This window comes from Thamnophis sirtalis, unplaced genomic scaffold, assembly GCF_051295495.1.
Source record: "Thamnophis sirtalis isolate CommonGarterSnake01/CBP01778 unplaced genomic scaffold, rThaSir2_p1.2 scaffold_15, whole genome shotgun sequence".
NCBI classification, from domain to species: domain Eukaryota; kingdom Metazoa; phylum Chordata; class Lepidosauria; order Squamata; family Natricidae; genus Thamnophis; species Thamnophis sirtalis.
In genome coordinates this window covers 14,477,611-14,549,699 of record NW_028261395.1, presented here as the reverse complement: position 1 = coordinate 14,549,699, position 72,089 = coordinate 14,477,611, and the positions used below count along the sequence as shown (strand labels likewise).

The 72,089-nt window shown below is 43.3% G+C and overlaps 1 protein-coding gene and 1 pseudogene across 2 annotated transcripts in view; both read right to left on the bottom strand.

The window, feature by feature from the left end:
• LOC148042494 (vomeronasal type-2 receptor 26-like) overlaps positions 1 to 26,044 on the bottom strand; it is a 30,955-nt gene extending 4,911 nt beyond the window's left edge. The window contains exons 1-2 of the mRNA XM_087702411.1: positions 25,780 to 26,044; positions 2,647 to 3,438 (exon numbers count right to left, since the gene is read on the bottom strand). Coding sequence (XP_087558537.1) covers positions 2,647 to 3,438; positions 25,780 to 26,019 — 1,032 coding nt within the window. The 5' untranslated portion in view covers positions 26,020 to 26,044. The remainder of the gene's footprint in view (positions 1 to 2,646; positions 3,439 to 25,779) is intronic.
• A 3,554-nt stretch (positions 26,045 to 29,598) lies between these two features.
• On the bottom strand, positions 29,599 to 68,411 carry LOC148042493 (vomeronasal type-2 receptor 26-like; annotated as a pseudogene). The gene is made up of 5 exons (XR_015695160.1): positions 67,953 to 68,411; positions 44,264 to 45,298; positions 42,381 to 43,175; positions 30,828 to 30,954; positions 29,599 to 30,524 (listed from the first exon to the last, which is right to left on the bottom strand). The product of XR_015695160.1 is annotated as a vomeronasal type-2 receptor 26-like (transcript).
• Positions 68,412 to 72,089: the final 3,678 nt, after the last annotated feature.

Here is a 72,089-nt window from a genome sequence, read left to right as displayed (position 1 = left end):
TGGCGGTGTATTTCTGTGTATGTGTGCCTGATCCATAGAAATAGCAAAGAATTGGAGAAATGTACATTATGTAGTATATTAATGCCAGAATGCCCTAACCCTAACTCCTCCCAATTATTTAAATAGATCTATTCCAAACATGACTAAGTCGGGGTTTAACTCAGCTACCTTATCTTAATAATATAATAGGGCACTGTTACATTTCAGACTATACTTGTACAGATGCTGTTAAAATTGATGTGGCTTTCTTCAATATCTTCATAAATGACTTAGATGAGACAATAAAAGGGGAACTTATCAAATTTGCAGATGATACTAAATTGGCAGGAATAACAGACATCCTAGAAGATAGGCTCAAGATCCAGATGGATCTTAACAGACTTGAATACTGGGCCCTATCTAACAAAATGAAATTCAATGTAGAGAAACTACACTTAGGCATGAAAAAACCAAATGTACACATATAGACTGGGCAAAACTAAGCTTAATAGCAGTAACTGTGAGAGGGATCCTGGAGTCTTACTGGAGAACCAATTAAATATGAGCCAACAGTATGTAGCAGAAGCCAAAAAAAAAAGCCAATGGAATCCTAAATTGCATTAACAGAGGGATGCAATCACGATCAAGGGTGGTACTAATACCACTCTATAAACCCTTAGTAAGACCACATGTAGAGTACTGCATCCAGTTTTGGTCACCACACTACAAAAAAGATGTTGAGACTCTAGAAAAGAGTGCAGAGAATAGCAACCAGGATGATTAGGGGATTGGAGGCTAAAACATAGGAAGAATGGTACAGGAAGTGGGCATGGCTAGTCTAGTGAAGAGAAAGACCAGGGGAGACATGATAGCAGTCTTCCAATATCTGAGGGGCTGCCACAGAGAGGAAGGGGTCAAGCTATTTTCCAAAGCACTCAAAAGCAGACAAGGAATAATGGATGGAAACTGCCCAAGGAGAGATTCAACCTGGAAATAAGGAGGAACTTTCTGATAGTGAGATCAATTAACCAATGGAACAGAAGTTGCCTTTGGAAGTTGTGGGAGCTTCATCACAGGAAGCTTTCAAAAAGAGACTGGACTGCCATCTGTCAGAAATGGTGTAGGGTCTCCTGCTTGGACTAGATGGCCTACAAGGTTCCTTCCAATTCTGTTAATCTGTATCTGTATCCTGAAAACAGGAGCCATTTGAGAGCTGAGCCCTTAAAGCAGAGAAGTTCAGGCTCCCCTTCTCTGATGATGCAAAGACTGAATAGCCATCAGAGAAGGTTTAATTGGGATTCTTGTAGAGAGAAGGGGGTGGGCTAGATGATCTCAGAATGTCCTTCAAATTACAAAGGTAAAATTCTACTATGCTAATCACAAATTAATAAAGACAATAATACCGTATTCTTTCGTCTATAAGATACCCCCATGAATAGGAACCCCTCCCCTACTTTTCTTACCCCAAATTCAGAAATCAGGTGAAAACTGTCTCAGGTGGTGAGGGTGGGGCCTGAGCATAAGGCGGAGCCCAGGGCCAAAATGCCAATGGAACGCCAGAGGATTGGGGAGGGTGGGGAAGTGAGTGGGCGTATTGCCTGCAGCACCTATGCCGGCTGCTTCTTCCCAGTCAGAGCTGGAATGCTGCTACGTTTAAGTGCTGGTAGATGCCGGCCTTCCCTCCGGTGGGCCTGGGCAACAGCTGGAGAGAGATGGGCCCATTTCAGCACCTGGTGCCCAGATGCCCTCGCTTCCCCCAAGCATTTCTTTACCTGATTTCTAGGTCCTTTACATTTCTCCATCACATTTCTTGATGTCATGTGCAAGAAAAAAGTTTTTGGGACTAAAAAAAAAAGTTCAATCAATCAATTCCAACTTCACAAGATCTTTTTTTAATGAAAAATTGGAATTGATTGATTGAACTTTTTTTTTTAGTCCCACAAACTTGTTTCCCTGCACATGACAGCAAGAAATGTGATGGAGAAACGTGATGGATCTGGAAATCAGGTAGACAAAGAAATGCTAGGGGAAAGCGAGGGCATCTGAGCACTCTTGGGTGGGGCACGTTTTGCGGCGCTGTGTTGCAATGGAGAAATGGGCAACGGAGCGGCTGGCTGGAGGGAAGGAGGCTACTTTCCCTCTTTCTTCTCCCTGCTCCTCCTTCCCTCATGCCGCTGCTCCATTTCCTGTTTCTCTATTGCAGCACAGCGCCCAGGATCCACTTTGATAGTGGGATCATGGGATAATTTAACAACTGGTTCACCCAGGATCAGGTTCACCATTGCAGGAGGCTCGTCCCGCAAGTGCAGTGGAGCTGGAGAATGGGAATGGGCCACACCTCCCACGATAGCCAACCTGACCCTTGGTGAACTGCAGTCTTCCTCTCGTTCCCCTCCCTCCATTTTTAGGTAAATATTTTTAAGAAAAAGTATCATCTCATACACAGAAAAATATGGTATATTTAAAAATGCATACATCCTTTTAAAAATGGCAGTGTTTAAAACCAAAATGTATTTGTCATGGTGCCTGCTGTTTAGAAGATTATGTCTCAAGCAATTAGATTGGCCAAACTTTTTGAAGCACAATGTGGTTGAGAAGGTTCCCCTCCTCCTCCTTTCAGTTCCTTCTCCAAAGGGACTAAGAGGGATCCATATTGGGACCCCATACCTGCCATGGCTGCAGCCTTGGAGCCTTCAACCTCTCTTCGCCCTGCTTCCTTCTCCTCCTTCTTGAGGAATATGCAGTGTTCAAGACATGGACAAGAGTCTTAATGATACTGTAATCGTGGTAATAATTTATGATCTGTATCCTGCTCCTTTTCTTCTGGGTCTCCAGTGGGGCTTTCTGGGTGCATCTTCCCCGGCCTTTGACAGAAAAGACGTTCTTTGAAAGAGAACAATGAAAATAAAGACCATGAAAGTTTTCTTCCACAAAGAAATGGGGTTCAAAGGCATCATCTTTTGATCTTTCATTTGCCAGAAAACCTAAGGTCCAAAGACTATGGACGTATTTGTAAAAGCTTTGTTTTTTCAATGTATATGTTCCCAAAGCTGTCATGATCCAGACTTTCCCTTCAATGGATCCTGGCAAATCTTCAAGTGTTAAATGGAAAGGAAGAATTCTGTCCTTAATGGGAATATATTTCAGGAAGTGAACAAAGACGTTGACTTGTCTCCACTTAAAGAGGGAATCCCTGAGGGCTGCTGCATGTCCAGTTGTTGAGAACAGTTGTGATATAACCACACAAATTCCATTCCTGACAAGCAAAGGAGTGAAAGTCCTCATGAAACTCTCTCCATTCTCTGTGTTGGAAGCAAAGAGGCCAATCAGGGTCCATCTGAAGTGGAGGAGCAGTTGGATAATTGCTGGGTACTGGAATCCTTCTTTGGGGAGCATCTGGTGGAAAAAGGGGAATCGACTTTTATCACTCAGAGCCTCTGAAGCTGTTTCATGATTCATCTAAAAAAGCAATGAAGAAAACGGTGGTCAGATAAACTATAAATAAATTGGGGGTCAGATAAAGTCCAAAATATTAGCTTTAAGTTAGCCCCGGAGCCCTGGAGGTCAGGCAGGGAGTCTGGTGCAAGAACAGCAGCCCTCACTGACACCTCCTCAGGCCCAACTGAAGAGACAGCCTATCTCATCTGGCCATCTGTGGGGCAAGGGCCCTGCATGTCCCCCAAGCATCCCACCTCCCCTCCCCAAGTTACATTATTGTTGGTCAGTCATTTTGCCATATCAAGAAACAAAATATTAAATGCAAAGCATTAACAACTGTATATAAAAATTATATTGAAAAAAGGAGGGAGGAGCCAACGTCACGATGACACATCGTGCAGACCTGACAGTCCGGGTCTGCCGATGAAACTTTTGTCCTTGGACGGTCCGGTAGAGCCTAAACCATCCCAAAGAGACGGTGACAGGGAAGCCAAAGCCTTGCTGGTGACAGAGACACCACAAAGTTCCTATTTGACCCAAGGGTAGTGCTTCCAACCAACCAAAAAAAAAAAAAAAAAGACAAACAGGCAGCCCCCGGGCTGGCATAGTCGGAGACGGCTCCTGAAGGAAAAGACAAAGCGAAAGCATTCCATCTGGTGAGGTTTTTTTTTCTTTTTTTTATTTTCAGAAGACCTGCGTTAAGAAACTTCTTTCTTAAAAAAAAAACTAGTCCTCAAAGTAAGAATAAAGCAGCGAATTTGATACTTATTGGACTGCTACTAGAAAATTTCCTGCTCTAGTTTGTAACGATGTTTTGTGGATTGAAGTAATTGCAACATTTCCTGTCTCCCTGCTTGTAGTCTATGGACTGATCTTTTTTCTCTATTTTTTCTTTTTACTACCTTAATTTTTTCTGTTTGCTAAATTAAACTTCTTGTCTTACTTTAACAAATTTTTCCTTCTATTGGTTAAAATTATATTAAAGATATCTAAGGGAAAGCATAAAATAAAATAATTGACTAATTATTGAATCTGCCACCTGGAAGCCAAAGTCTGAACTTTGTTTCTGTTTTGGATACAATGTATCCTTTGTTCTGCTTCACTTGGTTTTACTGACCTTGCAATGGAAGGGTTTGGAATTCGCTTATAAAACCTGATAAAGACTTAAAAGCACGAAACCTGTTTTGTTAGTGCTTCTGGTAAACACTTTGGCAAGAGAAGGAAAAGACAGCAAGAGATAAGAATCCTCTTACTTTAAAAACATTGAAAGAACTTTTGTTTAAGATTTAAAATCTCCTAAAATTTTGACGACTAGAGTGGCAGATTCCTTCTCCTATTTTTTCTTTATATTCCTTTACATTTTGAAAAATGGATCAAAATTCAGAGGAAGAAAATCTAATAATCCAAAACATCCTGGCTGGACTTCAAAATATTTCAGAAGGACTTGAGAGATTTAAAGAGGAGGGGGTTGGAGCCCCAGAGATTAAAGAAGAGAATGGAAACATAGAAAATAAAGATAAGATGTCAGATGAATCCATCAATGGACTAAATATGAGTGAAAGCGAAAAGAAGGGAAGCTGGAAAAGTGTTTTTGACAACTTGGAGCCTTTGTTTCAACTTCAAGATGCAGGAGGGGAAAAAAGAGTGAAAAGGATGGAATTAAGAAGACAAATGTATCCAGAAACAAGTTTGATAACCAAAGCTAAACCTACATTAGTAACAATTAAAGAGCAACGAAACTACATCAGAGATCCTTTAAGCTACAGGGTGCGGAGAGAACTTTTAAACTCTGAAAAGATTCCAATGAGAGAAATGACACAACTGCTGGCGAGAGAGAAAGGACTATTTTGCTACTGGAAAGACACTGGTTAATAATGCCAATTGATGATAAAAATTAACTAATTTTTGACGATTAATAAGTAGTGACTTTAGTATTTTGTAGACTCTTAGAGATTATCATTGAATGTTTATTTGTTAACATATAATTTATCATGATATTAACAATGAAATATTAAGAGCCAGGAGAGACTATGCTTTTCTAGTTAAAGAACTCAGAAATCGTCAGATACAGTATAGATGGGATGTGCCTTTTGGTATTATAATCACATTCGGTGAGCAAAAATATCGTCTTAACTCTGTATGGGAAGCCCGAGATTTTTACCATAAGATCTTAAAGGCGGAACATCTTGAATCACCTGGACTTGGAGAAAGACAAAGAGAAGGACAAGAGAAACAATGTAACACACAATTACAAAACAGGAAGTATCGTTTTCCCCTTCCGGAAGAGCAGGAGACCAGAGAACAAGGACCCAGTCGTGCTCCTAGACGAATGGGAAAATAAGGTGGATTGCAGCAACATCTATGATCATCAATTATTGATTAAGGAGACATGTATGAACTCATTACAAAAGAGAAAGCAAATATTTTACTATATCAGACAGCTTTAAAATGATATAATTCCTCTGTAAGAAAATTATATTTAATTAACTGACCCAAAATATTGGCTTAATTTTGAACTTGGTTAACATTCTGTGACTTTTGTTTTGCATAAAATGATATAGTTGTATACCGAGGAAGAGACATTAAGGTTGAACGTACTGATGTTGATTTTTTTTTTTTTTGGAAGATATATTGTATGGGATCTAAAAAGACTTAATGGATAATTTTGAATTTTCCTTTATATAAATTACTGATGACTTATTTTCCAGGGTGGAGGGCGGAGATCGTGGTGGTTCTCTTGGATCGCAGCCCAATTTGGATGGAGTTGGGAGGTGTGGTGTAGATGGGAGGGTAGTGGAGGTTGAATGAGAGCTTACTTTGAGATGGAACTGTAAAAATTGCTATCTGAATATACTGCTTGGAAGGATACATCCAGGGAGTTTGCAGGAAGGCGGAGCATATATGAGAGGAGTACGGCTGAATATAAAATATATGTATGTGTATGTATATGGGCGTGTATATATATATATATATATATATATATATATATATATATATATATGTGTGTGTGTGTGTGTGTGTGTGTGTGTGTGTGTGTGTGTGTGTGTGTGTGTGTGTGTGTGTGTGTATATGGATGTATATGGATACAGATAGAGGCAGGGACGAGAAGAGCTGGAAGAGGAAACCGAGAGAAGAACTTGAGATGTGTTTAAATTGTGTCAGAGAGGAAGGAAGCATAAAAGGGACAAATTAAGGGTTTGGAAATAGATAGATATTTAGATAAAGGGATAAGGCCCCTAGCTACAGAAAAATTCTACTTGGTTAACTTACTTGGTTTTAATATATGTTGAAATCCTGCAGGTAATTAACTAATTAAGATTAGGAATGATGTAAACCGCTTAGGTTTTTTTTTCCTTTCCTTTTTGTTTAATGATAAGAAGCTGAGCTCAATGTAGAGAGTTTATTGATTTTCTTTCTTTTTTTAGTACTTTTTTCTTCTATTCTTTTCCTTTTTCTTTTCACTTTTCACTTACTTGGTTTTAATATACTCGAGACTGTGTTTGATAAAAAGCTATACCGGGTACGGGATTTGGGAAGTCGGAAGGGGGGAAGGGAGGGGGGATTATAGGGGGGAGGGGGGGAGGGGGGTTATATAGTTTATGTTAATCTTTAGAACAACAAGAATGCACTTGTATACTGTTGCCTTTTTCTTTTCCTTTTTTAAATTTTAGTATAAAATAAGAAGCCGAATACATCGATGGATAGTAGAAATACACCGAAGTGAGGAGTAGAGGGAAAGAAGAGAGAGGGGTAGAGAGGGAGTGAGAGGGGAATGGAAAGAGGGTGAGATGGAAGGAAGGAGGAGAAAGGAACGTTAGAGTGGGAGGGGAAGTAGAAGAGGGGAATGTTGAAGGGGAGAAAAGAAAGTTGGAGGGGGGAGAAAGAAAGGGTGTATGGAGGGTTGAAGCGCTATGTTGGTTTTGTATTTTGGAATATAAGAAGAGTTGTGTTTATTGCTTAATGTTATATGGCCTTAATCATGCACAGTATATATGTGATTGTATAAAATGAAAATGAGAATGAAATAAAACTTTTTAACACATAAAACAATGAAATGATAACCTTAATTAGGATAAACAACCAGGCCGCAAATTATAACTGAGATTTGGTGAAATGACTTTTAAATCTTATAAATTTGTGTTTAGATCTTGTTATTGCTTCTGCCAATTACCTCCCAAAGACCCATTAGATCGCACAGGGTCGGCCTCCTCTGGGTTCCATCCACCAGCCAATGCTATCTGGCTACGACCCGGGGGAGGGCCTTCTCTGTTGCAACTCCGGCCCTTTGGAACGAACTCCCCGCGGAGATTCGGACCCTCACCTCTCTCCTGGCCTTCCAAAAAGCCGTTAAAACCTGGCCGTGTCAGCAGGCCTGAGGTTGATGAGCTCCCTTCCCCTCTCGACAGGTGTGGTTCTTGGTTATTTTAAATGCCTGTTTTGTATTTGTATGTTCCCTTTCCCGTTTGAGTTGTTCGCCGCCCTGAGTCCCTATAGGGAATAAGGCGGCATATAAATAAAATAAAACTTCAAAGTTATGAAGTTATAAATAATTTGGATTAAAATGAGAGGTGATGTGACATAAATAGTAAACAATTGTTTTTTCTGTCTCTTTCTAACTACAATAATAAAAGGGAATGTGGGGTGGAAGGTAGGGCTTAGCAGTGAGAAGACGGAATTCCAGGCCATTCCTGAAATTCCCCTATTCCGGAGGAATTGGACGGGTCGTTTTCGATTCTAGCTGTCCTCGAAAGACAGTGAAGGTTTGGGGAGATCCAGTGACCTCAGAGACGTTCGCTGGTCTCGGGGGGGCTCGGAATTCAACCCCTTTTGCCAACCCTTTCTGGATTAGCTGTATGCTAACCGAAACTGCAGGTAGCCCCTATGAATGGTAGAAGTGATTTCAACTGGTAAGCTGATTTAATTACTCAAAGAGAGATGGTCCGCATTAAAATCTAAGCTAATTGAAACCAAAGAACAGAAGAATCTAGCGGTGAATTGGTTTTTCTTTAATGGATTTATGGTTGGTGGTTACCCTATTTCTTAAATGTTTTGAATGCTGTTTACGTGGATAAAGGAAAGTTTACTTTACTTCAACACTCCCTCAGGCTCTCCTTAAGTGGGCTGTAAACCAATTTACTATAATTTGGCTTCTTATAACTTGACACTTTTACTGCTTGGCTGTGTTGGTCTAAGATCAGATAAGATTGTATAGCTCCCAGAGTGTCCTTAGTTGCAAATATCTTCTGCGTCACATCATAGCGTCTGTACTTGCTTCAAGTGATTCGTTTCAAATGATTTTTTCCGCTTTTCAAAAGTTGTTTGACACATATGAAAAATCTGAAAAAAAACTGGACTATCTGTTGTTTTTAACATTAAAATATGAAGGAAAGAGTGAGAACGTTGAATGTTTGAGTGCTCCTGAAATTCAAATGAAGAATGTCAGAAAGGAAGTCTCTCAACTTGCTGACACGTCGGGCGTCTGGTCTACTTCGGAGGCAGAAAGAGAAAGAGATGCAACGCTTGAAAGAGGGCCAGCCATACAGAAGATTTATCTCAAAAGACAGATCGCAGGGGGAATGAGAAGCATTAAAGAATCTATACTTTATGAAACATTATTTGCAGAATTTTTGATACCACCCTTGAAAATCAAAGACAAATTGAGTGGAACAAGCCAAGGACAACGTTATTACACCAGAGGCACCCTAAGCAAAAAGGTGCGAAGATATTTCTGTTTGGACTTGCTTATAAAAACGTTTGGGGAACTTGTTTTAAGAATGGCAATAGGACTAAGGAAGTTTTGCTATTGGAGAGACATAGGCTGATAAATTGAAGAATACAATTGAAAATTAGCTAAATCTAATTACTCTTATTTGTAATAGATATAGCTGAATAATAATTGATATTGATAGTAATGTATATAATGTGGAGTTGATATGATAAATAATTGGATATGAGAAAGGAAGGTTGGAAATATTTTTGGATTATATACAAAGGTTATTAATCACAATAATTATCACTATTAAAAATAAAATAAAATATATACAGTTAAATGTTAATTAATATGGGGAAAATGTTATGATATATGATATAACTACATAAAGAAGGGAGAATGATAATAAACTATACTGCATGGAAGATCGAATTTTTGGTATTAAATATTATGGATGTTCAGCTAAAATAGGATATGAGGATTTGATGTTAATAGAGGATTTTACAAACAAGTAAATGAAATGTCAGCAGGTGTTATGGATTAATTCTTTGGCATAGTTAAGGATGAAGGATGTTTAAATAACTGTAGTCAACTAAAAGTGGAGGTATAATGATGTTAATATGGTAAACATTTGAGTTAAGATATTTGAATTAATATGAATTAATGGAAGAGATGCACCAAAACATGTTGTAACCAGCTGATATACTTTTTTAAAAATATAATATATACCTGTGTTCTTTTTTTTGTTTTTGTTTTTTGTTTTGTTTTTTCTTCCCTGCCTTGTCTTTTGTTCTTTTTGTCTTTTTTTTTCTTTTCCCACTGGTGTGGGCATGTATTGTTTAAGATTATTATTGTTATTAATATTTTTAAATAATAATTACAGTCAAATGAAAATGGATATATGATGATGGTGATATGTAGGAATATTTGAGTTAAAATGCTCGAGTTAACATGAGTTATGTTTGTTGACTGTGGAGAAGATGCATGAAAGTTTATTTGTGACCGACTGACACATTTTCTATAGCATGTAAAGAAAGATGTTGTACTTGTTTTAAATTAAAAATTAAAAAAAATTAATAAAAAAAATAAAAAAAATAAAAGGGAATGTTAATGCATACTTTGGTGATTGTCGACTAGAAATTCTAATTTGGATTAGAAATGGCAAACAATTGTTTTGTTTTTGTCTTCTAACTGCAAAAACAAAAGGGAATGTTAATGTATACTTTGGTGATTATCAACTAGAAATGTCAACTTTTTTTTTAGATTGTCTTAGATTTTAAATGGTCACTTTGTTAACACATATTAATAGATTGTTGTTTAGAGATTGTTACTTTTTTGCGCCTGTGGAGAGAAGAGGAGAGAAAATAGTAAATAACCCTTGGTTAACTATAATAATAATAAAGATATGTTAGAGAGAGGAAATGTTAGATGTCCTATTAATTGACTTTTTTTTTAGAATATGTTATAAAGATATGGCAGATTGATTGAGACTGGGGGAGGGGAAAAAATGCCAGCAGGTGGCTGTGTTTTTGAAATGAAAATGGTGGTATGGTGATAATAAAATATATAAATTTTTAACATATACAATTTAAACTGAATGGAATATATGTGATTGTGGAAGGAATGCACGAAATGTACTTGTGACCAATGAATACACTTTCTACAAGATGCAATGAAAGATGACTCTTTTCTTTTTGTGTTTTTTCTGTAATAAAACTAATAAAAAGTTTTTTCAAAAAAATTAAATAAAAACAAATGAAATAAAAAAGAATAAGAATAAAAACAACATAAATCATATTTCTGTATCATTCCTATAATTTATTGCAATCAGACCCACATGTCTATGGACAATCTCAGTCATCAACTCATGGTTGTCCCAAAACCTCTTCAGCTTCTGGATGAGAAGCAAAATGCCTTCAAAGAAGGCATCAAAGAAAAACCAGAAAGTCCAGTTGCCTCTTGAAAATGCATCTTTGGGACAATCAGACCCACATGTGCAGATGTCAAGTGAATGTTTTGTTCCAACAAAGGGCCGTATTATATGTAAATGTTTAATTCTGGTTGAATAGAAAATGTGCTGCTTTAACACAAGTATCCCAATAGGTTGTTTGTCTAATGTGCAGTCCAAAACTCTGATCTCCCTCTTTCTTATGCAATTGACATTCAATATTCCAGATGCTTCTTGAAGCAATATTTATTTGTTTGTTTGTTTATATCCCTTCTTGATTATTTTTTGGCTCAGTCTCTAGTTATACAAGAGATAAGGAGACCACAGCTCCTAATATAATGTGTTAATTGCATTATCCAAGAGGGCTTTATTTGAAATTCTGCATTTTCTAACACAGAGAACTTGGGGACTCTTCCAGGTTCCAGAAGTTTAATTGTACACTAAGAATTTTAGTCATGTGGAAAAGGAAGGAGACCCTCTGTGAGTTCTATGGTTTCACATATCAGGACATAGTAAAAATAATCTGGTCTTAAGCATTTCTTAAAAGTAGGTAAATACAACCTCAGATGAAGAACTACAACAGAGGACATATTACAGCCTGTCATTATGTATTTTACAGAAAGTGAGCCAAAGTGGAGAAGCCAGGTGTGAAAGGCCAAGGACACCCTGACTGCTTCCATAGGTGTGAAGAGGCTAAGAGGAAGCCTGATGCTACTGATCAAGGGACATGGATTAATTGATCATCACAAGTGTGGCTGCCTCTATAAGAACCAAGGTTTCAGGAGATTGTGTTGAAAGAAATGTCCTTCTGGGTTTGGCTCCAAGTGGGGAAAAGACACTGGAGACATGGGAGCTGCTTGGAAAGATGGTTTAATGGTGGACAGGACCACATGGCTTGCTGCCTGTCAATCTGGGAAGGGTTACAAGGCCATTTCCAAACAATTTAAAGTCCATTCTATAGCAAAGAAGATTATTCAGAAGAGGGAAACATTCAAGGCAGCTGCCAATCTTCCCAGGAGGGACCATCCCAGGAAGTTCACCCAAAGTCGGACCCTGCAATGCTCAGAGACATGGGTGGGGGGACCCAAAGTTCCACCTCAGACTCCACAGGCCTCAGTGAGCCTGTTAAATGTTCCAGTTCATGGAAGCAAAATCAGAAAAAGACTGAAGAATTATGGTTTCCTTGGAAGGGTTGCCAGGAGGAAACTTCTCTCTAAAATGAACAAGGCAGAACAACTGAGGTTGGCCAAGTTGCCTTTGAACAGACCACAAGATTTCTGGAACATTCTCCTTTGGACAGCCAAGAACAGAGTGGAGAAATTTGGCCATAATGCACAGAGCCATGTTTGGAGAAAATCACACATAGCATATCAGCACCAACATGCCACACTAACTGACGATGGTGGAGGTGTGATTATTTGTGTTGTTTTGCACCAAGCAACTTCCATGAATCCAGTGTCTTTTTCCCCACTTGGAACTGAACCCAGATGGACATTTCTTTCAACTTAGGTTCCGTATTGGGCTCAGTTTGTTCTCAGGTCAAGTAGCTATTCAAGAGTTAGTGGTGTCATGCTTAGAAACAATGGTAAAGCAACATATAGATTTAAAACCAGAAATATTTTGTTGGGTATTTTAAGGGAATACAATTTAATTTTACACATTAACATCTGCTAGAATTTTTTCTGCACAACAGTGGAAAAACAAAGAGATCCCTATAGATGAAAATGTAATAAAAATATTAGAATGTGCAGAAATGAATAGATTAACAATTCAAATCAAGGAGAAGGCTTCGAATCCTTTTTCACGTGTGATTTGTTTTATTAATGTCTAATTAACAAGAACAGAGATTAGAAATCTAAAAGTATCAAAGAAAACACCAATTATATAAGGAAAGTTCACTAAAATGGATAAGCAAGCATTATTAGTATGTCATCATTATTAATGTGCCAGAAGCATACATCCTCCCCTCCAAAAAAAAACTAGGACACTGCCAAGAATAACACCAAAAGTATAAAAAATCAGTTTTCCCAAAAAAGACTGCAAATAAAAACAGTTTTTCCCTTTGAAAGACAAACCCCAGAAGCAAACCTGAGCTAATTGGAATGCTATGAATAACAAATAGATTGGAGGTCCTGGAAAATGCCAGAAGCTATTAATAGAAATAACAAAGGGCAGATCCTGAAAATACTCAAGGAACCAAACTAAGACTTACTAAAACACACCAGAACTTCCCTCTTCCTCCTCTCAGACAGGTTTATCCTTCAGGATAGGAAAGACAAAGCGGCAGGAATAAAAACCATCAAGGCACAAGAAAAAACTATCACAAAATCTCATCAAGTGGCACAAATCCAAAAAAAGGAGCTATAGTCTCATAACATAAAATTTGCTTGTAAGTAAACTCACAAAATTACAACACACCATATAGATATTGAATTTTTTATGCTAATTTTTTTAAAAAAGAGCAACTTACATAAAATTAGGCAAAGGCAGACAGGCAGATTCGGGAGTTGCTTGCAGGCTTGCAGGCCAATCAGGGCCATTCAATTGGATGCAGCTGCGGCAGAGAAGCAAGGTAGGCAAGCTGGAGGTGCTCGGGAATCGGGAGTCACTCACAGACAGGTAAGCTGGAGGCTGGGGACGGTGGGGGAGGAAGTTAGCTACGCCGCAAGAGCTGTGAGATGGAGCCATGGAGCCACAGCGGCCAAACAAGCCAGTCAAGCTGGAGGCCCGGGATGGTGGTGGGAAAAGCTTGCTAGGCCGCGACAGCAAAGAAAGCCAGGAAACTGGAGGATGGGGACGGGGAGCTAGCGTGACTCGCAGGCATACTTTCCCAGGCAGGCAGATTAGGACTGTTCAGTGGGACTGCAGTCCGGCAGTTGGGAAGGCAGACAAGCCGTAGAGACTATGTGGTCAATGCAAGCAAGGAGCCACACAGTGTGCTATGCCAGGGAGGTGATGAGTGATAGGGCGAGGTGAGTGGGCAAGGCAGGGCAAGCGGGCAGGCAAAGGCGAGTGGGTGACTGGGAAGGGGGCCAGGCAGAGGCAATATTTGCTGGTTCTCCATACTACTCAAAATTTCTGCTATCGGTTCTCATGAACCGGTCCGAACCAGCTGAATACCACTTCTGCTGATGAACCCAAGAACACCAGCAAGTGGCTGAAAAATGAAAGAATCCACGTCTTGCAATGGCCCAGTCAGAGTCCAGACCCCATCCCAATTGACATGCGGTGGTGGGACCTCAAGAGAGCTGGGCAGAAATAAACACCCACAACCTCAATGAATTGAAGCCATGTTGTAAAGAAGAAAGGGTCAAAATTCCTCTCACAATGATGTGAAAGACTGATAAAGTCATACAGAAAATGATTACTTCAATTTGTTGCTGCTAAAGGTGATTCCATAAGTGATTTTATCTTAAGGTGAATTTAGGTTTTCACACATGGCTTCTCCATTTTGGCTTTCTTTTGTAAAATAAATGAGGAGATGGTGTAATATGTTGTGTGTTGTTGTTCATCTGAGATTGTAGTTACCTACTTTTAGGAGCTGCTAAGGTCCAGGTGATTTTTTATCAGATGTCCTGATACATAAAATCATAGAAATCAAAGAGGGTGGACTTTCCTTTTCCCATGATTGTATTTCCCCTGATTTTAGACAAAGATGAAAATTGTATAAATTCCCAATTCAGCTCTGAGTCAGCAGCTAAAGTCCTTTTATCCCCTTCCAAAATAGTCCTCAGGTGCTGTGATTGGATTTGTTCCTGTAGAGGTAGATATTAAGCCCCAAACTTCAGTTCAATAGAAGGAATAAAAGAAGATAACTACAATAAACTAATTGATCAAATTAAGACGGATCTGGAGAGATGGAAGAATCTCTCATGGGAGAGTTGCTGCAATAAAAATGAATATCTTACCAAAAATACTCTTCCTAATTCAAAACATACCCATAAAATTAGAGAAGGACTTTTTTGAGAATTTGAACAGAACAATTTCCAAATTTATTTGGCAAGGAAAGAGACCCAGAATTAAATTAAAATTACTACAAGAATTCAAAGAAAGAGGAGGGTTCTTCCTGTCTGATTGGGAAAGATATTACCAAGCTGCTGCATTCACATGGGTGAGAGAGTGGATAAGCTTAAAAAACAGGAGGCTACTAACATTGGAAGGATGCGATATGCAAATAGGATGCCCTGCTTTTTTGTGGGATGGTAGACACAGGGCTCACCAGTACTTCCAAAGGCACCATGTTTAGACAAGCCTTTCTTGAGGTTTGGATAAAAGTTAAAAAACAGAATTATATGGAAATCCTGGCTTGGCTCTCTACGTTGGAGACGTTGGTACACCCAAACTTCATTAAATTAGAGAAAGTTACACATAAGAATACATTAAATAAAAGAGGGGAATTAAAATCTAGAAACAAACTACAAGAAGAAGGAGTAGAGTTGGAATGGTGGGCATACCTGCAAATTCAATTACGCTACATGAAAGATAAAAAGGAATGTGGTATTAAGAAAGAGTTAACGACTCTAGATAAAATTTTATTAGGAACAGAAGAAAAGGTGATTAAAAAAAACATCAATATCTACTGGAATATAGAATTGCGGAAGAGCAAGTGAAGGAAACTATGGTAATGTGGGCCAAGAACTTTGGTCACAACATAAATGGCAGGACTTATGCGACAGGAATAGGAAATTAACGTTAGCCACCGCGTAAAAAGAAAACCTATACAAAATGTTTTATAGGTGGCACCTCCCACCCACAAGTTAGCAAAAATGAATAAGAGCCAATCACATGAGTGTTGGAAATGTAATTCAGCGTTAGGATCATTTTACCATATGTGGTGGTTATGTACAAAGGCTGAGGAATTTTGGCATCAGATAAAGCCATGGTTGGAAGAGATGCTGGACTGAAAAATAGACTTAAAATCAGAACTATTCCTACTAAGATTTACAAAAGAGAAATATAATAATGCTTCATGTTACAACCGCAGTAAGAAGAAATAATAAGGAAAATTTTGTCCTTTGCAGAAATGGACAGGCTGACACTATAACTTAAAAATAAGGGTGAATCAGAATATTATGAAAGTTGGAACAAAATGTACCAAAAGGGTCAAAACAGAAAATAATGAAGAGAGTAGAACTGAAATTGGGCTATATTTAGACAAATGAGGACAAGGAATATGTTGTAAGATCAAAGTAGTAGTGTACAAAAAGAATGAATTTTATTTGTGGTTATGTGGAAATATGTATGGAAATGACAAAGCCAGGAAGAACACTCTGTGTCCAATGTTTTTAATGTGTCTTCAATAAAAACTTATTTTTTTATATATAAAAGAAGGAATCGGGGGTAACTTTGCCATTATAGTTTCTAATAATTGGGAAGAAAGCTGGATAGCTATGTGGTGTTTTTTTTTTTAAGTTTAAGCAGTAAATTCATCCTGCCATTGCTCTAAGTCAGTGACGTGCGGTGAGGTTTATGGCTGGTGAGGCACTGACACAGTGGTGGGTTTCAAATTTTTTTAGACTTGTGGATTTAAAATTCCCAGAATTCCACAGCCAGGCATGCTCAGTTCCGATTTAAAGTGACAGCATTTGTTTTTCTCCTCTGCAAAAAAGTTTCCTTCATTATTTTTCTTTTCCCTCCCCCTCCTTCCTCTCTCTCTCCCTCCCTCCCCTCTCTCTCAAACAGACACATGTGCTTGCAGGCTGGGGTGAGAGAAGAGGTAGAGAAGCCGGAGCTGATCCGAGCCTTTGATTGCAAGCGGAGCCACGTTGCCTTTTCAAACTTGTAATCAGTGAAGCTATAGTTTTACCCAGGTGTGTGTGTGTGTGTGTTTGAAAAGGCAACATGGCTATGCCTGCAATCAAACTACACTTGGGGAGGGATCTACACTTGAGGATGAAGTTTGAATTCCTCCTCCTCCCTCCGACCCACATGTACTTTTTCCAGCTATTTCAGAGAGGATTTCAACTCTGTTCTTGCCTGTCATCATGAAAAGAAAAAAAATGTAAAAGGAAAAAGGCAAGAGCTGAGGTCAGGCTGAGCTAGTTGCTGCCAGAGTCACCATGGATGATTCTGCTTAGTGCTTAACTGTTTAAAAAAGCCTCTTAAAAACTGCCCGCTACAGGAGGAGGCAGGAGAATGACATGCCTCATCTACGACAGGAATTTTTAGGCTTTTAACCCTTGCTTAATTCTGTTCGAATGATCATAAAACGCCTAAAGTCAGACTAGATGAGGCACATGGTTCTCCTGCCCCCTCCTGTAGAGGACACTTTTTAGAGGCTTTTTTAAACAGTTAAGCACTAAGCAGAGTCATCCACGGTTACTCTGGAAGCAACTAGCTCAGCCTGACCTCAGCTCTTGCCTTTTTTCTTTTACATTTTTTTTCTTTTCATGATGACAGTGGTGAGGCTCTGCCTCCTCTGCCTCCCCTGACTGCACGTCCCTGCTCTAAGTGGGCTCCTTTGATGATGGCAGATCCAAGATTCAGTCTCAGAGAAAAGTAACTCTGGGTAAGGAAAGGTGTTAATTGTTGTATGAGATACATTTGTCTTCCAAAGACCACAACTTTTGACTTTGATTTATCAATAATCAGAGAATTCTTATGTCAGTAGGAGCCAGGTTTTCTCAAGAGTCTGCACAATCTAACCCATAGCAATAGCAATAGCACTTAGACTTATATACCACTTCACAGTGCTTTTACAGCCCTCTCTAAGAGGTTTACAGAGTCGGCCACTTGCCCCCAACAATCTGGCTCCTCATTTTACCCACCTAGGAAGGATGGAAGGCTAAGTCAACCTTGAACCATAGGATAATAGTACTGTATTATCCATTTAGACCAATGTGGATTTGGCCCATAAGAGGCTCAGTGGCTTAAAGACACTGGAGATGGTCTCTGTTCTGACAGTTCAAGTTTTCTCATGATTGTATTTCCCCTGATTTTAGACAAAGATGAAATTGTATAAATTCCCAATTCAGCTCCGAGTCAGCAGTTGAAGTCCTTTTATCCACCCCAAAATACTCCTCAGATGTTGTGATTGAATTTGTTCCAATAGAGGTAGATATTAAGCCCCAAACTTCAGTTCAATAGAAGGGATTGGCATTATAATACTCTAATAATTGGGAGGAAAGCTGGTTAACTATGATTTTCTTTTTAACTTTAAGCATTTAAACTTTAAATTCAATCCTGCCATTGCTTTAGGTGAGCTCCTTTGATGAGGGTAGATCCAAGATTCAGTCTCAGGGAAAAGTAATGCTGGGTAAGGAAAGGTGTTACTTGCTGCATGGGATACATTTGTTTTCCAAAGACCACAACCTGATTTATCAATAATCAGAATTATTATGTCAGTAGGAGCCAAGTTTTTCAAGAGTCTACACAATCTAACCCACAGGATTATAGTACTGTATTATCAGTTTAAACCAATGTGTATTTAGCAAGTAAGAAGCTCGGTGGTTTTAAGATGCTGAATCTATTCCAGCAGTTCGATTTCTAACACTGCATGGTGGGTTGAGCTCCCGTCACCTGCTTCTGCCCACTAGTAGTTTGAAAGCATGTGACAACCCAACTGTGAGGCAACATTGGTGGTGAGAGAAGGTCCGGATGATGCCACAGGATACCTCTCGTCTTTCTGGTGCAGAGCTAGTTCACTCCCTGTAGTGCACCCTGGAGAAGCTCATGAGCCCAAACTGAACGGACTAGCACTCTACAGCAGTGGGACACATGTTATGCACTAACGTTGTAGTCTCCTGACTAATTATGCTTTTGCCATTTGTTAAATAAATAAATAAATAAGCACCTTAGAGAGCTTCCTGGGAGGAGCTTACTGGTGGGGGCAGCAAAAAATCAGCTGCCTCCGAATTCCTGGCTACGTACCTGTTTAGAGGATCTTCCATCTGACGTCTTATCAGGTTTTCTTATCCTTCAGGCAAGAGGGAAAGAAGAAACTGTTTTGCTGGCAAATGCTCTTCGATTTTTGCAGCTTTTGTGCTTGCAAGGAAAGGGGGGCTAGCCCAAGGCAGAACGGCTGTCCGTGCTGGGAACTTCAAACTGCCTTGTGCAGGACAAAGTAGGTCTCTCCCACTCTGCTCTAAGTTTTGTTTGATTTAATCTTATCACGAGCTGAATCCGTTTACTGCGAGGACAATAATTGCTTATCAACATTTTAGCTTCTTCTCTTTTTCTCCTCCGAAAAATTATTTACTCAGAGGCTTTTAAAATGGCGCCGAGCAGGCTGGTTTCTCCGGTAATAACGAACACTTTTTGCTAATTCTCACAAGACTTCAAAAGAATTCAAAACAAAAGAGATAGCTTATCATATGTTTTGGTTTCACAATAGAAGAATTTTACTCCTTCATTAACTTTGCTTATTTGGAAGTTAAATGGTGATGAATCTGTTGAACGGTCTTGTTACAATGTTTACTCACTGAAACTTTTGCCAAGCCTTAAACTTCAAAATAAAAGCCTCTTTACTTAAAGCTGCATATTTAGGCAATAGAGTTTTATTAACTGCAGGCAGACAAATTTTGAAATGGCCTCAAAACCAAATATTAACTTGAAGTCGTCACCCTCTACTTCCAGGGGCACATCCTCAGTGCCTGGCACAAAGCTGCAGCCTCCGCTTCCTACGCCCCCTGCTGGGGATGTGTTAACGAAAGAATTTTTTCTGAGTAATCTAAGCGAGGCTCTTAATGCACAGACAATTAAAATGGAAGATAAATTTAGAGATAATAGAGAGGAGAGAAAAGAGGAAATAAAAGAAATGAAAGAAGAAATTAAAAGTGAAATTAAAAGTGAAATAAAAGGACTTAAACAGGAGTTGTATGAGAAATTTGAGGCTAAGGTTGATAAAATTAGAGACGACATGCTGAGTCTTGTAACTGTATTAACAGAACATATTTCTGGAGTGGAAGATACTCTAGAGGTTCTTAATGATGCCAATGCTAACTTGACATTGAAAACAGAGGTGGTGGAACAAAAAGTGGAAAATGCTGAAAAAGAAATTATTATGATACAGTACCGACAAATGGAGCTCGCATTAAGAGTAAGGGGGCTGCGTGAGGAGAAACAGGAGAACCTGAAACAGATCCTATCGGAAGCTTTTGACCGCCTGATGGGAAGACCAGGGACCAACCAAGGCTGGCAAATTGACAAAGCTTACCGCGTTAACTCCTGGCTGGCAAAGCAGAAGCAGCTTCCTCGAGACATCGTTATATATTTTACTACAAGAGAGTTCAGAAATATGGTACTGCAAGCGTCTTATAACACTAAGCTTCAAATTGGCGGTCAAGACCTGGCTGTTTTGAAAGAGATACCACCTCAAATGTTAAGAGCCAGAAGAGACTACGCTTTTTTGGTCGAAGAACTCAGAAATCGTCAGATACAGTATAGATGGGATGCAACATTCGGCATCATATTTACATTTGATAAGCAAAGGTACCGCCTCAACTCTGTATGGAAAGCCCGAGATTTTTATTATAATATATTGAAGGCCGGACACCCTGCACCATCTGGACCTAGAGAAAGACCACAAGAAGGACAGGATAGACAGCAAACTACACAACCACCAGACAAGATGGAGCATCTCTCTTCTCTAGAAGTGCAAGGTGCTATGGAACCAAGACCTAGCCGCATGACTACTAGACGTATGGAGAAACAAGCTAAGAAGCAACAGCATCAACAATCATCGGCCATCAATCAAGGAACTACAACAACAAATCTGGAAGCAGTGGGAGGAGCTAGACCTAAGGTTAAACAGGCCGTGCAGGAAGCTCTAAAAATGCTTCAACCAACCAAAGATGACAACTAAGATTTTAACATGGAATGTCAACGGACTGAACTCTCCACAGAAGAGGAAGAAAATATTTCATTATCTTAAACAGTTTAAGAACGATGTAATTTGTTTGCAAGAAACTCATATCAAGTGAACTGATCAAAAATATTTGATCAACTCAAAACTTGGTCAACATTTTGCAGCTTCTGCTATGGAAAAGAAGAATGGTATAGTTGTATACTTAAGAAAAGATATGAAAGCTGAATTAATAGAAGCAGATCCCTTCGGAAGATATATTGCTTTAGACTTAATCTTAGAAGGGAAAAAGACATTACTTTTGGGAATTTATGCTCCCAATCAACAGCAAGATAGATTCTATAGAAATCTTCATGCTAAATTAGTACAGTGGGACTATAGTTCCTGTATACTATTGGGTGACTGGAATGGAGTGATAGACACTAAGAGAGATAAGAAGATTTCCCGCCTAAATACCAAGATGCGAGCAAAGTTACCCAAATCTTTCTTTGACATTATGGATGATTTTGAATTGAGAGATATCTGGCGAGAAAGAAATGCAGAGGAATATGACTTCACTTTCTTCTCGGACAGGCATCAATCCCTTTCAAGGATTGATTTTATTCTAACCACTAATGATTTGCTTTCTAGGGTCAAGAAAACAAAGATTGCAGCTAGAGTCCTTTCGGACCATAACCCAGTTTGGATGGAGTTGGGAAGGGTAGTGCAGGCAAGAAGGTTTTGGAGACTGAATGAAAATTTATTTAGATATGAAAACTATATTAATGATTGTAAAAAATTACTATCTGAATATTTTGTTTTGAATATGAATAAGGGTACATCTATGGAATTTGTATGGGATGCAAGCAAAGCGTATATGAGAGGAGTTTTGATGAATATAAATAAAACACATAGAAATAAGCAAGGGTTAAAACGAACAGAACTGGAAGAGGAAATTAAGAGAAAAGAGCTGGAGTTAACAAGGAAACCAGACGATATAAAGGTTAAGGAAGCTATTAACATATTAAAATCTCAATTTGACATGTTGATCTCTGACCAGGTAGCTACTAATTTATTATATGCAAAACACAATACTTTTTGTAATGCAAACAAACCTGGCAGATGGTTAGCTTATCAGATTAGGAAAAAAAGGAAAACTCGAAATATATCTAAACTGATTTACAGAGGGAAGGAGGTGTTCCAACAGGAAGAGATTCAAAAGGCTTTCTGGGAATTTTTTACAGAACTGTATAAAGGGGATAAAATTAATGGTTTAGACATAGACAAATATTTAGACAAGGAGAAAATACCTTCAGTTAGAGAAGAACACAGGCAAAAATTGAATCAACCAATAACCTCGGGGGAAATCCTGCAGGTAATTAAGCAATTAAAGCCAGGGAAAGCACCAGGTACAGATGGCTTGACAGCGGTTTACTACAAAAACTTACAGTTAGAAATGGTAGAACCTCTTAGAGAATTATTTAATATGATTCAAACGGAAGGTAAAGTCCCTCCATCTTGGAAGACAGCGTTTATATCTTTGATACCCAAAGAAGATCAAGATACTACTCAACCCAAAAATTATAGACCCATTTCATTACTGAATGTAGATTATAAAATTTTTACTAAAATATTAGCAAATAGGTTAATGTTGGTCATTCAACAATTGATACATACGGACCAAACAGGTTTTACACAAGGGAGACAGATGAAAAGTAATGTCAGATTAATTATTAATGCATTAGAATATTTGGGAAAGAACAACCAGATCCCTGCTGCGTTTATATTTTTGGATGCTGAGAAGGCCTTTGATCGAGTTAACTGGCAATTTCTGCTGAAGATATTGCAAAAAATGCAGATAGGAGATAATTTTTTACAGTCAATTAAAGCAATATACCAACAGCAAACAGCACAAATCATAGTCAATGGAAGTTTAACAGACTCTTTTCAAATTGGAAAAGGTACAAGACAGGGTTGTCCTTTGTCCCCATTATTGTTTATTATAACTTTGGAAGTATTGTTGAATAAAATACGGGGCTTGGATGGTTTAAAAGGGATCAAGATTAGGCAGCAAGAATATAGAGTCCGCGCTTTTGCGGATGATTTGGTCATAATATTGGAACAACCGCAGGAATCCAGTATGGTTTTAATGAATACGATTAATCAATATGGTCAAGTGTCTGGCTTTAAAATAAACTTAGGAAAAACCAAAATATTAGCTATAAATATGAATATTAAACAAAAGGAAGAATTAGGAGTGATGCTAGGATGTGAGGTAGTTAAAAAAGTCAAATATCTTGGAGTTAACATTTTAACTTTAAATGGGAAATTATATAAGCATAATTATGAACCATTTTGGCATAGCATACAGACAGAGATGAAAAAATGGGAGAAATTGCACTTATCTTTGCTGGGCAGGATAGCGGCAGTGAAAATGAACATTTTACCAAAATTTTTATTTCTTTTCCAAATGTTACCTATACTTAAAAAAGATGCGAACCTTTTAGAATGGCAGAAGGGTATCAACAAATTTGTGTGGGCAGGAAAGAAGCCGAGGGTAAAGATGAAAATAATGCAAGATGTACGCGAGAGAGGAGGATTGAAACTACCTAATTTAAAACTATATTATGATGCAGTGGCATTATCTGTAATTAGTGATTGGATTCATTTAACCAATGATAGAATATTGAACATTGAGGGACACGATCTGGTATTTGGTTGGCATGCCTACCTGTTATTCAACAAAAAATTGGATAAGAACTTTAAAAGTCATATTTTAAGAAATGCTTTATTGCGGGTTTGGAAGAAATACCAATATAAATTAAATGACAAGATACCCATGTGGGCAATTCCTAGACATGCAATTGAAAATATGAATACAGCACAAAAACAGGACAGATTTACTTACAGACAGCTTCTTACCTCGGAAAGGGGGGTATTACAATTAAAATCTTTAGAGGTATTAAAAGAGGAGAAGGTAGTTCAAACATGGTTCCAGTATGGGCAATTACAGGCTAGGTGGAAAATAGATCAAAAAATTGGCTTTATTCAAGTTGAGGATAATCTGTTTAAACAAATAAGAGATCAAAGCTTAATGCATATAAAGAGGATATATAATGTATTAATACAGATGGATTCGGAAACAGAATTAGTTAAAGATTGTATGATAAAATGGGCTCAAAATATTGAGGAACCAATAATGTTGGATACATGGGAAAGAATTTGGGTAAGAAATGTGAAATTTACACAAGCTCAAAATCTGAGAGAAAATTTTTACAAGATGTTCTATAGATGGCATTTAGATCCTAAAAAGTTGGCTTCTATGTATCCGAATGTACAGCCTAAATGTTGGAGGTGTGGTTCTCTCGATGCTACATATTATCATATATGGTGGACCTGCCAAAAGGTTAAGGCATTTTGGATAAAAATATGGTGGGTCATGCAAAATGTTTTTAAAAGAAGGATAAAGTTTATTCCTCAGTTATTTTTACTAGGTATATGTACTGATTTTACAGTGGTAGAGACCAATTTGATTCTGCACCTGATAACTGCAGCAAGACTGTTGGTGGCGCAATATTGGAAGAAGGAAGACTTGCCTACAATCCAAGAATGGACATTGAAAGTAACAAACTTAGCTGAAATGGCTAAAATATCGGCATATCTCAAAGATCATTCAAATGAGAGATATAAACGAGACTGGAAAAAATGGATTGACTATATACAAAATAAATACGGGACTAAGAAATTCCAGTTAGCCTATGCTTAAGATCAGAAATGATTTAAACTGTTAAAAGTTAGTTCAGTAAGAAGAAGCTAAGTTCAATCTAGAATGTCATTAATTTCTTTATTTCTTTTTTCTCAATAGATTTTAGACTGTGTTAGTTAAAAATCCATACCGTGTACGGGTTCTGGGAAGTCGGGGGGGGGGAAGGAGGAGGGGGGGTGGGGGGGTGGAGGGAGGGAGGGGTACACACAACAAAAAAAATTGTACTTCAATGTCTTAATGATTGACAAATGATGACATATTTGTGTTTGTTTTTTTTAAAGAAAAATAAAAAAGTTTAAAAAAAAAAAATAAGCACCTTAGACATGTACATGAGAATTTTGCCCTAGTTCTGGTAAGTCATTAATATGAATAACAAGGGTTCAAATATTCATTCTTCTGTGTTACCCCTTGGTAAGTATCGATCCTTCTTGTGGCTCCATAGAGCCCAAACCTCTGTCTCAAACAAGGGTTTGGAGAAAGGGCTGGGATCAGGGCAAACAGTCTGAGCTCCATTTTGAGGGCAACCAGTTTCCTCCATAATATTTCTCTCTTCTCTGTGACAAATGCTGCACTAACATGTATACAGAGAGCAAACCCTGGTTTATCCAACTTACATATTAATATTTCAAATCAAATCTTTTGTCAATATTAGATTATTAATTTATTGATTAATTATATAACTTTATGTAACTTTTTCCTCTACTTAAAACCTTCTTGTTCTTTCGCAAGAAATGCACTTTTGAACATGGCATATTTTAGCCACAATAGCTAGTAGACTAACTGGCCTGTAATTGCTAATCCTTTTTATTCCATTTTTAAAATCTATATATAGACACTGCTATTGCCAACCTGAATACAACTGGATAGGGCAGGTGTTATTTTGATGTGAAAATGAACATGCCAATAGTTCACCCACAACTAAGGATATGTTTTGAAGAGCTGAATAGCCAGAAGAAAGTTCTCTCCAGGGACTTGTTGCTTTTCTGGCCTTTTATGAGAAATTTGAACATGAACATAATAGAAAAAACATAACTGACCATTTGCTAATATGGAGAAAAGCAACTCTTGAATTCCATGAAGAAGATAAGGTTGCACCTGTTGCTCACCCACCAACATCCACTACTTGCTTTACCAGACACAGAAACACACACACAAACCTGTGGGACTTTGTAAGGTGCTGCTAATGTTGACATCTGGATGGATACATCCCTTCTAGCTACATCAATCAGAGTCAGAAGGTTGTCCTTCCTTCCACAGCCGTAGTTGGGGACATTGGCTTCTCCAATGGAGAGCATGTCCAGCAAAGCTTCTGAAGTGAATAAAGTGTTCAAATAGTTGTCATGGATGTTATAGCCAAGTGTAAGGTTGTGCAGGAGCTGGTGATTCTCGTTGACCATTTGAATGGTGAAAATTAATCGTAGGGAGTCTAAGAAATCAAAAGAAACCCTATTGTAAAAAAAAGTTCATGTTATTATCATCAACAGTAACTTTTTAAAAGAATTTATTCTTTTTGTCTCCACAAGCCTACTGAGTCTTAAGCCAATATTGATCCAAAACCAATAATCAGTCATAGAAATATGGGTGTGGGTTGGGCAGAGGCAACTGTAAATGTTTCAACCCCTCCTTTAAACAAAATGAATTTAAGTGAAGAATTCAGGAGTGAATGGGGAGAGGAAAATAATCTGGTTTGCCTTCTAGTTTTTTTCAACCCCATCTTATCTTTGGATATGAGTCTCTTCTACAAAATAAGAAAAAAGAGCCAAGATATGGAAATCAAGATCATTCAGGAAATTAGACAAGTCCTATAATATAAAAATAAGCAAATTGAGAGAAAAGAAGGAAAGCGTGAATTGCAAATGGAGGGAATACAGCTCCATCACCCTGAATGACTTACGAAGGAAAAGGTACAGAAGGAGCACCGTTGAAAGGCAACATTGTAGGTGATATTTGTGTTTCAGTTGTGACTATACCAATGAGATGGTCTCCTGGCCTGTAAAAGCTCCATGGATTATCTCCATCCTGGTGCTCCAAATTCAGAGGACATTTCATTCTAGGCTTCCCAGAGACTGGATGGGACAAAAGCAGCATCAGAAGCAGGAGGTCCATCATTCATGGAGCTTTATTCATCCTCTTCCTGTTTCTAAACAGCAGGAACAGTGGGAAGAACTCAAAACACTCTCAGAAGATGAGAATGCCAGGGACTTTCCTGATAGAAAGAGAGAAACACTCAGCTTCACCTGGAAAGGAGAGAAATGAGAGCACAGGTCCTGCCTGTCCCAAAACTGTGACCTAACAAATTTATCCTTTTCTGCTACAAAAACCTTTTCATAAGGCTTAAATCTGATGTCTCTGTCACAGGTATGGAGAACTCAAAGCCCCAGATGCTCATAATTACAGTGAGAAGCAACTTCTCCTCTTGGGATCCTGAGCTTCTTCTGGGCTCCAGGTGTAGAGGAGAGGCTTGTGAAAAGCAAGTTAGTGAAAAGTTACAGATAGAACCCCAGGGACTCCAAGACCCTGTTACCGGCCAAGCGCAACTACAGTCAAATTGATGAAGAGGCTTTGGCAGTTCCATGAAGTGTATTACAAGTGTATGCTGAATAAAGCCCTCCAGCAGAGTGCATACCCAATGCCAGTGATGCAACATCTGCTGCATTTCCTAGGAAGCGGGAAAGTATTCGCCAAACTGAACCTTGCCCAAGCCTATCAGCAGCTGCTGGTCGACGAAGCCACTGCTGAAGCACAGACCATAGTGACTCACAGGGAGGGGGGCATTTAAATGTACCAGGTTGCAGTTTGGGGTCAGCATAGCCCCAATACTTTTTCAGTGCCTAATGGTGCGGCTATTACATTGAATCTCAGGCATGGTGCCATACTTTGATGACGTTTTTATATCAGAGGAGTCCATAGGCCAACTGATGGAATGCGTGCACGAGACTTTGGGGAAGTTCCAGGAAAAAGAACTCAAGAAAAATCCAAACAAATGCAAAATCGACGTAAGGCAGGTAGAGTTCCTAGACTACCTAATAGATGGGTCAGGCATCCATCCAACTGGGAGCAAGGTGAAAGCCATTAAGAACGCCCCCACCCCGAAGAATAAGGCAGAGCTGCAAGACTTCTTGGACTGTTAAATTTTTACTGTATTTTTTTTTACAACAGAAGGCCACTGTTGCTGAGCCGCTCCACAAACTCCTGGGGAAGATGACACTGTGGACCTGGGGACAGAGGGAAGACCAAGCTTTTACAGCGGTAAAAGACCTCCTCTCTTCCGACAGCGTCCTGATCCTATACAACCACACATTGTCAGTTTGGATCACCTGTGACGACTCCCCCTTTGGAGTTGGGGCGGTCCTCAGCCACCTCTTGCCAGACGGAAGCACCGATTGCATACTACTCCAAGACCCTGTTACCGGCCGAGCGCAACTACAGTCAAATTGATGAAGAGGCTTTGGCCATAGTGGCAGGAATCAAGCAGTTCCATGAATATGTGTACGATAGGCATTTCGAACTCGTCACCAACTACAAGCCCGTTAGGACTCCTCACCGGCAACCAACAGACCCCTCCATATATGTCCCCGAGGATGACCAGATGTGCCATTTTCCTCATGGCATATGACTACAAACTGATCCTTTGACCCGGGAAAGACATCAGCCACGCCGATGCTCTCAGCTGCTGCCCGCTGCCATGGAAGACCCACCACTCAAGTACTATTAATTGACGTTGAGCTAGCCAGTCCAGTGACTACCAGAGACATTGTCAAGCACACCCAAAATGACTAAACATTGTGGAAAGTTCTGAACTGGGTGTTGAGGGGGTGGCCACAGAGAAACTGGGGGAGGAGTTCCAGAGTTACCACAGTAAGCAAACCGAACTGTCAACCATTATGTTTACTATGGGGAAAAAGGGTGATCATTCCCCAAAAGCTTCAGAGGCAAGCCATGGACACCCTACACGTGGGACACCCCAGGATCATGAGGATGAAGGCATTAGCCGGGAGCTATATCTGGTGGCTGCATATGGACAAAGACATTACTGAGTGGGTGGTCACATGCAAACCTTGCCAGGAGACGCGACCAACACCACCACGGGCACCCACTTATGAATGGGAGGTGGCCAAGGGGCCTTGGTCCCACATGCATATTGATTTTGCAGGGCCAGTAGAAGGACAGACATTCCTGATTGTTGTGGACGCATACTCCAAATGGCTGGAAGTAATCAGCACGCAGACAACCACGGCAGAGGCCACCATTCTAGCCCTCTGATGACTTTTCGCCACCCACAGCCTACCTGACATCCTGGTCTCCAATAACGGCCCATAATTGACAGCCAAGACCATTGAGGCATTCTTCATGGAGCAAGGGAACCAGCACATACTAATCGCTCCCTACAACCCGGCAAACAATGGTCAGGCTGAATGGATAGTGAGGCTAACCAAGGAAACTCTCACCCAAAGGGGGCAGGGAACTGGCAGGAAAAGGTCGACCAGTTCCTCCTTGCCCAACATATCACCCCCCATGTGACCACTAAGAAGACCCCAGCAGAGTTGCTGATGGGAAGAAGGATGAGGTCGCGACTTGACCGATACCACCCAGACTACCTTCCAGAGACCCCCTTGGACTCTGCTCGGCCAACCCGGGCATTCAACATACATACCCGCTTAATTAAAAGTGTTATATAATATCAGTATCACTTAACAATGCTCCTGTTTAGCAACCAAAATGCTGAAATAGTTTTTTAAAAGGTGTCAAATTCATTGGCAGTTGATGAACAACAAATTCCTCTGAATAACATTCACAGAGTTCTCTTTAGCAAGATTTATTGAGGTGAAGAGGAAGGGAGTTATAACAATTACAATCATTCAACCTGTTCCCATTTGGAAACATGTAGATATATTCTTTGACTCCTGAATACTATCTAAGTGGAAATAATTCAGGAATTCTTTCAAATAAAAGGACATTATACAATTATTATAATATTATGGTGTTTTTTCACATATTTCTACATTTGTTCTAGCTCTAAACTGCTCCTTTGTGTTCAGGTCTGGCCTCAGAAGGATAATGTAACACTTGGGGATGAAGATGCAGCCCAGCAGACCAGCACTGGAGGCCAGGATGGAGAAGACCTGGACAGCCACCATGTATTTTCCTTTGGTGCTCAGGTAGGTGGGCACAAAAGTCACCCAGACACTGCAGAAGACCAGCATGCTGAAGGTGATCAGCTTGGCTTCGTTGAAGGCCCCAGGCAGATTCCTGGCCAGGAAAGCCACCGTGAAGCAGATGGCAGCCAGGAAGCCCATGTAGCCGAGGATGACGTAGAACACGACAACAGCCCCTTCATTGCATTGCAGGATGATCTCTCCAGGCTGGGAGTGGAGGTCAGAATCAGGGAAGGGGGGAGAAACTCCCAGCCAGATGGAGCAGATGATAATTTGGACTGCAGAAGAAGAAAGGATGATGGTGTTGGCCAAGCTCTTCCCCAACCATCTCTTCACTTGGTTTCCTGGTTTTGTGGCCAGGAAAGCCAGCACCACCGTGATGGTTTTGGCCAAGAGAGAAGAAATGGCAGTTGAGAAGATGATGCTGAAAACCATTTGTCGGAGAAGGCAGATAGCCTTTCTTGGTTGACCAATGAAGAGAGAAGAAGACAAGGAGCAAAACAGGAGGGAGACCAGGAGGATGTAGGAGAGGTCCCGGTTGTTGGCTTTCACAAGGGGAGTTTCTCGGTATCTAATGAAGATGATTAAGACAAGGCCTGAGTTTAGGAACAAAACTACAGCAAAGGAGACCAGGATGATTCCCAGAAGTTCTTCATAAGACAGGAAGGTAATAACTTTGGGGATACATTGGACTCTGTCCTCATTTGGCTATTTATCGTCAGGACACTTGACACATTTTCCTGCATCTGAGGAATAAAAACATATTCCCTTACTATTCTCTCCTTTTACCTTTCAAGAAACACCTTATTTGGAAAACAAGTGATACCAGAAGCATTTTTTCAGGACATGTTTATTAGTACCTCCAGTGGGCGAAGATAAAAAGTATAAATGTTTTTTTTAATCAATTTTTGTTTAATCATTTATGAAAGTGAGAGAAGAATTGGGACCTGAATAATTTCCTCTGTGATAATCAGAACCATCATAGGAACCTTTATTATTTGATGTATGTAATGAATCAGTTCCACTTCCTTTCCTCCAGTAACACCCACCTTCCTGAGTGGAGAAGGTTCCCTCCGGACAAGGAACGCAGTCGTAGCAGCAAACTGGCTCTCCTTCTCGAGCCCTCTTGAGAAATCCAGGGTGACAACTTTCCACGCATTTGGACTGAGGCAGGGACTGAGGAGAAAACAAGGAATGGCAAAGAAAAAGTATTAGGACTCTCCATCCATGGAAAATGGAGGTAGATGTGGACATTACCCAAGTAGCCTCTAGGATTCACTTAGGTAAATTTGAAATCTCTAAGTGATTCAAAATAATTTTTGGAGATGAAATTACTGCAGATTGTTCACTTAACTCCTCCCTTTTGCTTCTGGCCTATCATATAGCAATAAAGGACATTCCTACTTAATAAAATCTGAGTGGATGGAATTGAGGAAAGATTTAAGCAGTAAGTGAAAGACAGGAGTTCCTCATCATAGCCTGTCATGAAGAAAAAAACTTCTCACCAGTAGGATCTGGAAAGTTTTCTTCTAGAGTACGTAAAACATTGCAAAGCTTCTCTCCTTTGAAAGTAGTCTGAAACTATCTCGAACTTAAAATACAAAGGAAATATTTCTTAGGAATTAGGACTGTCAATTTTAACAGAGATGTTCTTTGTTGATTTGCAGTTATTTGTTCAACCTTGGGTCTGCCATACTGGAGAAGTCAGACTAAAACTGACTGCCTAGTTTCTAGAACTGGAGTGAGATGAGATGGAGGTGAGGTCATGAGAACGTGTCCCTCAAAAAGGATCCTCTTACAAGCCAAAGGCCAAATCTACCATTTCCTTTCAATTTCTCCCTTGTAACTTCTGAGATGAAGAATGGCTTGGATCAAAGTCTTGATTGGGCACATCAGTCCTTGGGCACATCATGATAGTCATGGTGATTTCATGTGAACCCAGAGCCTTGGAGCTCCTTCCTAGGAGCAGAAGGACTATTGCTCTATGCCAGTGTTTGCCTGAGAGAGAGGGGGGGCATGGATAACCTGAGTGTAGTACACAAAATTATCTGTTACAATGTTTGACCTGTCAATGACTACCGCAGCTTCAACCGCAACAATTCATGAGCTCACAATAGATACAAATTTAAAGTAAACCATTCCAAATTCGATTGCAGAAAATACGACTTCAGCAACAGAGTGGTCAATGCCTGGAATGCTCTACCTGACTTTGTGGTTTCATCCCCAAACCCCCACAACTTTAACCTTAGACTGTCTACTGTCGACCTCACCCCATTCCTACGAGGTCTTTAAGGGGCGTGCATAAAGGGACCAACATGCCTATCCTCTCTGTCTTACTGTCCCCATTTATTCGTACCCATTTCCAGTATTCATAATCATGTTTATGCTTATATCTGTTATCTTATACATGCTTGACAAAATAAATAAAATTAAAAAAATATATGTCTGGTCTGTGGAAGAACATCCTAGACTATGAACACTTTCCCCAAGCAGGACAAGATGAAACTTCTTCCCAATAGAACTCAAAGGACCTCCACCCAATCATGATTTAATTTTACCTCTCAAAACCTAAATTCAGGCCCTGGTCAACTGATTTGCCTTCTTCTTTGCTATTTGTGTACAAGAAGCAAACAAAACCAATGCATTTGCTAGACACTCCCCAGCCCTTCTGGGTTTCTAATGGAGATACTAAAGTGTAGATGCTACAAAATGGAATAACACTGAAACCGCCCAAACAGTCTAAGAAAACCATCAGGTTTCTACTCCCCACATTCAATTCAACCGGAAAATCATTCACCGTGGGGACAAAGCTGACTCACTTGAAATGGGACCTCAGGCTTTGGAAAACAGGGAAAAGCCACCATAATCTCACCCACCTTGTTGAGAAGCTTAAGATGTGTAAGAGCTTTTGGAATGATAAAAAGTCTCTGTCTATGAATAATCCCTAGAGCCTCTTTCCTGGGATCCTCCTTCAGGAGAACCAAGATGCCATCAATGGCCAGATCTGCTCCTATTTCTCCATTTTGATCCATGTAGAGTTTAATGTGAGAAAGATTGCAAAACATGTTCTTGTCCAGAAAGGGATGAAACTAGTATTGAAACATTCAAGAATTTGAAAAGCAGAAAACTTTGTTTCTTGTCACAGATTTGAATATTTCTTCTACAATTTTCTATCTTTTAAATATACTTAGTTAGGAGAACATTATCTTCATAAGCAAACAAAAAATGCTCAGCAAGATTTGCCAATCATATTCTGAGAAGATATATATTGGGAAAATATAATTGACACAATTGGTCAATTATAGTGAACCTTCTAGAGCAGGTGATAAATAAAATGAATAATGGAGACAGACAAATTATTCATAAACTAATTGGAAACAGCAGATTGATTAACAGAAAGCATGCATTAGTCAACCAGAAATTTGTCAGACTAATTTTCTCCCTGGTAGACCAGACAGGAAACATCACCAGATTAACTAATTCAACTTTATTGTAATGCTACTTTAACAGACGTTTTTACATCTTAAATTGCACACTTCCCAGATTATGGCAATGCTTGTAATATAATCTGATTTCTATAAAGTATGAACAATTTTGTGATGTGACTAGAAACTTAGTTAAATGAGAAGTCAATGGTATGATTAAGTGGATAAAAACTGTCGTAAAAATGTACTCAAATAACTTTTAATGTTTTTAATATTTCTCATCACTGTGTAGTTATGAATAATAACCTATCCTGGTTAATCATTTTTTCTATACTGTCAATTCAGAAGAGTTCATAAATGTCTGTAATTCAAGATTTGATGCAATGTTTATAAGAATTCTCAGACAAAGCTAATTTGATGTGTTTTAAAGAGTATCACATTTCTAAGGAATTATTTCTGATTTCCTAATTGAAAAGAGAGCATGAGTAAAAAGCAGTGGGAAAAAATTATTTCATCACCTGATAAACAATAGTATCTTATATAAGATTAATGAAGCAGTGGGAAGAAAATGAGGGAGACCAAATTTAATAAGTGTGTTTATGAAAATAATATCAAAATACTAGATGATTGCAAACTGAATGTGAGTCAGCAGGAAAGAAGGCAAATGCCTCCATCAGACTCCCAGGAAGTCAGCATCCTGATTTGGAGAGGCTCCAACTCAAGTCTCAGGTCCCCTTGGAGGCCCCACACTTGGAGAAGACCTTGCAGAAAACTTGGGTCAGACAAGGAAGCCAAGGAAGAGCTCAAAGGAGCTGCTCTTGGCCTCAAAGAAAGACAAGGAGGAGAAGAGCCATCTTGCTCTACGGAAGTGGAAAGAAAGAAGTCTGGGAGCAGCTTTTCCAACTTACAAAATCTCCCAGTGGGAGAAGGGAGAATACAGTCTAACTGAAAGATGCTGAGACAAAAGCTTGGAATCTTTTCAGGGTTATTCCAGAGAGTCAGTCCTGGTAGCATGAACTCAGGGACAAGAGAGGAGATTCTGGCCAAATGAAAGGGGGAAAATCCTGAAAGGAGGAGCTCTTTTAGAGTTGAGCCAGTCAAACACAGAAATTCAGTCTCCCCTTCACGGAGGGTCTTAAGGCAATGGGGTTAAACGCCATTTCATTGAGGGCCACATCAGCCTCATGGTTGCACTCAAGGGCCAGTAGCAGGTAAAACTATGATGACTCATAGCGGCCAGATGGGCGTGGCTGGGTGGTCACAGTTGCGTCGCTGCAACCATGTGGGCATGGCTGGGTGGGCGTGGGCGGGTGGGCATCAGAGGTAGTATTCAGCCAGTTCGGACCAGTTCTAGCGAACTAGTAGTGGAAATTTTGAGTAGTTTGGAGAACAAGCAAATACCACCTCTGGCTGGCCCCACCCTCCCACCCCCACTGTTCCCTGATCTATATTCTATGATCTACATAGTTTTTTAGGTCAGTTTATTTGCATGGCAGACTGACACTGACACCAAGGGCTCTTTGAGTGCTGTACTCTTATAGAACTTGTAAGAAAAAAGTTGGAATCCCACTACTGGTGAGCATGGCTGGGTGGGCATGGCTGGCTTGACGCTGCCCATTGGGCATGGCTGTCTTTGGGAAGCTGGGTTGAGACGCAATAAGTTGTACCAGCTAACTCATTGTGGTGACAATTCAGTGCCCCACAAGCTCCTCACCTCCCCAAACTGCTGGCAGTCAAGCATGTGAGCACATGAACACACACACACACACACACACACACACACACACACACACACACACACACACCACAATCCAGGTTTGGGAACTTTTATCCAAAGAGGAAAGAGAGGCCTTCTCCCCAAGCCCAGGCCTAATTGGCAGTTTGTAAGCTCTAATGTGGATAAAAGTCTCCAAGCTTGGAATGATGTGTGTGCACGTGTGTGTATTCAGCAGTTCCACCACAAAACTGTGTTCAACTAAAGCGCGCTCGATGAAACCGCGTAGCTGACGTCATCAACAGGGCGACAACAGCGCGGAGACAGAAGCACGCTGTAAACGCTAAACCTAAAATTAACCCCTAAACCTAACCCCCCTAACCCTAACCCTAACCCTAACCCTAATCCTAATCCTAACCCTTAACCTAACCCTAAACCTAATCCTAACCCTTAACCTAACCCTAAACTTAACCCTAACCCTAACCCTTAACCTAACCCTAAACCTAACCCTAACCCTTACCCTAACCCTAAAGCTAACCCTAAAGCTAACCCTAAACCTAACCCTTACCTTAAGTTGAATCGGCTTGCTTTCAAAGCGCTATTTAAAGTGCCTTTCTTTCTCCGCGCTCGCTGTTGTCGCCCTGTTGATGACGTCAGCGACGCGGGCGCGGCTTAGTCGAGCGCAGTTTTGTCGTGCCACGGTATTCAGCACAGCTCCCCCGAAGGAAACGTTCTTCTCCCAATCCCAGACATCCTTGGCATTTGGGAGGCAGAGGAAGAGGCTGCTGCATGTGGAACATGGAGGAGAAAGTTTGCAGGAAGCCGTTAGGTCCAACTTCTGCCTTGAGAGATCTCTGGAGAGCAAGAGGAGGAGGAGAAGGAGGCAGAGGCAGGGGAAGGGGAGCAGCATGAGGGAGGCTGGGCCTTCTTGAAAGGGAATCCCTGTTTCCAATCATGGGTAGAAAGGATGCTGGCCTGTTGGGGCAGCTTCCCCTCATGCAGCTCCCCCCCTCCCACTCCCTCCTCCTCTCCAGAGATCTCTCAAGGCAGAAGGTGGACTGGGAGGAAACGGCTTCCTGCCAACTTTCTCCTTCCACACACTTCCTTTGGGGGGGGGGCACAGGCAAGGCTTCTAGGGGGGGATCCAGAAGTCTCCAGTGGAGGAAGGCAAAATCACAGTGAGCGCCAAACCTTATCCAACTGAGGAGCCTCACCATCCCTGTCAGGCCACTCGGAGGACCTCCGGATGACAGCACAGGCTGTCCAGAGCTCCAGGCAATGGAGGGCAAGTGTCCAGCCCAGCCCACAAGCTCCTGGAGACCCCGCAGCCCAGCCCAGCCTAGCCTCCCTGACCTCTTCCTGGGGACTGCTGCTGCAGTGCTTGCTCTCCTTGGCCAGGTTGCTCATGGAGGCTGCCGGGAGATCTCCACACCAGTCCTGACCCAATGCTGGCCTCCTGCTTATCCCTGCCCTTAGGGGCAGAGCCTGGGGACCTGCGGAAGCAGAAAGCAAAGTGGGGGGGGGGGTGAGATGAAGGCCCCCTCCCCTAAGGTGACCAGATTTTCAGATTGGTAAAGAGGGACACCATTGACCGGGAGGGGGGGGGGCGCTTGATTAAAAATTTTATATTTTGTCAAACATGACCCCAGGACACTGAAACCATCATAAATACGAATCTGTTGCAAACATCAAAATTTTGATCACGTGACCATGAGGATGCTGCAACGGTCGCTAAGTGTGAAAATGGTCGCTAAGTGTGAAAATGGTGATCAGACACTTTTTTCAATGCCATTGTAACTTTGGTCACTAAATGAACTGTTTGAGCTTGCATTATAATGCCTTATGCCAGCTTACATTTTCAAGAGAGAGAAGCTAAACTCCTTGTTAGAATTGAAATAGAAATGAATAGAGTAGAGTAAAATAGAATAGAATAGTTTATTAGGCAAGTGTGATTGGACACACAAGGAATTTGTCTTTGGTGAATATGCTCTCAGTGTACATAAAGAAAAATAAAATGGTAAGATAGTGGGATCCTTGCTGCACCAAGCCTTCTCTAATCCTCTCACTTTCATCAAAAACAGTAAAAATCACTCATGCTTTTTTATTTCTATTTATTATTTTGCTATGGCCACATATGAATATATATGCACATTCCAAACAGATTTTCTTACTAAACAGCCACCATTCTCATCCATAGGCCACTAAATGCCTCACCAACCTTTTCTGTATTCTTTCATTTCCTTCCATCCATTTATTTATTTAATACAGAGTAGATTAGGCTGTCAGCCTTAGTCATTCTTCTAACATGACAACAATTCTTACCAACAAGGACGGTATTGGCACATTTTAGCTAATGCAACCTAAACATAACCAAAGCCTATTTCACTTCAAGTATGCTAACTTTATTCTATGCCTTCCCACGCATTACATGGCTTGAACGTTCGCGGATCGCCACCAAATTGCACAGGTGGTTGTTCTACCAGATGGACATCCTTACTTTTTCTCGAAAACGGGAGAGAGGCTGCCTTTCCTAGTCTAGCCCCGTAACAACAACCCTACGAGGTAGGCTGGGTTTTTTAAAAAAGCGAGTGTCGGGGAATTCTGCAACTGCATCACCTCTTCGCTGCTCTCGCTTCCCAGGGAGCTCCCTTTCCTCTCACCAAGCAGCCCGTTCTCGGAACAAAACGGAGAGGCTCAGAGGCGGATACGCCTGGCAGTCGATGGGGACGGTGCTGAGAGGGGCGTGCGCTGGGAAAGGAAGCTTGCGCGGTCTGCCTCTGAGCCTCTCCGCGCAGTCACCCCCTTCCCCGTCACGCCCCCCACCCCAAAAACAAACCACCAGCGCTCCTCCCGCTCCCCCACTCCCCAGGCCTGCAGCACCTTTTCTTCCCGTTCTGCTCCGAGCCACCGTCACGGACCTCTTTTGGCTCCGCTCTAGGCACGGGCCGCCGCGCCGCCGTCCTCCCCTCCATCATTCCCCCTCCTCCCAGAGCACCACCGGAAACATGCCAACCTCAATACGGATGCAAAGGCATCACATCGCCGCTACCCATGTTCACGAGGCGCCGGGCATTGCAGGGCACAGAGGAAGCCAGCAGACAGAGGGGAGACTTGGGGAGGGGGGAAGGAAGAGATCCCGTCCAGGGTGAAAAGAGGGAAAAGCGGAGAGCCTACCCTGGATGGGATCTTTTCCTCCCTCTCCCCTCCCCCCCCCCGGTCTCCCGTCTGTCTGCTGGATTCCTCTGCGCCCTGCGATGCCTGTCTGGGTTGGCTTCCTTGGACACTCAGCCTCCACCCCCACCCCCACCTTCCCGCCGACCAACTGTCAGTTTATTCTTTCTCCACGTGAAAGCCCTTTAGTCAGTGGAGTGTGTGCTGGGAGGAATCTCTCTTCTCCTCCCTGCACGGACCCCACGGTGCCTGCATCAGAGCTCGGGCGGGATTCAGGTGAAGGAAAGGACTTTTCTTTTGCCGGCATCAGAGCTCGGGCGAGCAAAAGCAAGTACTTTAATCAGTGGACTATGCGCAGGAACGAATATATCCCCTCCTCCCTGCATGCATCCACTGAATAAAGTGCTTCCTCTGGCCCGCCTGATCTCTGCTGCAGGTGAAAGGGAGCTGGGGGGACAGGAGATTCCTCCCTCCATGTGAAAGCTCTTTAGTCAGTGGAGTTTGTGCTGGGAGGAATCTTTCTTCTCCTCCCTGCACGGACCCCAATTCCACTTATGGCCTCAGGTCTATTTACCAGTTAGAGGGTCTGGAATTGATCGTTGCCAGTTGGGGGGCGTAGAGGAAGCCAGCAGACAGAGGGGAGACTTGGGGAGGGGGGAAGGAAGAGATCCCGTCCAGGGTGAAAAGAGGGAAAAGCGGAGAGCCTACCCTGGATGGGATCTTTTCCTCCCTCTCCCCCCCCCCGTCTCCCGTCTGTCTGCTGGATTCCTCTGCGCCCTGCGATGCCTGTCTGGGTTGGCTTCCTTGGACACTCAGCCTCCACCCCCACCCCCACCTTCCCTCCGACCAACTGTCAGTTTATTCTTTCTCCACGTGAAAGCCCTTTAGTCAGTGGAGTGTGTGCTGGGAGGAATCTCTCTTCTCCTCCCTGCACGGACCCCACGGTGCCTGCATCAGAGCTCGGGCGGGATTCAGGTGAAGGAAAGGACTTTTCTTTTGCCGGCATCAGAGCTCGGGCGAGCAAAAGCAAGTACCTTAATCAGTGGACTATGCGCAGGAACGAATATATCCCCTCCTCCCTGCATGCATCCACTGAATAAAGTGCTTCCTCTGGCCCGCCTGATCTCTGCTGCGGGCGAAAGGGAGCTGGGGGGACAGGAGATTCCTCCCTCCATGTGAAAGCTCTTTAGTCAGTGGAGTTCGTGCTAGGAGGAATCTTTCTTCTCCTCCCTGCACGGACCCCACGGACCCCAATTCCACTTATGGCCTCAGGTCTATTTACCAGTTAGAGGGTCTGGAATTGATCGTTGCCAGTTGGGGGGCGTAGAGGAACCCAGCAGAGAGACGGAGACCGGGGGAGGGGGGAAGGAAGAGATCCCATCCAGGGTAAAAAGAGGGAAAAGCGGAGAGCCTACCCTGGACGGGATCTCTTCCTCCCCCACCCGGTCTCCCGTCTGTCTGCTGAGTTCCTCTGTGCCCTGCGATGCCTGGCGCCTCGTGAACATGGGTGGTGGCGATGTGATGCCTTTGCTTTGCAGGTGCCTCAGTTGATCGTGGGCGGATCTCAATTGATGAGGAACTCAATAATGGTGGCACATAAAGCTTTTTTCCCCCCTTGGAAACTGAAGCTCGTTTAAAGAAAAAGGGAAGGGCGGGCAGCTTCACGTAAGTGAGTAACTCCGGCGGTGGGAATTGGGAGGCTTTGGGTGGGCAGCGGCGCTTCCCTTGCAAACGGGGATCAGCGCACTCGCTGCCTCCCCCTCCCCTGGGAGGAGCTCTGCAGCGGGACAGACGAATGGAGGGGGAGATCACCCCTTCCTTTTCCGAGCGCCCAAACCCCGTCATCCCTGGCCTGCACCCCTGCGCCCAGGCTCCTTTGGGTTTGGGGCTAATCTGAATGGGTGGAGCAGGGGATCCCCAGGGCGGAGGCCTCCCGGTGCAACGGTCTTCCGCAGCTCCGGAGCTAACCTTCGCCTTCCCGCCCAGGATTGCAAGGCTGGAGGCCTCGGCAGCAGCCACCCCCACCCCCAGCCGTCCAACCCTCGCCCGTACCATGAGTTTACCGGCCAGGTATCCATTGAGCTGGAGGGCAGGCACCGTGGCTTCCTCGCGGCTAGTCTCCCTGCTTTCCCCGGGCTCGGCTCCATTTCCTCCCCACCCATTTTCACTCCCTTGACTGAGGCCTTCGCCCCGCCCAAACCTACCTGCCAGCGGACCCTTGCTACGAACCTCCACAAGGAGAACCGATACACGTGGCCGCCTCTTTTCCCTTCCGCGGCCACTTCCAGCCTGCCTTCTCACATGCTGGTCAAGCGCTACCCGCCCGTCCTTCGCTTTGGGGATCCTTCGCTTGCTCTCTTCAGCGCGCTTTGCATTTTTAGCCCTCACTTCTCATCTCTGCCTCCCCGGCTCAGCTGCGCCCTCGCTTCCCCCACCCGCCAACGATCATCCCAGAGACTGCAAGCAGAGACTAAAGGAAGACCGCATTTCAGTTAGCGCACCTCGGAGTCACCGATGCCGGCTTCCCCGCTGCGACTGGCGGGAACGGCAATGAAAGCTCGGGCTTCACTCCTCCGTCTGGGGCTGCGGCTAACAGGGATGGCCAAGCGCTTTCCTCAAAAACCCCGCCTTCCACACACACCCGGCTTCCAAAATCTGGGGAGTTGCGGGGAGGGACGATCTTCTTCCCCTCTCTCTGGTTGCCCGGTTCCCCCCCCCCCCCAGTTCCTCTCATGAGTAGCTCGCAAGGGAAGGCCTTCCCTTCCCTTGCTAAAGGCCACCGCCGCCCACCCGAAGCGGCGAAGCCTCCCGATTCCCACCGGCACCGGAGTTACTCACCAGGGCAGTGCAGCAAAAACAAACAGCGGAGGCGAAATGAAATGGAGACTCGTGAGAGTCACAACTTGCGCGGCGTGCTTAAGCGGACTCCAGCCAATCAGTGAGCTGGCTGGGATGGAAAATTTTAAGCACCCTCGTGCGTGCTTAAAGTTTTCCATCCTAGCCAGCTCACTGATTGGCTGGAGTCCAGGCCAATTAAATCAATGAGCGGCAGGCTGGGCTGGCTTAAATTTGTAGGTAGCATAGAACAGAACGATGAGCCAGCCCAGCAGCTGATGGGCGGGAGCTGCGAGCGCCAAAAAAAGCGTGCCTTTTAAAAAGGCGGGCGGGACGCGGGAAAATGCGTTGGAAGGCGGGTGTGTCCCGCCAAAAGCGGGACGTCTGGTCACCTTACCCTCCCCCTCCTTGCAAGGAGACACAGCTTTGTAAGCAAAGCATCCTCAGTAATACAATGGGCGACCCAGCAGGAGAGGAGGGGGCCAGAAGAGGGCGAGAGGGCAGCAGGACTGTTGGTGGCCAGTGCCAAGGCAGGATTTCATTCAGACTCTCCCTCTCATTCCAATCTCCCACCCTCCTTCCTCTGCCTCCCTCCCTCTTTCCCTCCTTCTTTTCTCCTCCCTCCCTCCCTCTCCTCTCCTTCATTCTTCTCTCCCTCCCCAGGAGGAATGAGGGAAGGGCAAGAAGGTGGCAGCGCTGCCACTGGCTGAGTCTTTCCCACATGGGGGTGGGGGTGGAAGGCAAGGGGGCCATCCAGGTGAAACGGAAATGTCTGGGGGCTATGGAACCAGTGGGCAAGGCTAAGCAAGTGAGTGAGCCACGGATGTGGCAGAGGCACTGGTGGAGGGCACCACACAGCTGCTGGGGCTCTACACTCTATGGGGACCATGGCAGCCACCCAATGTCGGAGGACAGTCAGGACAATCAGCCTGTGGGGCAAGATGGTGCTCATCACATGTCAACTGCATGCACATGGGGGCAGGGCAGGAAGCGGGGGGGGGGGGCTGGCTCCTCACTGTCTCTAGGATGGCCCAATTGGCCCAATCTAACCACATTGCAGCCTTGAGTTTGACATATCTGCCTTAAGGCAAAGGCTGAGCAGCCATTAGTCAGAGAAGCTTTAACTGGGATTCCTGCAGAGAGGAGGGGTTGGGCTAGATGGTCTCAGGATGTACTTCAAATTGATAAGGGCAACATAACACAATGCTGATCTCAAATCCATACATACAGGAATGTATTTAAAAATTCCTAACAGCCTTTTAAAATGAGCTATGTTGGATATGAAAATTTATCTGTCATGGTGTCTACTCTATGGAGCATTATCCCCTGAGCAATTAGATTGGCCAAATCTGTCCAACTTTGGTAGCATAAATAGATTGAGATGGTTCCTTTCCTTCTCCTCTGGACTCCTTCTCCAAAGGATCTAAGCGTAATGGATCCATATCGGGACCCCTTACCTGCCATGGCTGCAGCCTTGGAGACCCCAAAGTCTTTTCTCCCAGCTTCCTTCCCCTCCTCAATCTGGAGGAATAGGCGGCATTCAAGACCTGGGCCAGAATCTTCATGAGACTGTGATATTGATAGTCATTTGTGAACTGTCTCCTGTTCCTTTTCTCCTGGGTCTCCAGTGGGGCTTTCTGGGTGCATCTTCTGTGGCCTTTGACAGAAAAGATGTGCTTTGAAAGAGAACAGCGAAAATAATGTTCTTCAAACTGGGGTTCCACAAAAAAATAGGGTTCAAAGGCATCATCTTCTGGTCTTTTATTTCCAAACATACCAAACTTCCAAATACTATGAATGAATTTGAGAAGTCTGTGCTTTTTTATTAAGTACTGTATAAAACTTGTGAGGATCCAGACTTTCCCCTCAATGGGTCCTGGCAGACGCATAAATGCTAAATGGAAAGGAAGAATTCTGGCCCAAAGGGAAGCACCTTCTATGAAGTGAACAAAGACGTTGACTTGTCTCCACTTAGAGAGGGCATCTTTGAGGGATGCTGTATATCCCGTTGTTAAGAATCGTTGTAATATAATTACACAAATTCCACTCCTGACAAGCATAGGAGGAAAAATCCTCATGAAATTCTCTCCCTTCTCCGTGTCTGAAGCAAAGAGACCAATCAGGGTCCATCTGAAATGGAGGAGCAGTTGGACAATTGCTGAGTAATGGAATCCTTCTTTGGGGAACATGTGGTGGCAAAAAGGAAATTTTCTTTTATCATTCAGAGCCTCTGAAATAAAGTTGTCTCCGATCTGAAAAAACAGTGAGGAATCTTGTGTTATATAGGGATCAGATCAAGCCCAAAATATTAGCTTTAAATTAATTCAGCTTTGTTCTGATAAACATATTAGAATTGTTTGTTTAGACATCATTTAAAATATTAACAGAATATTAGCAAGACTGTGTATAAAAATGGAATGTAAGAAAAAATAAGAAAAAAATAATAACATAAAAAATGCAAATCATGCTGTTGTAACACCTCTACAAGTTATCACACTTAGACTTACAGAAGCGCAAATCTCAAATGAAGTTTTTTATTCCAATAAAGGCCCCGTGCTGTATGATATTTTTGAAGATTGCAACATCTTTCTCTGCTTCAGTAATCCAGATTCAGCTCAATATAAGAACATGGGGGAACTTTGGCCTTATATACTTTAATAGTTGGGGCTAAAGAAGCTGGAGAGCTGTGAGGTTTTAGTTTAAGCACTAGATTCATTCATGTCCTTCCTCTAAATGAGCTCCTTTGATGATGAGGGATCCAAGATTCAGTCTCAGGGAAAACTTCCCCATGTAAGGAAAGGTGTTAATTTGCTCCATTGGCTCACCATTGAATAGCCATCTGTGGCTATGATGTTCTTTCCCAAAGAACAAAACTTTGGACTTTGATTTATTAATGATCAGAGAATTATGATGTGATCAAAGACTCCTTAACATTTATTATACATAATTTATTATACAAATTTATATAACTCTCCCTAAAATGTTCTTGTTCTTCTGCACTGTCTTGCTTTTCTATCCACTCTCAAATTTACTTAAGAGAAATGTGCAATAAAGTTTAGCCACAATATCTGATAGACTAACTATAATTGCCAATAGAGGGTCCTACAATGAGGGATGTTTTTTGAATAGTGGAATAACTGGTAGAAAGTCTTCTCCTGGGACCTTATTGCTCTTCAGGCCTTTTATGATGAATTTGAACATGAACATAATAGGAAAAAAATATTTAACATGCTTTCCAGTATGGAGAAAAACACCTCCTGAATTCTGTGGAGAAGATTTTGGACCTATTACTTATTCCCCACCACCATGTACTTTATCAGTTAGAGAAAAACACACAAACCTGTGGGACTTTGTAGGTGCCTCCTAATGTTGACATCTGGATGGAGATTTCCCTTCTAGCTCCATCAAGTAGAGCCAGAAGGTTCTCCTTCCTTCCACAGCCGTAGTTGGGGACATTGGCTTCTCCAGTGGAGAGAATGTCCAGCAAGGCATCTGAAGTGCGGAAAGTGCTCAGATAGTTGTCTTGAATATTGTAGCCCAGTGTGAGGTTGTGCAGGAGCTGGGGATTTTTGTTGACCACTTGTATGGTGAAAATTAATTGTAGGGTGTATAAAAAACCATAAGAAAATGTACTGTAGAAAAATGTTCAGGTTATTATCAAGAGTAACAAAATATGTTTTTTGAAAAAAATACAATCCTCTTTCTGATCAATTATAAAAGTATTGAAATAGGCTGGTCTGAGGCAACTACAACTGTTTCTATCACTACTTTAAACAAAAGTCAGAATTCAAGTGATGAATTGAGGATTGAAGTGGCTGGAATTCTTTCAGGGTTTTTTTCAGCCCCATCTTTGGATCTGAGTCTTTTCCACAATATCAGACAAAAGAAAGAAGCCATGGAAATTGAAAATATTCAGGAAAACAGACACATCGTGCAAGATAGGAATAAATGAAATAAGAAGGAAAGGAAGGAGAGTGTTAGAACTGCAAATGGAGGGAATACAGATCCATCACCCTGAATGACTTACGAATGGGAAGGTAAAGAAGGAGCACTGTTGAAAGGCAACATTATAGGCAATATTTGTTTTTCAGTTGTGACTACACCAATGAGATGGTCTCCTGGCTTGTAATAGGTCCATGGATTCTGTCCATTCTGGTGATCCAAATTGATCACACACTTCATTCTAAGCTTCCCAGAGACTGGTTGAGACATCAGCAGCATCAGGAGCAGGAGCAGGAGGTCCATAATTCATGGGCTGAATGAATCACTTGACCGCTTCTAACCATGAATAAGAGTTGGAAGAATTTAGACCATTCTCAGAAGGTGGAAATGCCAGAGGCTTTTCTCATCCAGACAGAGACTACCAGAGCTTCACCTGGAAAAGAGAGAAAGATACATTCAAGAGCACAGAACCTGCCTCTCCTAAAACTTCTTCCCACAGAGCTTGACCTAAGAAATTTATCATTTTCTGATGCAAAATCCCTTCCATGTGGTTTCAATATGACAGTTGCACCAAAGGTATATAAATCTCAAAGGCCCAGAGGGTCATAATTACAGGGAGAAGCAACTTCTTCTGTTGGGATCCTGAACTTTTTCTGGGCTCAACGTGCAGAGGAGAGGCTGGAGAAAAGCATGTGAGAGAAAAATCACAGATACTCCCCTGTGGTCACTGTTCTGTTGTGAGTTTGTGGTCCTTCCTGTCAGGACATATCCAGAAAATGATGATGCAGGAATAAAAAATCAATAACAAAGTGATTGATTTCTGCTGTCCTTCAACATGCTCTCTTGTTTTCAGAGACTGCTGGGGAAGCTCTCCTAGAGCCCAGAGTTGGGTGCCACTCCAGGTGGATGTCCCATAGCTTTAGTGCTGCCCGTCTTCTTTTATTTTTTATTTTTTTTTTGTATTTTTTTTATTTTTTTTTTTTTTAAATTATTTTTATTTTTTGGTTACATAGACAACAATGGGAAAGGGAGGGGATGGAGAGAAAAAAAAAAGGGGGGGGGAGGGAAAGCCCATCTTCACATACAATATGTCGTTTAATCACAAGTGCATCCCTACTAAGTTTATACATCCCGTATCTCTCTATTGTATATTTAATAAGCACCACAATAAGCTAGGGTTTAAAAAACAAAAAACAACAAAGTAAAACAAGGGAGAGAGGAAGAGGAAAAAAAAAAAGGGTGAGGGAAGGGGGGGGAGGCCAAAAAGGGCAAAAAAAAAAAAAAGTTCAAAAAGAGAAGGGGAAAAGAGAAAAAAAAAAAAGGGGTGGGGGGAGGGGGGAAGGCCAAAAAGGACAAAAAAGGTCCAAAAAGGAAGGGGAAAAAAAGACAAAAACAAAAAAAAAAAAAAACAAAAAACAAAAAAAGGAAAAAGAAAAAAAAAACCATCATCACATGCAGCATGTCGTTTGATTACGGTTGTTTTAACATCTACATCTTCAAATAATGTTTACCATCTCAGATATTTCCTCTAATGTAACTAAAGGTCTCATTTTCCTTCTACCATATATATTCAGTTAACATTAGCATTGTTTTCCCCCAGAGAATATACTTCTATTCATTGTTAACCTTGCATTTCATACCTTCAAACAGAGATCTTATTCCTTCATTGTTCAACAAGGCATCGCTGCCTATATATACCAGTTTTCATTTGTTCCCCTACTAGAATTACCTTATCAGCAGCGAAATATCATTATAATAAATTCTTAAACTTATACATTATATCACCAGACCTTATATTAGTACTTCCTTATATCATTGTTGAATTATTTCACAGCATAATTATATCATCATTTACTTTTTCCAATTAAAGCATAAGTATATCATTTTTCATTTCCAAAATTTTGTTCTCTTTCCCTTAGCCATTGATAAAACAGGTCCCATATCTTATAAAATTGTTCATCCTCTTGCTCTCTAATTTCAAATGTCAATTTACTCATTTCGGCACAGTCCATTATTTTTCGAATGATTTCTTCCTCTTTTGGTATTGTTTCATTTTTCCAGTTTTTTGCAAATACAATTCTGGCTGCTGTTACAACATTTACAATCAAATATTTTAAGTCTTTGTTGTAGGTTTCTGGTAAAATTCCCAATAAAAAGACCTCTGGTTTAAAGTCTATTTGTTTATGTATCATTTTCTCCAACCACATGTGGATTTTAGTCCAATATCTTTTAGCTTCAGTGCAAGTCCACCACATGTGGTAGTATGAGCCAGGTATCTGGTGACATTTCCAACACTTTTCTGATTTATTCTTAAACATTCTTGCGATTCTGGTCGGGGGTAGATGCCACCTGTAAAACATCTTATACAAATTTTCTCTATATGCAGTAGACATTGTCATTTTGTAATTTTGAGACCACAATTTCTGCCAATTCTCTAAATCAATCCCATACTTAAAATTTTTCCCCCAAGCAATCATAGTTTCTTTAACTTGTTCTTCATGCAATTTAAACTCCAATAAATATCCATATAATTTTTTAATTACTTTTTCATCGGTACCTGTTAGAATTTTATCTAGCTCAGTCATTTTATTATATAGACCTTTAGTTTTTCTATCTTCATTATATCTAGATTGTATCTGTACATATGAATACCAGTTCATTTCCATCCCTTCTTGCTTCAACTCTTGACTAGATTTGAGCTCACCCTCTGCATTCAATAATTCTATATATCTAACTGTTTGTTCCTTTTTATGTATTATCGGATACGAGAATGCTTCAATTGTTGATGTCCAGACTGGAATTTTTAAATAATGTAATTTTTTAATCTTTTCCCAATTTAACAACAACGCCTCCCTTATATAATGTCTTCTAAAGTAACCATGCGGTTTAGTTCCCTTATACCATAAGAAGGCATGCCATCCCAACAGCAAATCATGACCTTCTACGTTCAATAATCTAGAGTTTTTTAATGATATCCACTCCTTAATCCACATCAGGTTTGCTGCCTGATAGTATAGCTCCCAATCGGGTAGAGCAAAACCTCCTCTTGATCTAACATCTTGTAGTAATTTAAGCTTTATTCTAGCTTTTTTCCCTTGCCATATAAATTTCAAAACTGTTTTATTTAAGTCTAGAAAAAAATCCTTACCCAGTCTAATTGGGATTGTCTGAAACAGATATAAAATTCTAGGTAGAATGTTCATTTTAATTGTAGAAATTCTTCCCATCATTGATAAATGCAAGTTTCCCCATTTCTCCAAATCGATTGCTATTTGTCGTTTTAATCTGGTATAATTATCCTCTTTAAGAGTGCTACATCTAGGTGATAAATGTATCCCCAAATATTTAATTTTACTTGTGTTTTGAATCTGCAACATTTCTGACAACTGAACCTTTTGTGTAGCTGGGATATTCTTTGTCATAATCTTTGTTTTATCTTTATTTATTTTCAAGCCTGCTACTTCTCCATATTCCTCTATTCTTTCTAACAATTTGGGTGCAGTTTCTAATGGATCTTCAAGAATGAAAACTAAGTCGTCTGCGAACGCTTGCAGTTTATACTCTTCTCTCTTAATTTTCATTCCTCTTATTTCTTCTTCTTCTCTAATCTTTCTGTTTAAGACCTCTAGTGTTAGGACAAAAAGTAGCGGAGATAGTGGGCAGCCTTGTCTTGTACCTCTCTTTATTTCAATCGGTTCTGTTAGTTCTCCATTTACCATTATCTTTGCTGCTTGTTTCTGGTATATCGTTCGTATACTTTGAGTGAATTTCTTGCCAAAGTTCATCTGCTCCAGTTGCAAAAACATAAACTGCCAATTCACATTATCAAAGGCCTTCTGCGCATCGAGGAACATCAGTGCCAATTGTTTTTCTGGATGGGCCTCATAGTATTCCAAAGTATTCAAAATTATTCTCATATTGTCTTTGATTTGTCTTTTAGGTAAAAAGCCATTTTGATCTGAATGGATGAAGCCATTTAAGTATTTTTTAAGTCTCTCAGCTAGTATAGATGCAAATAGCTTGTAGTCTGAGTTTAATAAAGAGATTGGTCTATAATTCTTGATTTGTGTTAAATCAGTCTCTTCCTTGGGTAGTAATGTGATATACGCTTCTGACCATGACTTCGGTATTTGGTTCTCAGTCATCACTTCATTCATGACTTGTAGGAGTGGGAGGGTCAATATTTCTTCAAATGTTCTGTAGAATTCCACGGGTAGACCATCTGGTCCTGGGGCTCTCCCATTATTTTGTTTTTTAAGTGCCTCTGTTAGCTCCATCATTGTTATTTTACTTTCTAACATTGTTCTAGTTTCATCTGGTACCTGGGGGAGATTGGCATCTTGTAGATACTTTTTGACTCGTCCCTCCTCCACCTTCTCTTGTTCATAAAGTTTAACGTAGTAATCATGTATAATTTTTTTCTTTTCGGTATTTCCATATTGAATTTCTCCTTGTTTGTCTCTTAGTTGTAGTATTTTCTTTGTTTCTCTCTCTTTTTTCATCTTATATGCTAACCACCTGCCTGGTTTGTTCGCATTTTCAAAATAATTCTGTTTGGCACCTCTAATTTTTTGTGCCAGTTCTTCCTTTTCTAATAAGTCCATTTTGTGTTTAATCATGTCCATCTTTATTTTAACATCTTTTTTTTGTGGTGCTCTCTGTAGGTCTCTTTCAAGTATTTTATAGTCATTGTCTAAAGCTTTATGCATTTGTCTTTTTTTGGAGTTTCTCTTCCTTGTATAGTCTATTGTCAAACCTCTAATAACAGCCTTCATTGTGTCCCAGAGGTTCTGCAACGACGTATCTTCTTTCCTATTTTCTTTAAAAAAAAGGACTAACTCTTTTTCCATTTTTTGTACAAACTCTTTTTCTTTCAATATAGTGTTATTTAGTGTCCATCTAGATCTTACCCTTTGTCCTTTCCATTTAATTAAAATTGGATTATGGTCCGCCCAGGTGCTAGCTTCGATCTCAATTTCTTTTATGTTGGAGCTCAGGTCCGCTGAAACCCATATCATATCTATTCTGGAGAGTGAAGAATGTCTATTTGAGTAGAAGGTATATTGTTCTTTTTTAACGTTTCTTTCTCTCCATATATCTTTTAAATTTAGTTCATCTGTCATCCTAAAAAAGGATTTTGGCAGAGGCTTCCTGTTTAATTTTTTTGTTTTATGTGTTTTATAGTCCATATTTGGATTCACAATACCATTAAAGTCTCCCATCATACAAATATCAGCATAGTCTAGTTCCAAAACTTTTTTGTGTAGTTTTTTGTAGAATTCATCTTGTTTTTCATTAGGGGCGTAGATTCCAATTAGGAGTGTCTTTTTGGTGTCCATAATTTCCACCATCAAAATTCTTCCCTCTTCCTCTGCGTATACTACTTTTGTTGGGATGTTGCCTTTAATATAGAAGACCACTCCTCTTTTCTTACAATTTGCCAATGATGAAAACATTTTCCCAAGCTTTGGTTGAGTTAATAAATGTTCATATTTCTTTTGGATATGTACTTCTTGCAGACAAATTATGTCAAGTTGTAACTTCTCTAATTTATGAAATACTTTCTTCCTTTTAGCTACCGAATTGAGTCCATTAATGTTAATTGTAATCATTTTTCTTTCTTCCATGTTTATACTTTATATACAGGGTTTATTGCTCTAGTGGATCTAGGTTCTCGTTTTTCTTTGCAGCTCCCATTCCCTATCTCCCCTTCTTTCTCACTTCCACCTACTGCTCCTTCTATTTTTTCGATCGCGGTTACAGGTGGTTCCAGTATTTGTATCACTGCATCGTCTTTACCAGCTTTCTCCGCCGTTTCTCTGAAGTATTCTTCGTAGAAAGCTTCTGCCTTCTCAATTGTATCTATCCTGTGTCTTTGTCCTTGCCAAGTACATAATAAACCTTCCGGTATGAGCCATCTGTAGTTAACACCTTTTTTTATCAATACTTTGGTCAGAAATTGATATTCTCTTCTCCTCTCTCTCACCTCTCTTGGGATTTGTTTAAGTACTACAATCTCCTTTCCTTTATATTCTAATTTTCTGTCTCTCATTTTCTGTAGGATTTGTGATTTAATTGTTTTCTTAATAAATCTTACATGCACTTCCCTTGGAAGAGCATTTCTCATTGCATACCTTGTGTATACTCTAAAAGTCTCATCAATTGTTTCTTTTATTTGGTCCTGAGACATCCCCAGAACATCTATCAAAATATTTGAAATTATCTGGACTAAGTCCTCTCCTTTTTCTTCTTCTATATTTTGAAATCTTAAAAAGAATTCAGACCTGTCCATCTCCCATCTTAATATTCCACTGCTCTCTCTTTCTACATCACTTAGTCTAATCTCTAGCTTTTCAGTTTTCTTCTCTCCTTCTTGAATCTTATTTTCAATTTTTTGAATCCTATTTTCATATTTCAGCATCCAGTTGTGTATACTTTCTACTTTTCCTTCCATATTATTAACCTTTTGAACAATACTTAAATTTTGTTGTTCCATTGCCTCCATTTTTTTTACAAGGGTATCGTTTCCTGCTTGCATTTTCTGCATCATTTGTATAAGTGTTTCAAAGTTGGCTTCCTTCTCTTTTTCCTGATGAGACGTCATCTGTGTTGTCCTCTGGCCTCCCGCAGGTGAGGGGGCAGGGGTTGATGTGAAGCCAGGGGCAACTGCTTTTCTACTCATAGCCAATTAGTATTAGAGGGTGGGGGGTTATAAGTATGGTGGATTAAGTACGTAGAGTACACAGAGGAGAGGTAGGAGAGATAAGATAAGGGGGGAGGGGAAAAAGGAAGGAAAAGAAAAAAGGTAAAGAAAAGGAAGGAAAGAAGAGGAAGGTTTTTTTTTTTTGTTTGTTTCAAGGATGAAATACAGTAGAGTGCAGTAAAATATATATATATAAGAGAGTATGAAATAGTAATAATAAAAAAAAGGAAAATACCCTCCCTCCAAAAAGGGGAGAAGGGGTACTTCAGTTACAAGTGAGAAAAGAAAGAAGCAGAAAAAATGTAGATAGTCAAGAGGTGATCCAGAGGTTAAAAAAAAATCAAAACAAAAAAGAAAAAAAAATATGTAAAAGATCAAAAGGTCGGTGATGATCAAAAAAGAAAAACTTGGTGTCGATATCTCCACAGCCGGTAATATGAGAATGGTGTTGGGAGATGAGAGGATGCCAACAAACTAAAACAAATGATTTTTCCCGGACTCTTTTTCTCCCCCCCTATGATAAGAGTCTCTTCAAGGTCACGGTCAGCTTTGCTGTTTTATCTCAGTTTGCCAGCTGCGTAAACACGTAAATCAAGTGCATTACAGGGGGGATTTTGATAACAAAGTTCAAGTCCACAAGATGGCAGTGTTGGCTTGTAGTTTGTAATTTACAGCTTGTTTTAGTCCATTCCGTTTGTTAATTACTAATTGTAAAAAAAAAGACAAACCTCAAAAGGGCTAAAAGGCAACAAAGAAAAGCAAGCCAAAGGAAAAAAAAACCAATCTTCAAAGCACTTTAAATTTAAGATTTAGTGCCCCAATAAATTCAAAGTTAAAGGTGTCGACAACAAAGAGAAGGAATGCAAAAAGCCGATTCAAATTACAAGAAAGTCCAGCCCGGCTTAGGAATTAGAAAAAAGGAACAGAAAAATAAACTTCCAAATGGCAAACATTTATCTCCGCCGCTTTTCTCACTTCTCAGCCTTATTTTAAACTAAGTTTCCAAATTTAGGGTGCTCTCTTTCCAACAAAAAAAAAGATTTAAGACTCACATCAAACGACCTGCTCATATTCTGCTCTCTCTCTGGGTCTTCGCAGTTGCTGTCGGCATTGTTTAGCCGATCCGGAAGCCACTGGATTAGGAAGGCTTTCCTTAGGTTCCCAGAGATTTTGCGGATACCTCTGGGACCATGGAGTTCCTGCCACGTCACCGTCTCTTCGGGACAGCTTAGATTCAAAAGAATCCTCCAAAAAAGACTCCGGTATAGGTGGTCATTCAGGAAGTGCCTGAAAGTCCATCTTCTCACTGCTAAGCCCCGCCTTCTTCCCCGTGCTGCCCGTCTTCTAATGCCAAGGAAGTAATTAAAACTCTTGAACCCTGCCTAATGTTAAGAGCAGGGCCTCTGGGTGGTTTTCTTTTATATCAGAACTCCATATATGAATCCTAAATTGGGGCTGATTTTAACATTGCTTGTGCTTCATGAAATTTCATTTCCCATCTTTTCTAGCAATATCTGGTAGCTGAAAGCCTCTGGACTGTATGGTTGGGTCAGTGGGGAGAAAGATATAGAGTGGGTAGACATTTTTATCTCCCCCCCCAATAACCTTTCTATGTTGTTATTCCATGTTCATAAAAGACATTGAGATCCTTCATATTTTGAAGTCTCTTAGTTTATTAACTGAATCTTGGGCTGGGAGGTTTGCAGCTAAGCTTGTAGAGGTGTCCACAGCATTATGGATGGAGCAACTTTATTTCTTGCCATGCCCACGCAGAAAATGGTTTGGGGGCACCTGGTCTCCCTTTCTTTGGTGGTGTAGAGGCACTTGGTGGGGGGGACCTACTTGACATTCCTAGTTTTTTCACTCCAAAAACCCTCCAAGTGTAAAGTGACCAGATTTTCAGATTGGTAAAGAGGGACACCATTGACCGGGGTGGGGGGCTTGATTAAAAAATTTATATTTTGTCAAAAGGTCACCCCAGGACACTGAAACCAGCATAAATACGAATCTGTTGCCAAACAAAATTTTGATCACGTGACCATGAGGATGCTGCAACGGTCGCTAAGTGTGAAAAATGGTCGCAACCATTGACTTATAAATAGACTAATGTTCTGAAAACCTGACCTAAATTACTATATATTTTAAATAGCTGTAAAGCTATGCTGAAAAAGTTGTTCTCAAGGTATTGTGATAAATTCAATAAAAAGAAGGGAATTTTTCATGAACTTAAGGAGAAATGAGAGTATTTGATAGTAAATGGGCAAATAAAATTACCAATCAAAGAGAATATTTGCACCTCAGGGTTGAAATGAGATGTTCTCTCCTACTCTTTCCTCTTCCTCTCTTCTCTCTCTGTCTCTCTCATCCTCTTTCTCTTTGTCTCTCTTCTCTTTCTCCTTCTTTTCCATTCTTCCTTCACTTATTCTTTCTTTCTCTCTTCTCTCTCCTCTTTGTCTCTTTCTGTCTCTCATCCTCTTTCTCTTTGTCTCTCTTCTCTTTCTCTCTCCTTCTTTTCCATTCTTCTATCACTTTCTCTCTCCTTCTCCCTTCTCTCTCCTCTTTGTCTCTCTCTCTCTCATTCTTACCCTCTTTCTCTTTTTCTTTCTTTCTCCTTCTTTCCCACTCTTCTGTCACGTTCTCTCTCCTTCTCTGTCTCTTTCTGTCTCTCTCCCCTCTTTTTTCTTCCTCTCTCCCACTCTTTTATCACTTTCTCTCTACCACCCAACCTGTCCCCATACTTATCTTCGACTGATCATGTTTGCAATAATGTACCTTTTCTAAATAGGCGCAGTTCCCTTACCGGATCCCTCGCTAAATCAAACACACACACACACACACACACACACACACACACACACACACACACACAAAACCATTTGTCTCCAAACTTTGGTCACAGCATGGTTCTGACTTCGGCTGGTGGGAACAGCTCCCCCCCCCTGTCCAGTTTGGCCACGAGTATAGTGGAGAGCTGTCCCCATCCCCGGTGATCGGGGCGGAGCGGGGGTAGCGAGAAGGCAGGCCCGGCTCTTCTTGGCTTCTGCCTCTCCTTGCAGCATACAAGAAACCCCGCAAACTCCGGTCACTCTTAAGATACGGAAACTAAGCCCGGTGCCTGATACAGACATCACAAGGGAAACGGCCAATAGGAACGGCCCGTGGTCACAGATCAAAAGTGGAGATCGCGACGGAGAAAGAGCATCCATTAGCGCTGCCCTCCCTCCCTTCCCTACTTCTGCGCATCTCGAGACCACCGCGTAAACAGAATTTGCCCCGAAGTTTTTCCCACGGACAATGAGCTCTCCCTCAGACCTTTTACGCATGTGAAAGATTAAAAAGCTAAATTTACTGCCACACATGCCTGGAATGCCTGCAAAGAAAGAAGAGGAATGTGGGCAAATGTGTGAAGGAGAAAGAGCAAAAACCAACCTGTCCTTGCGCCATTCCGACGATACAGCCACGTGCTGCCAGACTCCAAATAAGTTCTAACTAGGTTACCCAGCCCATGCGAGCGGCAGCGGATGGGTGGGGGAATGAATGAGCGGCTCACTCGGTCCCCGCCCATCCGCCCGCTCACATGCTACAGTACCAAGCCCATGCAAGTGGCAGAGGATGGGCGGGGGAGCGAGCGAGCTGCGAGCGCCAAAATAAAGCGGGTTTTTGTGAGAACGGCCCGGGATGCGGGAAAAATTATGAAAAGGCGTGTCTGTCCTGCCAGATGCGGGACGTCTGGTCACCCTATCCAAGTGCTTTGAAGACTTAATTAGGAGTCTCTCTGTTCCTGTTTTATTTGGATCCATTGTGATAAGACTAGTGTTACAGGTGTTATGTCTACCTTCCATGCAGCTCTATCATTCATCTCTATTGCACCTGTTTCCTATATCACATTGCCACTCTAGGGTTCTTCTTTATTGTTCCTATGACACATTTCCTATTCTTCTTGTATGAGTCTCTAACAAGATGGCTTCTGCACAGTGATGGCTTGTGTTGCCTTTACTTTCTCTACTTGAAACATGGTGTCAGAAGAAGCAGGATCTGAACCTGCGCTCTTTCTCCACCTTTGACGAATGCCAGTCTGGCACTTTCTGGAAGCCGAGCACTTGAAGCAGGAAAACCTGCCTCATGGCAGCTGCTAACAGCCTCCCCTGCCTGAGGCCATGAGTGGGAGTGGAGGCTGCAACAGCAACTAGGGGAACTTCCGAGCAGAGTTTGGGGGTCACTCCTGGGCCACAAGCTGAATGGAGAACCCGGCAGCAGTGCAAGCAGCCACACTGAGGAGGCCGATGGGCAGCGAGTGTCTCCATGTTTAGAAGCACAATTTAACCCTTACAGAGGAGCAGAAATGGGACACTAAAGCCATCCTAGATGCCTTAGAAGTCTTTTTCAGACCCCCTAAAAATGTCATATTTGGCCAAAAAGGACAAAAAAAAGTCCAAAAAGGAAGGAAAAAAAAAACCATCATCACATGCAGCATGTCGTTTGGTTACAGTTGTTTTAACATCTACATCTTCAAATAATATTTACCATCTCAGATATTTCCTCTAATGTAACTAAAGGCCTCATTTTCCTTCTACAATATATATTCAGTTAACATTAGCATTGTTTTCCCCCAGAGAGTATACTTCTATTCATTGTTAACCTTGCATTTCATACCTTCAAACAGAGATCTTATTCCTTCATTGTTCAACAAGGCATCGCTGCCTATATATACCAGTTTTCATTTGTTCCCCTATTAGAATTGCCTTATCAGCAGCGAAATATCATTATAGTAAGTTCTTAACCTTATACATTATATCACCAGACCTTATATTAGTACTTCCTTATATCATTGTTGAATTATTTCACAGCATAATTATATCATCATTTACTTTTTCCAACTAAGGCATAAGTGTATCATTTTTCATTTCCAAAATTTTGTTTTTTTCCCCTTAGCCATTGATAAAACAAGTCCCATATCTTATAAAATTGTTCATCCTCTTGCTCTCTAATTTCAAATGTCAATTTACTCATTTCAGCACAGTCCATTATTTTTCAGATAACTTCTTCCTCTTTTGGTATTGTTTCATTTTTCCAGTTTTTTGCAAATACAATTCTGGCTGCTGTTAACACATTTACAATCAAATATTTTAAGTCTTTGTTGTAGGTTTCTGGTAAAATTCCCAATAAAAAGACCTCTGGTTTAAAGTCTATTTGTTTGTGTATCATTTTCTCCAACCACATGTGGATTTTAGTCCAGTATCTTTTGGCTTCAGTGCAAGTCCACCACATGTGGTAGTATGAGCCAGGTATCTGGTGACATTTCCAACACTTTTCTGATTTATTCTTGAACATTCTTGCGATTCTGGTCGGGGGTAGATGCCACCTGTAAAACATCTTATACAAGTTTTCTCTATATGCAGTAGACATTGTCATTTTGTAATTTTGAGACCACAATTTCTGCCAATTCTCTAAATCAATCCCATACTTAAAAAATTTTCCCCAAGCAATCATAGTTTCTTTAACTTGTTCTTCATGCAATTTAAACTCCAATAAATATCCATATAGTTTTTTAATTACTTTTTCATCAGTACCTGTTAGAATTTTGTCTAGCTCAGTCATTTTGGACTTTTTTTTGTCCTTTTTGGCCTCCCCACCCCTACTCTTTTTTTTCTTGTTTTATTTTTTTTTATTTTTTTTAAACCCTAGCTTATTGTGGTGTTTATTAAATATACAACAGAGAGATACGGGATGTATAAACTTAGTAGGGATGCACCTGTGATCAAACGACATATTGTATGTGAAGATGGGTTTCCCCTCCCCCCCTTTTTTTCTTTTTTTCCCCATCTTCTCCCTTTCCCATTGTTGTCTGGGTAAAAAAAAAATTAAAAAAAATAATTAAAAAAAATGTCATATTTGAAAGATATACATTTGGCAGATGTAAACAAGAAGAAGGCGAAGTGATAGACAGTTTTGTCACACAGCTAAGATAAAAAGCTGGGAGCTGGGAATATGGCTCTCTGAGGCTTAGTGATACCCAGAACTATTCATGATAAAATAGTTCACTAGTGAAAGCACACATAGCTGCCTTTTGAGGGAACATAATTTAAGTTTACAAGCAGCAATTGAGATACGTATGTCATCTGGCAGAGTTTACTGACAAATGGATGAAAGCTTTGGAGCAGGATAAACAGATTGACAGTGTCAATGTAGCCTCCAAACAACAGCTAAGCACAGAGAACCCCCACCCCAAGTGCCAACACATAATTCATCTACACAATTCACCTGGGAGCAACCCAGTATCATGCAAGTACTGTGGCAGTGTGCATGGATGAGAGAAAGAGCACTGTCCTTCATATGAAAACATCTGCAGAGCATGTGGGAGACCAAATCATTTTGTGGAAGTGTCTCTCAAGTAAAATGGAAGCGAGGAAGCTGCACACAATTGAACAAATGTTGGATCCTGAGGATATACACTTCTTTACCAGTCATGTGGTTTACCTAGAAAAATACACTTGTGCTGTAAACTCTTAAGGGCAAAAAATGGTTTGTAAATCTCAGGTTTAACAATATAGCCCAACCCTGCCAGCTGGACTCGGGTGCAAAATGCGATGCCAGGAGTTTAAATGAGAAAATGAAACGGGCACTGAGATACCTCTTCAGCCTAATAGCAGCAAACTGAAGTTATATTCCACGTTGTTTACAAGCCAGAATGTGAAATGTCTATCAGTGACACCCTGGAGGGGAGCATGGGCATCGGACGGTTTGTTGGTTGCAACAGAAACAAACCTTCTTTGGTGACGTCAATCAAGCAGACTAGCTTAAATGTCTCAAATCAGGAGCTACGTCAGCTCAGGCAGCACACAGACACTGATGCAGCCTTACAGGCACTGAAGACGGTCATTCTGAGTGGGTGGCCGGATGAGAAGGAGGCAGGTCCTGCAATCACGAGGGAATATTGGTCCTTCAGAGATGAGATCCTCATACAAAATGGTATCCTGTACAAAGGTGCAAGAGTCATAGTGCCAAAGTCACTGAGAGCAGAGATCCTATTGCGCATACACTCAAGCCACACTGGGGGTGAGCCATGATACAGAGAAGCTCATGACACTCTTTACTGGCCTAACATGGAAGGCGAAATCAAAGACTTTTGTAGCAATTGTCCCACTTGCAATGAATGTGCAGGCTTGCAACAAAAAGAAGCCCTGATGCCACATGAGACACCGTCACATCCTTGGCAGTTCATCAGTATAGATTTGTTCAACTATGCAGTATAGGAAGTTATCACCCACCCTGTCACATTCTGAGCATGCGTTGAAATAAAGAATTCAAGCGGGAAGCACTCGACACCTGATTGGCTGGTCGTTTGACAGCTCCTGTATAAAAAGGGAGCTGTCCAAACGAGCAGCGCGCATTCCTGTCTTAAAGCCGGTTCTGAAAGTTAGCCTGTATTTGTTAGGGAATAAAATTTGTTAGCCTTTATTCACGTCTCCGCCTCAGTTCTTCTGGCTACCCATGGTCCCTGGGGACACACCACTGGCGACGAGGATGGGATCGCCAAACTGAGGTGCGAGCTAGCTGAAGTCACTCGCTGAGTCACTAGAACCGCACTTCTATTCTAACCATGCCGCGACGAGACGTCGCCTCACTGACAGGAATGGCCACGTTAAATTTCGCGCCATTCAACTACGGCTCTGAAACGTGGGAGTCATATACCGCCCATTTCGAATGTTTCCTGGTCGCTCACGACCTCACCGAGCTGACAGATGAAAGGAAATGTGCATTTTTCCTGTCAGTATGCGGCACGAACGTTTTCCACACCGCCAGGGCTCTCACAGCCCCTTAGCCTATCAAGGCCGTGCCATGGCCTGTTTTGATGGCAAAGCTGACGAGCCATTACGCTCTGTCTCCTTCCAAGATAGCCCGCCGACACGCATTCCATCAACGCAGCCAAGCCAAGGGAGAGTCAGTCAGTGCCTATGTCGCCGCCCTAAGATCAGCCGCCCTCCACTGCGAATTCCGTGATCTCGACGAGGCCCTCCTCGACCGCCTGGTGTGTGGCCTCAGAGACCTCAAACTACAAAAGCAGTTATTGACGAAGGCAGACCTCTCCTTTCAATCCGCGTTCGATGAGGTTCGGGCTGCTGAAATGGCCACGGCATCCCTAGCTACCATTGCGAAGAGCCGGTCTACTCCAACTGCACAGCCCGCCAATACGTTCAATACAGCGGCCGGTCTACCAGATACGGAGAGCGATGAATTGGACGCCGAAGGGCAAGAGGAGGACATCAACCGCCTTTATGAGGCAAACAAAAAGAGCGTAACACGGCGGAAGGGCGACCCTAAATCTGCATATAGTGGTTGCGGAGGCAACCACGAAAGAGCTGAGTGCAGATTTAGGCAAGCCCTCTGCCAGCAGTGTGGTAGAAAGGGCCACATCACTTGGGTGTGCCGAGCCGCGCAGCCCATGTCCTCCTCAGAATTTCAGGCCGATCGGTCCCGTCAACCGCGGAACCGGACGGAAGGCCCGAAGAAACCTAGGATGGACTGCCATGCCATCCTCCGAAACGCAAATCAGGGCCTCTCCTGCCACAATCTGCAGAAAAAGATTCAGCTGACTGTCAATATTGAAGGGAGGCCCTGTGAGATGGAGCTGGACACCGGCTCCGCTACGTCCATTGTGTCCTGGAGCACGATTAAACGCCTTTTGCCTCAGCTGTCAAAGCGCCAACTACAAGACTGTAACCTGACATTACGAGACTATCAGGGCAACCTGATTCCGGTGATCGGCACCCGCAAGGTCAGAGTGCAGTTTAAAGGGTTCAATGGCCGGCTACCCCTCATCATAGTCGAAGGCCAGTTGCCCAGCCTTCTTGGCCTCGACTGGTTCCAGTCCCTCGGCCTTCATATCAGCAGCATCAACCACGTAGGCATGTCGGCCTTAGACTGCCTAGTCAACGAGTTCCCTACCGTGTTTGATGGCACCCTTGGCAAATACACTGGCACGCCCATGTCATTCAACCTTGACCCATCCGTGCAACCGGTGCGAATGAAACCACGCCGAGTACCCATCGCACTCAAGCCGAAAGTAGACGCTGAGCTAGATAAGCTCGTGGCTCAAGGCGTCCTGGAGCTGGTGGACCATGCACGATGGGAAACACCCATCGTGTTGCCAATCAAGCCAGATGGCAGTGTGAGGATTTGCGCAGACTACCGCTGCTCCATCAACCGCGCACTGCCCTCCAACGCGTACCCGGTGCCAGTGGTTCAGCACCTTCTCCACACCTTGGGCGAGGGGTCCATCTTCACAAAGCTCGACCTCGCCCAGGCCTACCAACAACTAGTCGTGGACGATGAGGCAGCCAAAGCACAGACCATCGTCACGCACCAGGGTGCGTTCAGATGCCGCAGGCTACAATTTGGGGTCAGCATCGCCCCAGGACTCTTTCAAAGCTTGATGGAGAGGCTGCTCCAAGGACTCCGAGGCATCGTCCCCTATTTTGACGACGTCCTCGTCTCTGCAACCTCTCTGGAGGAACTCATGGCCCGCCTGCGGGAGGTTCTCCGCAAACTCCAACAAGTCGGCCTCAAAGTGAAAAGGGACAAGTGCCAGATAGCAGTTCCCCAGATAGAATTCCTAGGCTTCCTCATCGATGGCCGCGGCATCCACCCTACAGCTGCCAAGACCAAGGCTATTGTGGAAGCCCCTGCACCTACCAATAGAGCTGAATTACAGGCCTTTTTAGGCCTACTAAACTTCTATGCTGTTTTCCTGCCACATAAGGCATCTGTAGCTGAGCCACTTCACCGCCTCCGTGACTCAGGCGTGGCTTGGGTCTGGGGCCGCCGGGAAGCCTCTGCATTCCTGGCAGTTAAACACCTCCTCGTCTCCAATGATGTCCTCGTCCAATATAGTGAGCACTTGCCCCTCGTGCTCGCTTGCGACGCTTCACCCTACGGGGTAGGCGCTGTCCTCTGCCATCAGCTACCCAGTGGGGCGGAGGTGCCCATAGCCTTTTTCTCCCATACCCATCTGCCTCCGAACGCAATTACGCCCAAATCAATAAGGACGCTCTTGCCATTGTAGCCGGGGTATGGTGTTTTCACCATTACTTATACGGCCGACCCTTTTTGATTGTCACCGACCACAAGCCGCTACTCAGGTTGCTGGCCGGCGACCGCCCTGCCCTGCAAGTTCTCTCTCCACGGATGACCCGCTGGTTTGTTTTCCTTGCATCCTATGAGTACCAACTGAACCATCACCTGGGGAAGCAGATCGCTCATGCCGATGCACTCAGCTGTTGCCCCCTGCCGGAGGCCCCCGAAGACCCTGCTGCTGTCGCCCCAGTATTCCTGATTGACGACCTCAAATTGCCAACTTCTGCCACCGACATCGCCCGGTTGTCCGCAAGGGATCAGGTAATTTCCCGGGTGCTAGACTGGGTTAGGCGAGGGTGGCCAAAAGACCCCGTGGATCCTGCTTTCCTGCCTTTCAAGTCCCGCCTGGCTGAGCTGTCCGTTCAGCGCGGCTGCCTGCTCTGGGGCCACCGAGTAGTGGTGCCGGCCTCACTGAGGACTACCGTACTGCAGCAACTACATCATGCCCACCCCGGCATCATCCGGATGAAGGCCCTGGGCCGTAGTTATGTATGGTGGCCTAAACTTGACCAGGACAGGTTTTGCCTCCTAAAGCCGAGCCCCGTACTTGGGAACCGCCCTCTTCACCCTGGTCCTGGGTGCACATCGACTTCGCGGGCCCCATTCAGGGCCGCATGTTTTTCATTGCTGTGGACACCTTCTCTAAATGGGTTGAGGTCGTCCACATGCCATCCACTACTGCCGACGCACTCGTCGCGACCCTCCACCACCTCTTTGCCACTCACGGCCTTCCCGACGTGCTGGTGTCCGATAACGGACCACAGTTAACGTCCGCCACCTTTGAGGCGTTTCTGGCTTCCCAGAGTATCCGACATGCTCTCACCTCCCCCTTCCATCCAGCTAGTAATGGTTTGGCGGAGTGCGCTGTGAGCTCCATCAAAGAAGTCCTCGCCAAAATGGATCACCTTCCTTGGCAGCAACACATAGATGCTTTCCTCCTTGCCCACCATTCAACACCCTCCCCGGAATCCAATACCAGCCCAGCGGAGCTGCTCATGGGTCGCTGGTTGCGAACGACCCTTGACTGCCTCCACCCAGCCTACACCGCCCCAACCCCATTAGACTCCCGTGGGGGTAACCGATCCTTCACCCAGGGGGAGGCAGTGTATGCCCGGAATTATGGAGGGCATCCCTTGTGGCTACCGGGCATTGTGGTTGACCAGACCGGGCCCTGCTCCTACAGGGTCAGACTCAACGATGGCAGAACTTGCAGGCGCCACTGCGACCAGCTGCGGGGCAGACACCAGCCGCCAACCGACCTGCAGCCGCCAGCAGATTCACACCTGCAAGCAAGCGACGCGGGGCCCAGAAGCGAGGAAGCCGTGAGACAACAGACAGCCCGTGCCCCAGACCGAAGCTGCGACTTACCTGGTGGGCTGGCACTGTCCTTGGCACATCGAAGACCCGAGCGATCGCCATCCTACGAAGAAGGGTCCTTGGCAGGGCATCCAGATCCTCCAGGCAGCACCGAAGGGCCTCACACGTCCGGCCGAGTCAGGCGGCGGTCAGCGTATTTACAAGACTACCCATGCGCGAGCTTAGGGGGGAGGAGTGTCACGTTCTGAGCATGCATTGAAATAAAGAATTCAAGCAGGAAGCACTCGACACCTTATTGGCTGGTCGTTTGACAGCTCCTATATAAAAAGGGAGCTGTCCAAATGAGCAGCGCACATTCCTGTCTTAAAGCCGGTTCTGAAAGTTAGCCTGTATTTGTTAGGGAACAAAAATTTGTTAGCCTTTATTCCCGTCTCCACCTCAGTTCTTCTGGCTACCCACGGTCCCTGGGGACACACCACACCCCTTTCCTAGAAAAATGAAATATATTAGGAAATATTAAAAAGGCAGAATATTATATTTCTCGGATGAGAAAAGGAGAAACCTGTTTTAAAGACAAAGCAGCTCCCTGCCCCCTCACCTTTCTCAATGGGCCATTAAGCCCTGAGTCAGTCTATTCTACATAACAAAGATCTACCTCCTTCAGGCAGAGCCAAAGTAGGAATTGCGCAAAGCCCTTTCATTACATCACCACCCAGCAAGGCTCAACCAAGCTTGGGACTCAGGACAGCTTTCAGAGTTGCCCCTGCATGGCCCCATGGGAGCCTGACAACCAATCGGAATGCAAGCTCAGATTCAAAGGCCCAGAGAGGGTATAAAACTCAGGCAGCCTCAGCCTCTCTTCCCTTTTTCCTTCTTCACCCAACATCATCAGGGCAGGTGATCCTGTCCACCATTAAAAAACATCTTTCCAAGCGGCCTCCATGTTTCCAGTCTCTTTTTCCCCACTTGCAACTGAACCCAGATGGACGTTTCTCCCAACAGCAGGAAAAGAGGACCTGAATATCAGTGGATTTTTATTCAGACTTCTGGGAAATTGAACTTCTTCCTGCCTACTGGAACTACCATTAGGACAGGGTGTGTGTCAAACTCAAGGCCTGCAGGCCGGATACAGCCCACAGAGTACTTAGATCTTGCCTGGCGGGTGCGGGCTGGAAACAGCAAAGGACCAGCAAAAACAGAGCTTGGGGATGGGGGGTATGTGGACCCACATGCCCCATTTTCTCTGGCAGAGGGCAGAGCCTTAACCTGTAGGATGTGTTGGTGCTGGTTCTCATCTGAAATTTCACAATGTTGTTTGGTTAACCTGAAAAGGGGAAGATGTTACAGGTGTTATGTCTACCTTCTATGCAGCTCTAACATTCCTCTCTATTGCAGTTGTTTCCTGTATTACATTCATCTCTATTGTTCCTATGATGCATTTCCAGTTGTTCTTGCAGTATTCCCTCTCCAATCAGGTAGCTTCTGCACAAGGATGGCTTGTAGTGTATTTACTTACTCCACGTGAAGCAGAGCAGGGCAGAAACTGAGCTGGAAAACCCTGCAAGGAGAAGCTCAAAAGCCTCTTAACAATCAGTAGAAAAACCGAAGTCTCCTTCATCAGGGAAGAAAGTTTAGGAGAGATGGGAAAGCCAGTTTCAGGGCAGAATCAGCGTAAACCAGTGTTTCTTAAACCTGGAGACTTTCAGATGGGTGGACTTCAACTCCCAGAATTCCCCAGACAGCTAAACTTAAGAAACATGGGAGTAAATGGGAGTTGACGGCACAGTACACAATTTCCGTTGCAGTCTAAAAGTTTTGAAGGTCGTTCAGAGGGGTTGAAACAGCTGCCTCAAACCTCTGCTTATGCCCCCATTTTGCTCCTTCAACCTCATTCCATGCAAGAAAACTTTCCGTTTCTGAACCTTCCCTCTCTAGAGTGCCGAAGGGATTGAGAAAGAACATTGATGGGTTTCCTGCACACAAACACAAACACACACAGATGCGCGCGCACACACACACACACACACACACACACACACACACACACACTCTACTTTGGTAGTGCTGACTTCTATGTAGAGCAGAATTTCTCTATCTTGGCATCTTTAAGATTGGTGAACTTCAACTCCCAGAATTCTGCAGTCCTTAATCTGTGCTGGCTGTGGGATTCTGGGAGTTGAAGTCCAGCCATCTTGAAGTTGTCAAGGTTGAGACACCATGAGCCAGGAGGTGAACTGAGGTAAGTTAAAGGTGCTTAAAACAAGCGACGTAACACAGCGTCATTCTCTGAGCACAATGCGCATGATGGGGCCACAAGGCAAAAAGTGGGTTTCCTTTGTGTGAGGATATGCACAATCTATCATAATAAAGGTAAAACAGAATACTTGACTCTTCTGGGATTATTTGTTAGGAATGTAATTTAAGCTATTTAATTTAATATGTTTCAAGGAACCTAAATTGGGGTTGGGGTGATATGTACAAAGCTTTCTTCAGAAGAAAGATTTTGTGTGTCTATTTCTCTTTTCTAAAACATATCTCAGTGCATTGAGAAGCTATAATTGGCCTTTTACTGATTTAATAACAGCAACGGGGAAAGTAAAGCCAAGAGGCAATGAAATAGCCATTTTTTGATCCAAGCATTCAGACGGTTGCAGGTTTCCACAAGCTGCAAAAAGGGAGAAGCAGTTTCTGCTTTTGGCCTCATCCTTCATGGTTGTCATGGAGATGCTTTGATGGGAAGGGAACCAGGCAGCCCTGATCTTTGAGGGAGGGGGAGTACAAAGTCTGAAATTACTCTTAGACACTTTTTGCCTGAAGCCAAAAAGCTTTTTTCCAGCAGAAAAAGTTTCCATTCAGAGTTAGTGGGATGAGAAGCTGCTCCCAACTCCCTGGATCTCTGCACAGTCTCCCCTGGAGGATTTGTCCAAAGAGCAGAGCAGAAACTTTTACCATAATTCTCCAATTAGTTTTTGCACTCAAAGTTTGTTGGCTGTTTCTCTGGAGGGAAATGAAAGGGAAATAATCCCCACATGGCTCATAATAATAGGGGCAGAGATTGAATTAAATCCGTCATTAGAATTGAGGGGTTTGGGATCTCCATCCATGAAATTTGCCCCAGAGGGAATACACAGCACCTGTGGCTGAAGAAAAAGAAATCTGACCTATTGTTGGTACAGTAGTTAAAGAGAAAATCCCAGGGGCCAGTTAATGCCCAAGCATGTCACAGATCTGAAATAGCTCTCTGTTATTTCAGGGAGCAGAATAAATTTACTTTACTTTGAAAGTTTATGCTCAAGGGCATTGTCACAAAACAGCTGATGCAATAGTGTGGCCATTCTCCAAGAACACAATCAGGCTCAGTCAAAACTTGTCATCAGAACTTTGTGTAGTTAAACAAAAACCACACATATACAGAGGGAGGGAGAGTGTTCTGTGTCTTTGGAAGAAAGTTCTTGTTTACAGGCTGACTTTTAGCTCTGCAGAGGAAATGTAGCAGGTGTCACAACTTTCCCCTATAATTTTGGAAGCCCTGGGGATTTCTTCCTCCCTCTTTTTTCCCCAAGAAGTTTTCTGTCACCTTGGAAACAGCCTGGTGAATGAGAAATACAATGCAAAGTTATATTGCTGTCCTCAATAATAACTAGTTTGGCTTATGATGTGCCTCTGGACAACTGTGGCCTTCCTACTGTCATGCTTCTTTCCTACTTGAGAGGTTTATTTCAAAATGTGACAAATCAGCCCAGTGAGATTCATTTGAATCCCTTTCCAGACAGACACTTAAAAAGTCCTTATTTTAATCCATCTTGATTCAGGCAGCCTCATAAACACACCCAAAATTGGTTTGTCTATTTATCTACCCCCAAACAATTTTAATTTAAAAGATTACCTTTTTAATAGTTGATCATCTAGTACCTAAGTAAAGAAAATCATCATTTTTTTGTTTATTCCATTTAGATTCTGACAGATTCCAGAATGACTCTAGATGACAATATAACAAACAAAATCCAAATGCAATTCCAATCAGAAGAGGAAGAATAAAATAAGAAGAAGCTAAAAAGAAGTAGATGGTGAATCCACTAACAGTGAATATGTTAAATGTAGCCTGATTCACTGGATTGGTTATACTTTTGGTCATAATATTGGAGCAATGGGAAAATATGTGGTCTACATTAAAATTTATACTGAACTACAACCTAAAAGAGAACTTTTATAAAATGATTTCTTGTTGATATTTGACACTTGGTAAATTTTCAGAGGTGCTTAAGATTGTTTTTAATAAGCAATTCTGTTGACCAGTTTCTGAATTCATGTTTGGATAGAATCAGAATAACAAAGCAACAGAGTTGGAAGGGACCTTGGAGGTTCTCAAGACCAACCTGCTTCTCAAGCTGGAGATTTCAGGCAAATACTTCTCCAATCTCTTCTTGAAACGTCCTTCAATAGAGCAGCCACAACTTCCAGGATGCAAACTGTCCCACTTATTAATAGTTTTTCACCTGTCAGGGAATTTCTCCTGGCTTCTCGGGTGGATCTCACTTTGCTGAGCTTCCATCTGTTGCTCCTTTTTCCTGCCTTCAGAGGCCGAGGGATTTTTGGGTTGGGGGAGTTGACAGAGGACCCCGCCCCCAAAGCTGCTCTGACAGTCCAAAAAAGCCAGTTTGTCAATTCAGAGCCCCACCTTGTTCTTTCGTGGGGAAAGGAAGATTTCCCAGACGGAGACCTGGAAGAGACGGAGGTTCCATCCGAGGGATCGAGAGACTCAATCAGGGACCGTCGCATCCCACCCTCGGACAACGTCGCCTCTCCCAACTGGCTGCAGCCCCCAGCGGACCCAGTGCCCTTCCGCCACATCCCGGCGCACCGCCCGCCGTGGATCCATGGGCCCCTTCCTCTCCGCCCCCCCCCCCGCAGGCTCTGCAATGGGAGCCCCGACCTGGATCTGGAGAGAAGAGGCGCAGACCGCCCGCGCACCCCGATCCTGCAGCCGCCTGGGAGGAATCCGCTCTTCTCTCGCCCGCTGCTGCGCTCGTTCTGCCCGGCAGCTGCTCGCTGAGAAGCGAATGGAGGAAGGGACGAGGGGAGCTGCGGCCAAGGCCAGAAGCCCCCTTTCCTCCTCTGCCTTTGTGGGCGGCGGCTGTGCTGAGTCCCGGGGGTTCCCGAACCTCCCCTCCCCCATGTCCGATCTCGCGGTGGGGTTTATTGGGAAGTTGCAGATGGGGAGAGGGGTGATTGGGACAACTGGACCCTTCTTCACTCCCAGAACTGTAGGCAGCAACATCTGGAGAAGGAGGGACTTCCTCTGCCTTGAGGGAGGAATGAAGAGGTGGCAGCTGCCCAAATTAAGGGATGGGGGGCAAAGTCTGCCGTTTGCTCCAGTTGAGCCGGACCCAGTTCCTCCCCTTCAAGCCTTCCGGCTCTGGGGATGTGCAGACGCCCCTTCATGAGGTCCCTTGAGTCTCCGGAGACCCTTCTTTCCTCTCAGAGTGGCCGTCCCGCTGGATCCCTTCCTCTTCACCTGCGGCAGCGGCCTCTCTCTGGCCGAGGATGATTGGCAGCTCCTGTGTAAGAGCTGCGTAAGGGAACTGTTGAATACTAGCGCGGGAAATACAAGCGCGGGAATAAAGGACCCCCTTCTGATTGGTTCCCGGGCGGAGCCGGTTCAATCCTCAGCCCTGATTGGTCGAGCTACTCGACGCCCCATTGGCTCCTCGTTCAAACCCGGAGGTATAAATCTTTGGCGCGAACCATGCCACGTTGAATCGTAGTCACTCTGTTCTCAATAAAGGTTGCTGTTTGCATACCCGCTTGTCGCGTCCTTTCCCGTCGCTCCAAGATGCAAAACTGGCGACGAGAATGGGATTCCGATTCCCGCGACCACGGAGAAGAACAAGCCAGCTGCCACCGCGTCTGAACCAGCACGAACGCTATCCTCAGGCTGAGAACTCCGGCAGCGAACGCAAAATTTTCTCCGCCCTCTTCCTCCCCCTCTCTGGCTCCACACCACGATGGCATCAGCGCTTCCTCATTTCGCGCCATTCGGATCCGCCGGAGAATCATGGGACGGCTTCATGGAGCGTTTCGAGTGCTACTTAATCGCATCGAAGAACCAGGCACAGACCGACAAGGAGAAATGCAGCTTCTTCTTGTCCTGCTGTGAGCCTTCCATGTTCGCCTCTGCGAGAGCCCTGGCCGCCCCGAGGCCAGCCTACAAACTTGGGTGGGACGAGCTGATGTCCAGGCTGAGGAACCACTACGCTCCCTCACCCTCTCTGATCGCACGCCGCTTCACCTTCCGCCGCCGAGTGCAGAAGCCCAACGAATCCATCAGTCAGTTTCTAGAGGTTTTGCACACAGTGGCCACCCAGTGCGATTTTGCAGACCTGGAGGAGAACCTCGTGGAGCAGTTTGTATGCGGGGTCCGCGACGTGCATTTGCGCAGCCGCATGCTCCGGAACCACAAAATCACCTTGGTGCAAGCCGTAGAGACCGCACGAGCAGCGGAGCTCTCCGAACAATCCACGGCCGACATCGAACGCCTCCAGCCGAAAACCCCCGCGCAAACCGCCGCGGGGCCTTCCACCCAGACGAACCTCGTCGACGACCTCTCTCCTGCTGAAGACGAGGAGGAGGAAACCGTCGGACAAATGAGGACGCAGCCGAAGCGGAGGCCACACCAGCAACCACCGACGCCCGCTCAGCCAGCCTCAAACGCACCTTGCCGCGGATGCGGCGGCCGCCACAGCCGCGCATCCTGCCCGTTCCGTTCCGCCGTCTGCCGCCGCTGCCGAGGAGAAGGACACCTCGCCAGGGTCTGCCGGGCTCTCGTGCCAGCCCCATCGTTCATGCAGCCCAGCGACCAGCGCCAGGCACCGCAACGCCGCCAACAGCCACGTCCTGCGAGGCGAGCTGAGGACTGCTACTCAACCTACCAGCCCTCCAGCGCCGACTGCGTGGTCTACCAGGCTTCCCACGTTCCCGCCGGCGATCGCAAAATCAGCACCGCCGTCCGACTCGAAGGTCAGCTTTGTCGAATGGAGGTGGACTCCGGGTCTTCCCGTTCTCTCCTATCTTGGGCCCTGTTTTCCCGCCTTTGCCCCGGGGTTCCCCAGAGCCATTTGCGCCCCGTCGGGGTCTCCCTCCTAGACTACCAGGGAAATGGGATTCCCACGGCAGGAATATTCCACATCCAGGTGGAATACGGAGACTTTAAGGGGAAACTCCCAGTTCTAATCGTCAGGAACGATCTGCCCGCTCTCCTTGGGTTGGATTGGTTTCCTGCCTTGGGCCTCACCATAGAGGGGGTGCACAGGGTAGTCCCCCTCACCGTAGATAGCGTTCTAGATGAGTTCGCAGATGTGTTCGATGGGAAATTGGGCTGTTATAAGGGCACCCCCATTTCCCTCTGCCTCGATCCCCAGGTCGCTCCCATTAGGCTGAAGGCACGCAGGGTCCCCTTCGCATTGAGAGCAAAGGTAGACGCTGAACTTGATAAGCTTATAGAGCAGGGGGTAATCGAGCCCGTAGATCACGCCCGTTGGGAAACCCCCATAGTCCTCCCGGTCAAACCCGACGGATCGGTGAGAATATGTGCCGACTATAAGTCGACCATCAATTTGGCCCTGCAGGCAAATCCATATCCGGTTCCCGTAGTGCAACACCTACTCCACTCCTTAGGGCAGGGCCGCATTTTCGCCAAGCTAGATATGGCACAGGCCTACCAGCAGCTTCCCGTAGACGACGATGCGGCTACAGCCCAGACCATCGTCACCCACCGCGGGGCCTTCCGTTGCCGCCGCCTCCAATTCGGCGTTTCGGTTGCCCCGGGGATTTTTCAGAGCCTCATGGAGCGGTTGCTCCACGGGCTCCCAGGCGTCATTCCCTACTTCGACGACGTCCTGGTCGCAGCCCCCAGCCACTCGGAACTCCTGAAAATACTGCGGGAGGTTCTCACACGTTTTAGGGAGGCAGGACTGAAACTAAGCGCAGCAAATGCGAAATTGCTGTTCCCAAAGTAGAATTCTTGGGGTTCCTCATTGATGCCCAAGGCATCCACCCCACTCCTTCCAAAGTCGCCGCCATCAAAAACGCACCCGCACCCACCTCTAGGGCGGAATTGCAGGCGTTCCTGGGGCTTTTAAACTTCTACGCCCCTTTTATTCCCCACAAGGCGTCGCTAGCTGAGCCGCTACACCGACTGCTTGACCGGTCAGCGGCCTGGCAATGGGGTAGCCGTGAAGCGCACGCGTTCGCGGCTATAAAAGACATTTTGACCTCGTCGGCAGTCCTAATTCAATATAGCGATAGGATGCCCCTAGTTCTGACTTGCGACGCCTCTCCCTATGGTATAGGGGCGGTCCTGAGCCATGCCCTCCCGAACGGCTCAGAGGCCCCCATAGCTTTCTATTCCCGGACACTCTCCTCCACGGAGCGGAACTACAGCCAAATCGATAAAGAAGCCCTGGCTGCAGTGTCCGGCATTAAGCGGTTCCATGACTACCTCTATGGTAGGAATTTCACCCTTGTCACGGATCACAAGCCGCTCCTGGGGCTACTGGCAGGCAACAAGCCAACCCCCCCCCATTTTGTCTCCGCGCATGACACGCTGGACGGAGTTCCTAACGGCGTATTCGTATACGCTGTTATACCGTCCGGGTAAGCAGCTAGGGCACGCAGACGCCCTGAGCCGTTGCCCTTTGCCAGAGACGGACACAGCCCACGTGCCCGCTCTCTCTATTTTGTCCATCGCCGAATCCGACCTCCCCGTCTCTGCCGCGGACGTCGCAGCTTGCACAAAGGCTGACCCCGTCCTATCCCAAGTAGCTTCATGGGTTTTGAGGGGTTGGCCCGCGGAAAAGGTAGCGGAAGGATTTCGACCATTTAAAGCACGACAAGCCGAACTCGCCCTTCACGGGGGTTGTCTTGTCTGGGGGGATAGGGTAGTGATCCCCACAGCTCTGCGGGCACGAATCCTGCCCGCACTCCACAAAAACCACCCAGGCATAGCGCGAATGAAAGCCTTAGCCCGTAGCTATGTGTGGTGGCCCTTGCTAGATTCGGAAATTGCAGACTA